At 39.1% G+C, this 72,089-nt stretch overlaps 4 protein-coding genes and 1 long non-coding RNA gene across 5 annotated transcripts; 3 read left to right on the forward strand and 2 right to left on the reverse strand.

Moving 5' to 3' along the window:
• Nucleotides 1-16,245: 16,245 nt before the first annotated feature.
• On the forward strand, nt 16,246-38,793 carry GIF2 (GRF1-interacting factor 2). The gene is made up of 4 exons (XM_006830220.4): nt 16,246-16,489; nt 19,528-19,604; nt 35,732-35,816; nt 36,126-38,793. Exons 1-4 carry the CDS (start codon nt 16,409-16,411, stop codon nt 36,582-36,584), a joined length of 702 nt encoding a protein of 233 aa, XP_006830283.1. The 5' UTR covers nt 16,246-16,408; the 3' UTR covers nt 36,585-38,793.
• On the forward strand, nt 19,611-23,131 carry LOC148780518 (uncharacterized). Its single transcript, XR_016041472.1, has 2 exons — nt 19,611-22,326; nt 22,638-23,131. It is a non-coding gene; the product is annotated as an uncharacterized LOC148780518 (long non-coding RNA).
• LOC18425705 (S-adenosyl-L-methionine-dependent methyltransferases superfamily protein) lies at nt 37,399-38,793 on the forward strand. The gene has a single exon (XM_006830219.4). It carries the CDS (start codon nt 37,399-37,401, stop codon nt 38,281-38,283), a length of 885 nt encoding a protein of 294 aa, XP_006830282.1. The 3' UTR covers nt 38,284-38,793.
• A 27,107-nt stretch (nt 38,794-65,900) lies between these two features.
• LOC148780519 (uncharacterized) lies at nt 65,901-66,338 on the reverse strand. Its single transcript, XM_088847806.1, has one exon. The coding sequence runs from the start codon at nt 66,336-66,338 to the stop codon at nt 65,901-65,903; it is 438 nt and encodes a 145-aa protein (XP_088703932.1).
• A 1,350-nt stretch (nt 66,339-67,688) lies between these two features.
• LOC148780520 (uncharacterized) lies at nt 67,689-71,630 on the reverse strand. Its single transcript, XM_088847807.1, has 5 exons — nt 71,581-71,630; nt 69,920-70,218; nt 68,568-68,974; nt 68,268-68,446; nt 67,689-68,139 (listed from the first exon to the last, which is right to left on the reverse strand). The coding sequence occupies exons 1-5, from the start codon at nt 71,628-71,630 to the stop codon at nt 67,689-67,691; spliced, it is 1,386 nt and encodes a 461-aa protein (XP_088703933.1).
• Nucleotides 71,631-72,089: the final 459 nt, after the last annotated feature.

Genomic DNA, 72,089 nt, shown 5'->3' on the forward strand with positions numbered 1-72,089 from the left:
TCTGGAATTGGGAACAGTGGGAACCGGGGCACTTCAAGGGCATGGATGACATTAAGTTGCATGCAGAGTTGCCTTCACGTGTCCCTAGGCCACACGCGGTGATAACCATGCTAAGGAGATTGCAACTCATGGTAATGGTCTCACGTGGTTTTGGCCTTCCCATGGTAATGGTAGAACACGACATTATATTGCACACGACGATGATTGCACACGGTGTTGAGTCATGCTCGTCAATGATCTCTCATGGCATTGAGTTGCGCTCGGCGATGACCATGGATGGGGATGCCTTGTGGGGGCCAAGAGTGATGGCAAATGGGGAGGCCCTGCCGTTGTGGTATGTTGGAAGCCAAGTCTTCCAGCACATGTTGTTTTGGAGGAAGGGAGTCCATCATGGGCCGTCTCCTTGGAAGCTATCCATGCCTCGTCAGATAAATTGAAGCTGACTCGAGAATGGTTAGCTTCTTCTTTTTGGCCTGTAACCATCCTCTTTGGTGGTTTTGCTTCTTCTTCATGAGGAGAGCATTTCTTTAGTGGTTTTGCTTCTTCTTCATGAGACGGGCGTTTCCTTTTGGCCTGTAACTGTTCTCTTGTCCTGAGATGCAAGAACTTTGTAACTTCCCTAGTAATAGGCTTTTGATTGTGGCTTGTAACTCTCTTTAATGCAATGAAAGAAATGAACTTCTTTTTAGCTAGCTTAATATTCTTCTTCTTACTGCACGCACCACATTTTAGGGATACATTACGGATAATACTTCTTTAGGTATCGTCCATTGATAGGGGGCATTGCCTCTCCTTCGTCCACGTTTGCTAGTATATAGGCCCCGTTTGGTGTGAACGGGCCTTCCCACTTGGGTTAGCACTTTCTTTTGCGGCACCCATGCATGACAATTGATCTCTTGACCGCTAAGACTAGGTCTCCATAGACGAAGGAGCAGACCTTGACAGATTTGTTAAAGGTTCTCTTCATTCTCCCCTGGTTGGGCTCGAGGTTCTGCTAAGCCTCTAGTCTCTTTTTGTCAAGGGCATCCAACTCCTAATATCGAAGCTTGACCCTTTCATCTTCGGTTAGTCCTTGATGTATAGTGACGCGGAGTGAAGGTATTTGAATTTCGCGGGGTAAAACCGCCTCACCTCCATAGACTAAGGAATAAGGGGTAGAGTTTGTAGCATTGCAAGTGGTGGTGTAATAGGCCCACAGAGCTTCAAGCAGCTTTTCATGCCAATTCTTCCTTGACTTTGAAACTAACTTCCGGAGCACCTGACATAGAGTTTTGTTGAATGCCTTAGCTAACCCTTTGGCTCGAGGGTAGTACATGGTCGAGTATTTCCACTCGAAGCCGAACTGGTTGACTAGGCGATCAACGTGATGGCTTCTGAACTGAGGGTCATTATCAGAGGTTATTCGGTAATGTGGTGACGCACGAAGTTGGCCGCAGCGGTCCCTAGAACTTGCTTGAGAGGGACCACCTCGGCCCACTTGGAAAAGTAATATGTCGCTGCTAGAATGAAGGCATGGCCTAAGGCAAAAAGAGGGTTGATGGGTCCTATAATATCCATACCCCACTGGGAAAAGGGCCATGATGTTACTGTAGGATGGAGACGCTCTGGGGGTTGATGAATGAGGCTTGAGTGTATCTAGCACACCTGGCATCTTTTAGCATAGTTTTGGGTGTCAACGACCATTGAAGGCCAGTAATAGCCGAGTCTACGTATGCGTTTGTAGAGCTTGGGGCCGGACTGATGCAACTCACAGATACCTGAATGCACTTCTTTGAGTACTTTGCTTGCTTCTTGTGTGTCGACACATCTAAGGAGAATTCTGTGAATTGATTGACAAAAGAGAACATCCGCATCAAGAAGGGTGTACTTGATAGACATCCATCGTATGCTGTTGCGTTTCGCTCGATCCTCAAGCAACCTTCCATGCATTACGAAATTCATGATAGTCTTCCTCCAGTCTTCCACTTGTTCTACCTCTGCTCACATCGGGTCGAAGAATTCAGGTTCTTGCTGCTCAGCTTTGGATTCTTTGCTTCGAGATATTTCTTGCTTTGCCTTAATAACATCCTTGGCTGCAAGGAGTGCTCCGAATGGGTAAGGTTGGCATTCAGGGAAGACATCCCTCTCATCATCTGCATCAACTTCAGTTCTCAAGTCAATATGCCTCCAATCTATTACCCAAACTGGTGTGGGCCTTGATGAAGACAGTTGAATGGTGGCCCCGAGCTTTGAGAGCGCATCAGCCTGCGAGTTTAGGCTTCTAGGGATATGACTCAAGGAGAAACCATCAAACTAGGCCATAAGAAATGGGATTGGCTTGAGAGTATCCTTCCTCATGTCCTAAATCCCTTTAAGCTTCCGGATGACGAGCTCATAATCACCAAAGATGTTTAGCTGCCCTAGGTCTAACTTCTGGGTAATCTCTAACCAATTATGAGGGCCTGATATTCGACTTCGTTATGGGAGGAAACCTCGGCCAGTGAGAAGGATAGAGGAATCATTCCAACACCAAGGGTCAAGAATACGAATCCGGTGCCTCCTTTATCAGACTGGAATGCTCTGTCGAAGTACATCTCCCATGGTTGAGTTAGTGCCATACAGAAAACTTCTTCATCCAGTAGATCACTTGACAGGGGAGATTCCGAAGGGACTGGGTGAGCAGCGAGAAAGTTTGCTAAGGCTTGACCTTTGACTACCTTCTGTGGCACATACGTGATGTCGAACTCCATCAACAATAATGCCCACTCTTCTGGAGCATCTTGTAACTCTACGTTTAGGGATTCAGGATGCTTCTCCTCAATCTCGAGTGTGGAGGCACACGATCCCGACATTTCTGCTTCTAGGGGAGGCCCAGCACGAGAGAAGATTTCTGGTCTCTGGCCAATCCCATTTCTTATGGCCCAGTTTAGCCTTCTAGGGATATGACTCAAGGAGAAACCATCGCTCTATTTGTCATCACCCTCCCTCCTGTGGGATAGTAGAAGCCCTAAGAAATGGGATTGGCTTAGCCTGATGGATAGGTTTCTACTAGCAAGGGTAGGTGAATTAGGTAGTGAGTGTGAAATGTATATACTGGAATTATGATTTCTCCTGTATTGCTTGCCTGGTGTTGCTTATGTTGGATGCACTTTTATATTAGATATCTTGTCATAATGGCTGCATTGATTCGATAACCAATCTGCTCAACTACTGCACTATTATAAATGATGATTAATGACACTATTCTTTGCACTTGGGTATGGTTAATACCCATGCATAACATTAGATCTGCTTACTGAGCGTCAAAGCTCATTCAATTACAATTTTCTCCCTATAGATTGAAAGAAACAGGTTACAAGTCGGAGGTGTGCGCCGCAATTGAAAATTGAAGCGGCTACTTTTTAAAGAAGCTCGAGAACCTTGTAGGTTTTGGGCCCTCAGCCCTGCTTAGATTGTTCTTGGAAATTTTGTAATTATGGGCCTTGAAGCCTTGAACTAGATTGTATCAGCTTTTGAACTATAATATAATGTAATACCTTTCTCAGTATTGTGCTTGTTAAGTTTTAATTTATAGCAGTGTTCATTTCCTTGGTTTGTTAATTACCATATAGAGGCATTAAATTTACCGCATCTGATAGATAAACGCTACATTGGGATCACGAACCTGCACTCAGTCGCCTTCCATTGTGAACATTAGGTAGATGGGAGTGGGGTCGTGACATCCGCAATTGGTGGCGACACCTATGGGTCAATACTTCCCTCAGGCACCAATGTATCAAATCACCCCGATGATTGCGGCTCATCAATCTCAAGCCCATGCAAGCCAAAATATACCCCAAGTTTCAACTTATTAGTCTACGCTTGGGAACCAACCAACCAGTGGGCCTACTGCCATGCCAAATACTCAACAAGAAGGCACCTTAAAAGCAATGTAAGATATGCTTAAGAATGGGCATGCATGAAATTCTACCCTCAAAGGCTTTTGTTCATGATACCCTTGGAGGCATGGAAGACCTTCCCTTGGGATTTGTCAATCCAAAATTTCGAAACAAGTTCAATGGGAAGAGTGATCCAGATACTCACGCCAATGCGTACCTCCTCTCCCTTTGAGCTTTGCAAGATAGGCCTAACCAATTGAAACCCATCTTTTCACAAACATTGACCGGTGACGCCTTGAACAGACAGAGGAGAACAATGTCCACTCGACCACACATCACTCCAGATGAAATGTTCAACCTATTCATCTCTCACTACCGTGGGTCGACACCAAGACCTCTCTCCCTGGGCGAACGTAGTGCAACAAAACAAAACTCAGGAGAATCCTTCGAGGATTTCATTAGTCGATTCCGCGAGGTGGCAATGCGGGTCATAGAATGTCCACCTACAGACCCAGCCAAGATCTCCATAGTCTTAGAGATTACTGCTCCCGAGTATAGGACCTTCTTCAGCAAAGGTCTTATCCCCCACTCTTTCGACTCCATGATCAAGAGGGTGGCGTGACATGAAAGGGCCAGAGGGACACCCCTCAGCACCAAGCTCGACAACAATCCGATAACAGCTCCCTAAAATAAGAACAAAAACAAGGGGAATTCTCCCAGTCAGGTTAATGAGATCGTCGTTAACGGATCAGCTCTTCAGCCGCTCAACGTAACAATCAAAATCAAAACTGAAGTGGTCAGCCTAAAGCCAACGCTCAAAATAATAATCAAATGCAAGAGGATAATTTCACCCCTCTCAAAGACCCATTAGAAAAAGTGTTGGAATTACACTTGGCTAAGAATATGGTTTATCTCCCACTACCATCTGAACCGCCATTTCAAGTCATGGATAGGAGTAGGTGGTGCAAGTGACATCAAAACCATGCTCATGATACTCAAAATTGCATATATTTGAAACGGGTGATTCAAGGGTTAATCAATAGGGGGGACATTACTGTCGCATCTAGAAATCAACCTGTCGAAGAGCCTAATCAAAAGATGGATATCTTCACAAATCCTCTCCTTAAAAATATAGTCACAACGACCGAAAAGCCAAGGGCTCAACACAACTTGAAAGAGAATGATGTTATTCACATGATTGAGTGTGGAGACGAAGAAGAGGATCCCAGTCAGTTCATATTGGCTTGTGATCATCACTTTCAAGAACCCGAAGAATATCTATTGAGCCTCCTAAGAGGAAGCCCTTCCTCTCCAAACCTCGATAACCTTCACAAATGGGATTGATATGCCGAAGATGACACACTAGAGATTGATATGGTCAGGACCAATGAAAAGGCGTCATCTTCCAAACAAGGGGTCAACACCCCAAAGTCTCCCATGACTCTTGCTAGGGCTGACCCTATTGAGCTGTAGGCTGGCGAGGTCGACTCCTTAACCTGAAGAGCCCGAGTGTTCAAACTCATGCAATTGATGGCTGATACTCTCGATAAAAGAGTGGGAAATACCTCAAAAACCAAACAACCAGCGGGGGTCGTAGATCATGAGCCAAATAAGGAAATTTAATGATCTGCAACCACCTACGATCTACCACCTCATCTCGGGAAGATCTAGGCTCAAATCTCCATCTTAGAGCTACTCGCTAATTCACTAGCATATAGAGCCCAGATCGAGAAGGTCCTTACCAAGACACACATCCCGAGCAACACATAGCCGAATGAGTTGTGCGGAATGATCAACCAGCTGATGGCACCAACACCAATAGTGTTCACAGACGATGACATCCCAGCCAGCTTCAACCAATTTCACATCCAACCTCTGCACATCACCATCTTCATGCATGGATATGAGATACGAAGAGTTCTTGTTGATAATGGGGCATCCTTAAACATATGCCCTATGAAAATAGTAAAGCAGATATGTAAAAGATCAGATGACTTCGAGTTGTGTCCACTAACTATCTCTGCATACAATGGAACCAAAAGACAAGCTGAAGGCATACTGCCTCTCACACTCAAGATCGACCCTACCATCCAAGTGATAAAGTTTTATGTCTTTGATATAAAACCTTCTTTCAACATATTGTTAGGAAGACCGTGGCTGCATGAAACCTCGTCGTCACTTCTACACTCCATCAATGCCTCAAATTTCCAACAAAAAAAGGCGTCACAAAGGTATGTGCTGAACCCCCTGCTTTTCTCAATTCTAGTATACATCACAGGAAGCTAGTTGTAGGAGTCGAGCTAGGAGAACTCGCTTCCTTTGAGTAAGCCGATTGTGCTACTTTACCCTTAGAGGCCGGCAACCCTGTTCCTCAAAATTTGCAAACTTCTGCATCGATGGATGACATTATCCAATGTCAACATCGATATGGTTTCGGGTCCCTCGAAGCTTGTCACATGCTCTTCTCCCAAGGCTTCCAACCAGGCCAAGGCTTGGGTAGTCAAGGGCAAGGTGTAATGGAGGTAATTTCTAAATCATTCAAAGCCAAAACTGAAAACGGAGATCGAAGAGGTCTCGGGTGTTCTCTCACTTTATTACAAAGTCGGATGAAGCCTTCAAGCTATCCGGGCTTCGTATCTGGAGGAATTCAAAGCCTCGATCCTCTCGATGCCCATCCTTCAAAATGGCTTAAGGTGATCCTTGAATCCCCAATGGGGAATAACTCTTCTTCCACATCTCAGTACACACAAGAACTGGGAATTGAAGACCTTTTTGCTGACCTGGGTTTGAAGGTATGCACAATCCGCTCTAACACAGCCAAGCGTACTCATCCACCGATTTAAATCTAGGAACGGAATTGGTCGATCATTCTCCTATCTCGAGAATCAATTGAAGCATACCAGTGCACCTTCAAGTCCCGGTGCCAAAAAACGGATAGGTGCACGGTGGCCATCTAACCACCATGTGCGTCCAGTCCCCAACATTTCTCTCGCGAGTCCCATAAGAGACACCTCTTGTGTTATTTCAAAAATCGTTGAAAAATCAAAACATGATAAAACTGATAATAATGAAAAAGAATTTTAAAAAATGGTGAACACTCAAGATAGCTCGATAACTGTGCACAATACCCAAGATGATGAATTTGATGACCGAGACAAAGATCAAGTGAGCCAAGAGTCTGAAGAAATCCCTTAACTTAAGGAACTCACTTCCCATGTTGAGCAATTCAAAAAGAGGTTCGATGGTGACCCAACGGCTATCATTTAAGAGACGATCGACATAAACCTAGGAACTGAAAAGAACCCAAGGTTAATCATGATTGAAACCTCCCTATTTCTTGAGGAGCGGGAGAATGTGATTTTCTTTCTCAAGGAAAATCGTGATGTCTTCGCTTGGTCATACGATGATATGTTAGGGCTAGATCCCACATTGGTGCAACATCACCTCATATTCAACGAAGGGGCCAAGCCTGTACGGCAGAAACTTTAACGTCAGAAGATCCACCTTGAGCTCAAAATTAAGGAAGAAATTGATTAACTGCTTAAGGCAAAGTTCATTACCCCTTTCGATTACTCAGAATGGTTGGCCAACATAACAGTCATACTCAAGAAAGACGGGAGGATCCGAGTGTGTGTTGACTACAGAAACCTCAACAAGGCATGCCCAAAGGACAATTTTCCATTACTAAACATAGATGCCTTGGTCGACAACACTGTGGGGCACGAGATGTTGTCATTCATTAACGGCTTCTTAGGTTACAACCAGATCTTCATGACAGAAGAAGACCAGACCAAGACTTCGTTCATAACGTATTGGGGAACTTACTGCTACAAAGTCATGCCCTTCGACGTTAAAAATGCAAGGGCAACTTATCAACGGGCAATGACTAGCATTTTCCACGACTTAATGCACGCCATCATGGAAGACTATGTCGATGACATTCTGGTCAAGTCAAAGACTAGGCCTGATCATCTCACCAACCTATGAACTATTTTCGAAAGACTCCGGAAACATCAACTCAAACTCAATCCGTAAAAATGTGCTTTTAGGGTTGCATCTGACAAATTACTAGGATTTATAATAAGCCAAAGAGGCATTGAGGTGGACCCATCCAAAATACGGGCCATCACTGAAATGCCCTCTCCCCAAAACATCAGAGAAATTCGTGGGCTGTAAGGTCGCATACATGCCATAAGGAATTTCATCTCACAACTAGCAGATAATTGCATGCCGTTTAATAGAGTACTCAAGAAAGATACCCCATTCATATTTGATAATGAGTACCAAGAAGCATTTGATGAAATCAAAGAGTACCTCACCAAACCTCCCGTCCATAGTCCTCCTAGTCTAGACAAACCCCTGTTCCTATACATGTCAGTGAGAAACAAGACCATGGGGGCAATGTTGGGATAATACGATGACCATGGAAAAGAACAAACGATATACTACATCAGCAAGACTGTGGTGGACTATGAGACAAGGTACACGGATGTGGAGAAGCATTGCTTAACGCTTGTGTGCGCCATGCAAAAGACCCTGACCTTCGCGGCAGTGGAGAGAGAAGAGAAGGAAAAACGCATGCAGCAGAGTGCACACAACAGTCAAGAAAGAAGAGAAGGAAACCGTGTGCGACAGAGTGTGCGCGTCAATGAAAAGAGAAGAGAAGGAAAAATACGCGTGGCAAAGTGCGCACGGCAGTGAAGAGAGAAGAGAAGGAAAACGCGTGCAGTAGAGTACGTGCGGCAGTGAAGAGAGAAGAGAAGGAAAAATGCGCGCGGCAGGGTGCACAAGGCTCTAAAGAAAGACGAGAAGGAAAAACATGTGCGGCAGTCGCAGCAGTGAAGAGAGAAGAGAAGGAAAAAGGCCCGCGGTAGAGTGCGCGCGGCAGTGAAGAGAGAAGAGAAGGAAAGTGCTAGTGGTAGAGTGGGCGCGGCAGTGAAGAGAGAAGAGAAGGAAAAACACGCGCGACAGAGTGCGCACGGTAGTGAAGAGAGAAGAGTAGGAAAAACGCGTGCGGCAGAGTGCACGCGGGAGTGAAGAGATAAGAGAAGGAAAAACGCGTGCGGCAGAGTGCACACGGTAGTGAAGAGAGAAGAGAAGGAAAACACATGCGGCACGCGACAGTGAAGATAGAAGAAAAGGAAAAACAGAACGGCAGAGTGTGCACGGCAGTGAAGAGAGAAGAGAAGGAAAAACATGTGCAGCATAGTGTGCGCGGTAGTGAAGAGAGAGAAGAAGGAAAAGACATACTACTACAGTACGTGTCAATGCCACACTTGTCAGTGTCGTGCATGTCAGCTACAATGACATGTCCACCTATCCTATCAGCCACAGTAGGCCCCACCTACCTTGGGTACTTAAACCCCTCTCCCCTTCTTTTCCACCGTCGTTTTCCCTCATTTGCTCTCCTACTATCTTTCTCTCTAGAACCAAAGTTAAAACCAACTGCTGCCCTTGGAGAAGCCCTTGCTTGGAGCTTGAGGAGGCCACGAGTGGGAGCTTTGGAGACATTGTGACCATCAGGTAAGTAAGTTTAGGGCTCATGCATCAATTAATTTAGTAGTAACAGATTTCATGGAATAAAGTTGAGGAAAATGGCAGAATAAAAGGGTATGGATGTAGTTGAATTAAAATAAGATTGAGTGATTGATTGAGTATTGCAAATAAACTTGTTAAGTTCATGGAGTGGCTCATTTGCAAGTTTAGTTTAACTTAAATGAGGTTTTACATCAAGTTTATCCTGGCTATTGAAATATTCTAATCTAATGGAAGCCTGCCAAACTTGCAAAGAAAATTTTCAAGAACGGTGAGGGTTTTTGCATTGAATTTTTTAGTGACCAAACGATGTCCAAATGGACTCAAATCGGTCCTGAATGAAAGATATGCTTGTCTACTATAATATTTCTTTTGTGCACCATGGTAAAATTTTGCATAAATAGAGAGATATGCCCCACATGCACGACACTGACAAGTGAGGCGCTGACACATACTACATCAGTACATCTTTTCCTTCTTCTCTCTCTTCACTGCCATGTGGATTTTCCCTTCTCTTCTCTCTTCATTGTGGCGCGCACTCTGCCACGTACATTTTTTCTCTCTTCTCTCTTCACTGTCGCGTGCACTCTGCCGCGCATATTTCCTTTCTCTTCACTCTTCACTGCCGCGTGCACTCTGTCGCGCATGTTTTTCCTTCTCTTCTCTCTTCACATTCGCGCGCACTCTACCGCTGGCGTTTTTCCTTCTCTTCTCTCTTTACTATCGTGCGCACTCTGTCGTGAGCGTTTTCTTTCTCTTCTCTCTTCACTACCGCACGCACTTTGCCACGCGCGTTTTTCCTTCTCTTCTCTATTCACTGCCGTGTGCTTTTTTCCTTCTCTTCTTTCGTCACTGTCGCGTGCACTTTGCCGTGCGCATTTTACCTTCTCTTCTCTCTTCAATGTCGTGCGCACTCTGTCGGCGTGTTTTCCTTCTCTTGTCTCTTCACTGCCGCGCCCACTTTGCCGCACACGTTTTTCCTTCTCTTCTCTTTTCACTGACATGCACCCTCTGTCGCGCACGTTTTTCTTTCTCTTCTTTCATCACTGCCGCGTGCACTCTGTCGCACGCGTTTTTTCTTCTCTTCTCTCTCCACTGCCTCGAAGGTCTGGGTTGTCACAACACTAGACTTGATATAACATTTGTTGTGGGTAAACTGAGTAGATATACCAGTAACCCAAGTCAAGATTATGGCTTACATTATAGGGTATTGAGATATCTCAAATGAACCATAGACTATGGCTTACGTTATATGGGTGAACCCATTGTATTGGAAGGATACAGTGATGCAAACTGGATTATGGATTCGGAAGAATCCATGTCTACTAGCGGATTCCGAATCCATGACTACTAGCGGATGGATTTTCACCTTCGGTGGGGGAGCCGTCAGTTGCGGTTCCAAGAAACAAACTTGTATCTCCAAGTCCACGATGGAATTGGAGTTAATAGCCTTGGAAGTCGGTAATAAAGAGGCTGAGTGGCGAAGGAACTTGTTAGTAGATGTACCACTTGTCTCTGGTCCCACGCCTGAAGTCTCAATTCGATGTGACTATGGAGCTACGATATACTGAGTGAAAAATAAAATTTTTCCTAGAAAATCCAGAAATATTTGCTAAAGGCACAATCAGTTGAGACTTCTATTGGAAGATGGAGCTGTATCAATACTCCATATTCTATTCAACCAGAACTTAGTGTATCCTTCAACCAAAGGCCTTGCAAGGGACCAAGTCTGGAAGACAACTAGAGGGATGAGATTGATGCCTATTATCATTTTGCCACAGAGTGAGGGGAACCCTAGATAAGGACAAGGTAGTATCGAGTGATGTCTGATGGATGTTTGCACCAAATTTTATTTAATGGATTTTTGCCTCATCCATGTTGTTGCTACAATTATTGCAATGAGTAGAGAGGGTGAGCATGGCTCTTAACGATTCCATTTGCCTAGATGATGTAAGGCCTAGGCTGGGATATTGCACTGCAAATCATCTTCCATGGACTCATCTATATGAGTTTGGAAGTGGAGGCCGCCTCCTATGGGAACTGGGCATTCCCTAGAACATTCATGAAAACCAGTTAGAGCGTAGGGCCTTTAATGCGCAAGTTAGAAAATCGCCACTTTTGAAAGGAAATATGTGGTATATGGGAGGCTTATCTTTTATGGACATAGTTCAAGGTTCGTTCACTCACTATCCTGATAAGTGTTTTATATAACACTACATAGAGGTTCAAGTCTGAATGACACCTTCGTTTATGTATTTCCTTTTCTGATCTAACTTCTTTTCTTCCTGTCTAGTAGGCTTTTGAAACTGGTGGGGGATTGTTAATTTGTATTTAAAATTTTTCGGAGTTTCAAAATCCTTTTAATGTTAATATTGGCGATGGTCCATTATGCTCTTTGAGTATGCATGGACCATTACTTCATCCTCCTACATTTTTGTTTAGTCTTATTTGATTTTTAACTGTTGCTTGGTCATGATGACCTTACCTCCTTGCCCTCGTGGTAGACAAGTGTCCTTGCATTTGGCATTACACATTCTCTATGTGTCCTTCTCTTTCTCTCTCTCTCTCTCTCTCTCTTTAGTTGCCACTTCTCTACTCTCCCTATATCATATTACTTCTATATTATATAAGCCTTGGGCAAGAGAGATAAAGCATATGGAGATGTATGAATTTGGGAGAGTGAAGGGAGTGAAGTTAAAGGAGATTTCCAACAACATTTTGAAGAAGGATTTGAGGTATTTCCCAGAAAAAATGAACTCATAGAATTTTTCTTGATGTCTCTTTTTCATTCAAGTAAGATCAGTTTAGTTGATGTTGTTTTAGAGAGTTTTCTAAGTATGCAACTCAAAAACTATGATTGTTTATGATCTGACTGTATCCTGGGAGTGTGCTCACCAGATATCCTATTGCATCTCGGTTTTGTACTGGGTAGGGGGTGATCAACACTTTGAAGAAAGAAAGCTCCTCTCGTGCCTCTAGATCCTGATCTTTGTTGCCCCATTCTATAACCTCCAAATCCAGATTCCGACACCTACGGGAGTTCGACTAGCACTAGGAGTGTTTTGTTTTTCCAGATGTAACCTCCAAATCCATATTCCGATTCCTACAGAAGTCCGACTGGTACTAGGAGCTTTTTCGTACAATCCAAGCTTTATTTTGTTCTAGGGGAGGTGCTACCGAATTTTTCTCAGGATGAGAGTTAGTGCAAGGCGCATCGAGTGTAAGTTCCACCTATGAGAGGGCAGTTAGATCTCTCGGTCGTAAGTTCAATTTATCGGTCATGAGTTCAAGCTATCGATCATAAGTTCAAACTATCAGTCGTGGGTTGAAGCTATCGATCTTACGTTCCAGCTATTGACAGTCTGTTAAGTTTTTCACCGTTCAACAACCATCACCACTACCCAAACCTAACAGTCTGCTTCTTGGCATTGAGCTTTAGGTTTCTTCAAGCTTAGTTTGGCCTTTCATGGCTGAAGTGAATTTGGGTTGAAAGGGAAATGTTTGAGTCTAATACCTAGGTTAAGCTTAATATTAGGGTCTTGGTAAGCCTAAGATTTTAGTCGCAGTGAGTTGACTGAAAACTTACCCTAAAACCATCTGGCAAGATCTGAGCTGATGTATTGTGGAGCGCAAAGTAAGAAACAATGATGAAAATCAGTAGAAACCGATGCAAATGGGCTAGAATTGAGTCGGATGGAGAATATATGATGAAAACAATTTGTAAGCAAGATAAATCTCAAGATCAGCCCACGGCTAACAAAAGAGACCCAAAGGGCTTCTCTGAAATCTAAAAATCTGGGTAGTCTAAGGTGGTCCAAGACCAACTTGGAAGACTCTGAACCCACCAAATTTGTAATCATTCACTTGCTTAATTGAAACATTTTTATTTTATTTTCTAATGCTTGCTTTCTAAAGCATAAAAGTTCTTAAACAAAACAATAACTTCAATAAATTTCTTTTAAGGAAAGAAATATGGTTCTCTATTTTTGTACTAAAGAATATTTAAAAGTTTGTAATGGAAAACTATGAAAATTCAAAACAAATACAATCTAATTAAAAATAAAAGTTGGGGAAAAATAAAATGAGGAAAAATACTATCGATAACTGTGTACTAGAAAATATAAACATTCAATCAAAACATTCTAATTCAGAAGAAAAGTTGGGAAAATATAAAATGGGAAAATAAAGGCCTAGAGAGAATTATATAAAATATGTGCTCAAAATCTAATTATTTTACTGAATTATAAATTTGAAAATTGGTCAAAAATAAATTTCATAATTATAAATTTGAAAATTATTCTTAAATAAATTTCAAAAGCATAAGAATTCATAATGACTGTAAAAGAAATTAATTGACAAATATAACAAGATTATTTAAATAAGTTAAGATTTACAAGAAATAAGTCCTTAAAAAGAATGAATGACCTGGAGTAATATATCTCCTTAATATATATATAACAAAACCCACATTAAAATATCATTAAATTTACATAAAATAAAAATAGAAAAAACTAAATATTCCAATAAAATGATGAAGCTTCTCAAATTAAGAGATAACGATCTTAATTATTATTTTAAAAGAAATAAATCAAGTTTCCTAATTTTATAGTAAGGAATATTTAGAGATATCCAATAGGAAAGTATGATAATTTAATAAAATATATTTTGATTATTAAAGAAAAGTTGAAAAAGCAATGGAGACTATTGTGAATTATACAAAATATGTGCTTACAATCTATTTGTTTTGCTTAAAAGCGTTAATACTAATGGTAATAACTAATTTATGGAAACACCTAAAACTTCATTTTGAAAATTAGTCACAAATAAATTTTAGAAGCCTAAGAATTTAGAGTAATCATAAAAGATCTCAATAAACAAAGATAATATAAATTTCAAAATATTTTTAATTTTTGTATTAATAAAAAAAAAAAGGAAAATGTTTATATAGGGCAGAGACTCTAAACAATCAAACAAGAGCCCACCTCAAAAAATTTACTAGAAGATGATGTTTTGGTGCCTAAATATTCTCAAATTGATCATCTCGACATCAAGATGTATGGACATAAGAAAAAAAAGAATTTCAAGTTTTGAAAATAGTGTATCTTGTAACAAAGGTTTGCACGTTCAATATTTTCAAGTTTTCACATATCTACTCGATCTACAATATTTTTGAAGCTTTAAATTTTATAATTAAAAATAAAAATATTAAGACTATTACAAAGATTTTCAGTATTAAAACCATATTTCTTGACAATATTTTAAGATGGGTTATAATTTGATTGTTTAGAGCCTCAACTCTATACAACCACACCCTAAACAAAATCCATTTAGAAGTTGGATCGACAATTTAAAACCCTACATTTCTATCATGTCAACATCCAAGATTTCTTCTTTTTTTTTTGAGTAATTTAGTGGGAAGATAAACCCGTACTCGTCAGGGAGCTAGCTTTATATAAGGTGTTGTGGTCTCAACAGTTTTTTGGGACAACAGGATTGTGCCCTAAAAGTGTTTGTCATGTACATTCGTTTGACCATTCATTTGAATTCTTTAAAAATTCTCATCAGCAACATTTTTAGAGCTCCAAATTTATACATTTTTAGGCCGAACGAATTTACAAAGATTCTAGACGCATTTGGAATTCAAAATAAAGGAGAAATAAAAAAACTAAAAGTGCACATGAAATGAAATAAATAAAAGGGTGTTGTTGGTTTAAGGCCGAGGCTCTAAACAATCAAAGTAAGGCGAACATTCAAATAGTATCGAAAGATGTCCTTGCAGCACTGAAAATATTTATGATGACTAGAAATATATTTTCATATCTAATTATAAAATTTAAAGCTTAAAAAAAAGGTAGATCAAGCAGATCTATGAACACTTGAAAATCTAGAAATTTGACGGTCGAGATAATGCATTACAATATGACACTATTTTCAAGACTTGAAATCCAATTTATTTTATGTTCATGTACCTCAAAGTCAAGATGATCGGGTTTGAACATTGCTTGTAAATGCAATATAAAATTTACATGATTTTTGGAGCATTGCTTGTAAAGCAGCAGTAGTCTTTTGGTTTCGAAAGCAGGTTGGGGCAAGGGTAGTTAGGAGAGCAGGTGCTTCAACACCAAGGATAGCCGTGGCCAGGTGGCTTGGCCCAAAAATTAGGCCTTGGGCTACAAAATGTGGCCCAAAGGCTAAGCTGCAAGCTAAGACAAGCTCGGCCCGACCCTTATTTTTTTGTTTTCTTTTGATTTTGCTCTCGGGCCCCCAGCCCAACCAAGGGAAGCCCTTAGGGGGATAAGGTTGGTCTACAGCTGCGGTTGGCCCAACCTAGTCCTTGGCTTGTTACCATCCCTATTCAAATGGAATAAGGCCGGATTTGGGACGGGACTAGCCGAGCCCAGGCTTGGCCAATTGCTAGCCCTATTCAACATAACGTATCATAAACTCCATTCCTACTGTTAACACTTCAATTTTTTGTTTTGCACTTAACAATTCGAAAAACAAAAAAAAGCACTAGAAAGAGTAGCATCCATTCAAAGATGTCTTTATATGTATAGTGGGGAAATAGTTTGTCTTTTAAGTATTGAAATTTGGCGGGGAAGTAAAGGGTAAAAAAGTCATTTTAGCTCCTTTTAAAATATGTTCGATCATCATTATCAGTTCATAAATCTCTTCTATAAGACTAGGATTAGTGCTTTCTATAAGAGTAGGATCAAGTGAAGGTCCGCTTTGACAAAGTAACTGTAGCACTTCGGCCTCATTCGATGTGCACCGAACATAACCTACGGCGCACCGCATTGGGAAAATAAACCTCGTATGCACATTTCTCCAGCCTTTTCCTATTGCCTTTTTGCTTATTCCACCAGGGATTTCAAAGTGTGCTCCTTTCCAATCCGAACCTCGTGTGGACAAATTTTGTGGGCTCTCTGGTTTCTTGCTCAAGGAGTGATTGGAATCAGCGAGAGAGAGGGGGGAAGTTTAGAGAGAGTAAGAGGGGGGAAGTTTAGAGAGAGAGAATGCAGCAACAGCAGCATCCAATGCAGGCTGTAGTCCCCCCTATACCTATAGCCAGCATAACAACAGAGCACATTCAGAAGGTAAGCTCTTTCATCTGCAAATTGATTATGTAATTTTTGGCTATAGTGGGTCACTGATTTTGTGTATTTGGAAGCCTTTCTGATGATGTATGGATATTTGGGTTTTGTTGGGATAGGTGTTCGTATTTCTTTTCTCTAAGTTTCTGCTCATTTATTTGGTTTTCGTTTTTAATTGTTAAAATGATGGTTAGTGTTTGATAATTTGTTCTTGATTACTAGGATTCTTGATTGACTCATTTACGTTTTTTGTTGCACAATCTCTTTCCTTAATAGCCACATGCCCTATTTTTGCTGTCGTTTGTTGTTTCCTGATTATGGTCTCTGAAATCTTGATGGATTTCATTGTTTCCTTCATTAGGCCAGCGCATAAGCCTTCCAATTTCTCTAGATTAATGGTTCCTTGTCCGTAATGGTGATTGCTTCTTGATGAAAGATGGATGCTACTAGCTACTCTGCAATGTTGTGTGATTGCTAACATGTATCTTTGAGATCATTTTTTCATTAGCATCCAATTATTGCTCTTTTATGGGAATTAAAAATTTGGAACTCTGGTTGCAATAGAGATTATGGGTTCAAAACACACATTCCCTTTTTGATTGCATTATCTTTGCCAAGAGTCAGTACATATTCTATTCTATAGAGGGTAACCAGTTTCGAGACTTGGCCAGTTCTACTCGGACTCGGCCGAGTAAATCTCGCCCATATCGGCTGAGTAACGTGGCCTCGCCATATGGGCAAAGCGAGTTTGCCCTGAGAATACCGTACATAAAGTTTTAATGGTTATATATGATAATGTTCCCAGTTTAATAATCAGCACTCAAGTGGCGCGTAGGATAGTGTGCAGGTTTGTTGTTCAATATGGTGGGGGTTCAAAACTCTCCTTTGTTATTGCCTTTTCATTTTTCTTGTTTTTGTAAGAGAAAACAAGAGTGATTTGAGAAGGGGATTTGATACGAAGACCTCTTACTCAATGACCACGCACTCTACCCAACATGCCACCAAATAATTTCTTAACAAGAATGTGAGGGTAATTCTATATCTATTGTTACATTACCTTATTACCTTAGTTTTTTAACAGAAAAGAAAGTATTAGAAACGAGGATTCGAACCAAAGTCGTACCACACATGAGCACTCATAAGAGCGGCGACATTGACCACCATGCCATTTGACGCTTAGTAGTATAAAAGCGAAAGATATATTATATATATTCTAATTTGTGTTGATTTTTTATTTTTTAAACTCGAACTCTACTCGGGCGAGTTACTCGGTCTCTCCTGAGTAGCTCGGCTCGGCCAAGAGCTGAGTACCTTGGCCGAGTTGATTTTTTGAACACTGAGGGTAACTGTAGCTTTATAAGTATATTCTTGAATAGAGATAACTAAAATGATGTGATATATTTGAACTCCTCCTGGAATCTGGGATTTATACCCTTGCTTAGGGAACTAAGTGTTTTACATTTAGCTATCATTGGTTTGGATACTGCTTATCATAAATGCATGATTTTATCATTTAGGTCCTTCATGCTCTTTTACTAAAATGTTAAAATGGGCTAGGGATTTGGTCCCTGCTCGAGCAGAGTAACTTGAGGAGTCCGAGTAGAGTTCCTACAAGAGATGGGCTAAAAAATCACCAAAAATACAACTAAAGTGTTAAAATTAAAAGCGGTAAAAAGAAAAATTAGTTATAAACATCATTTAAAGTCTATAAAAAGATGGAGATGGTGGGACTTTATCACCAACTATTCATGTGGCCTTTGAAGGACACAATGAATATAACAAGCTCGAAGTCGAGCTTCTCCTAACCCTAGGAGAATGATGCAATTAGTTTTTTAGTTTTTTAGGATATTGAAATTTAGGTTTAGTATTATTATGGGTTTCCAGTTTTTTTTTTGGAGCATTTGTGTCAATTTTTATTGTAGAGAATTGGGAGTTTAAGTTTTACTAGATAAACGACGAGGATTTCTTATGGAGCAAGTCGGCGTTTAGGGGTCTTCTCTTCTATAAATATGTAACAGTTGGGCCAAAAAACAAAGTAGAGAAGAGAGGAAAATAATTTATTTTGGGGTAGACTCCTCTGCAAACCTTGAGAGATGGTATAATCTCTCACTCTTTATTTTTGTCTATTATTTATCTGATTTGTTTATTGTCAATGTTTGCTTTCCTCTGTATCAATTTGTAATGTGATATTTTTTTCTAGGACTAAAGTATTTGAGATATCTGATGTTCAGTACTTTTGAGTTGAGAGAAAGTCCAAGAAAAAAAAATAATCCAAGAGACTTATTCGGCTTTTGGATTTGAGTAGACACAATTACAGAAAATCCTTATCATCATTAATCTAAGTCCCTTTTGTGTTATTAAACAAACCCAAGTACATCTACAAAACCCAAGGATAGCATTTGTGATTTTTATTTCAAACTAAAATGACCAAGGGACATTCATACATCTTATTGCACAGATTCAAATAATTGAAGCTTTGTAACTTGAATGTATCGTAAGAACTGCAATCATATGAGTCTTTCAACGATTACAGAATGTAAGAGCTTCATTCTTATTCCATGAAATTTGAATATTCGCAGTTGACCGCATCAATATATGTAACAAGTAGGTTATAAGTTATCAAGAAAATCTATAAACATTGTGAGTGATTGTAGAAGAGAAATAATGCAGCTCATAACTGTAGGGTTTAAGCTTCAACTACTCATGTCTTTGAATTTGAAATTTTATTTGACTGGAGCAACTCAGATCTTTGGAGTTCTGTTGATTGGTCGTATAGTTGTAATTTGGGCTACCCAAATGGGAGATCCATAATCTATTTTTTATTAGGATGGTTTATTCCTTTTTTCCAATAAGTTTGTCAATTTGGATTATTCCTTTTGAGCGTTATGAAACCTTTGGTAGTCACTGTATGAAAAGAAATCTATTCTTTTGCTATACTTGGATGAAAATATCTCCTGTAAGTTTTCTACCTGGATCTTTTCTTTTTGAGAGGATGAAACTTTTGATTCTCAGTTTATGAAAGGAAATTTATTCTTTTGCAGTGCTTGGATGAAAATAAGCAGTTAATTCTGGCAATATTGGACTTCCAGAACCTTGGAAAGCTTGCAGAGTGTGCACAGTAAGCAAATTATTTTAATTTTTTAGAACTTTATTTTCTTTAGTAGAATACATAATATTTAGCTGTTAACTTTTTCTTGGGCTCACATCATACTGGATATGGTTTCTCTTCCATCTTATATACATTTTTAGTTGAAGAGTTTTCAACTTAGTTAGAGGGCATTAAATTGTAAACATCCTCTCTTTTGCCCACGTTTTCTGTTATGCCCCTAATCGTCCCCACTACTACAACCTCCAAATTGTCTAGCTGGTGGGAATTGAGATCTGACAGACCTTGGTTTTTCTAGGAAATATAATAATGGTAAAGGACTACTTTCCAACCCATGTTTTGTTAAGAACACTTGCTTAATGTATAAATATATGCTGTAGCCATTATATATATATATATTTTTAACCATGATGTCATGCTCATCATAGTAAGGGACATAATTGTGCAATGCAAATATATATACAAATATATGTTGTAGCCATTTTATATATTTTTTTCTTTTTTAACCATGATGTCATACTCATCAGTGTTTCAAAAAGCGTTAGGCGGGACCTAGGCAGCCGGGGGGTCCAGGCCGCTCAACGTCTAGACAGGCGCCCAGAACCTGGGCGGCCCGATTTCCAAGGACTCAAAATCTTTTAAAAAACTCTCTAATAGATTTATAGAACATCCAAAATTAAATCTAATATCAATGGGTGATGCTTAGATCAATTTCTCATAACTTTGAGAAACCCTTCTATCCTATGGAAATCACCAAAAACTAGTTTTTTAGGGTTTTTCTCTCTCTAAAATAGGATCTAATGGGTTATAGGTTTCACAATTTTACCCCTTTAGTATTAAAAAAATGCCCTCAACAAGTGGTATTTCCACCCTTGAGCGGGCGTTCAACGAGTGGCATTTCCACCCATGGGTGGGCGCTTGCCTAGACGGGTTCCTGGGCACCTAGATGGGCCCCTAGAGATATCCGCCTATTTTTGCCGCCTAGGCTTGGGCGGTGTGGCCATTCCTTCTAGAATGCCTAGGCCCTGGGCTGTCCGGTTTCTAAATCTTGTTCTTTTTCTCACTCTCTCTTCACACCAAGCTTTCCTATTATCATGTTAGAGCTTGTTTGAATGCTCTAGATCTTCTAGGCCCTTCAAGGATCTTGTACCAACGTCTTCTTCAATCTTTTCTCAACAAACAACAGCCACTTCAAAACTTCTCTCAGCAAATAGCAACCATTATTCTTCACAGAACCCTAACACAAGGTTTTGTATCTCCTCTTCTTATAAACCTCTCTACACACCCCTTTCTTCTATCACTCTAATTTTCTTCTTCAAACCCTTGCACTCTTTGAAACCCTAGTTCTCGTCTCTTTTAAGATTTCATATTATTCAAAATCCCAAAATCCTTCTTAGAAGCTTAGATTTACTATATTAGTCCACAAATTCTCCCTTAGGAATAAATTCTCCCTTAGGGAGAAAATATCTATTAGATTGAGTCCACACGCCTTCCCTTAAATTAAATGTATTAAGTTTTAGTCCATAAAACCATCCATATAGGTATCACGTTTCCAATTCTCTTTTTTTTGGGCTTCAATTGCCTAATTTCCTCTCTCTAGGGCATCATGTACCTAGCTATCTAGCACTTCTTCTTCGTCTTGACAAAAATCTTAAAATTTCTCCTTTGAAACTCTAATTCTCTTTATGCCTTAGGGCATCACGTGCCTAATTTTCCATGTGCTCACTTTCTTTCTATAGGCCATTGCGCGCCAAAGATTCCAACAACCTTTCCTGAAACCATAGCAAATCTTTTCCTCTTTCTTTTCAGCTTCTAGCCCAATATAATGTCTTTCTCTAACCCATCAAGGTTGACTTCATACAATTTTCATAATTTGGAAAGCTATCGTTGTACCGTTTGTTCATGGCCAGGAACTTATGGGAGATTTAGATGGTTCTTTAGAACCCCCTTCCAAACTTCTTATCATAAGTGAGATTGATGAGACCAGTGAAACAAAGGAAGCCTCATTCAAATCCTGCATATGAAGAATGGTTTCCTACCTGTCAACAATTTATTGGGTGGATCAATGCAACTCTCTCTAAAGAAATCCTCATGGTCATTAGAATGCCTATGGCTGCAAAACTATGTAAGGCTCAAGTGTTATGCACTTGAAATTTGCACTTCAGCAATGCAAACAAGAAAAGGTTAATATCATGGAATATTATAGCATAGTTAGAGGACCTTGCAGTGTTTCAAAAAGAGAACAGCCCAGAGCCTGGGCGGCCTCTTGGGGCCTGGGCGCATCACTCAGGCCTAGGCGCCCAAAAAAAGCGGAGGTTCTTGGGCGCCCTGGGCTGCTGCCCAGTGCTCAGACCTGGACGACCGCCCAGTGCCGAGGTCTGGGCGGCCGCCCAAGTACAGTGCCTCGCCCAGAGGAGAAAAAAGGTTTCGGTGGGGCTATTTTTGTCCATTTGTTTTTATACTAAGGGGCAAAAAATGAGGGTTTTAGGTTCATTTGAAACCTAAAACTCATTAGAGCCCATTTTAGAGGGGAGAAAGCCCCGAAAAAACTGGTTTTTTGTGATTTCTTTAGGATCGAAAGGTTTCTCAAAGTGATGAGAAATTGATCAAAACATCATCCATTGATATTAGATTTAAGTTTTGATGTTTTATAAATCTATTTAGGGGTTTTTTAGAAGATTTTGATTCCTTATAAGCATCTATAAAGTGGCAGTTTTGAGATTGAGCAATCAAAGTAAGTGATTTTTTTTTATTATTTGCATAAGTTGTATTATTTTGAGATGTCTTCTTTGAGATCTATTAGGAGTGGTGATCTCGGTTGGAAATATAGCTACAACCCAAATCCTAATGATAAAAATTGCATAAGATGGAAGTTTTGTGAGAAAGATACAAAAGGGGGCATAAACCGGTTCGAGAAACATCTTGCTGGTAGCAAGGGGGATGTTACCCCTTGTTAAAAGACTCCTAATGCTGTTAAAGAAGAAATAACTAATTTTTTGAGCATGGTAAAAATGAAAAACGATGAGAGATTTGCCTCCATAGCAGAGATTAGGTCTGGGGTTCGGGTCAATTATGAGGTCAAGGGGCATGAAGGATTGACATGGGACATAGACATGGATGCTTCAGGGACATCAGCTGACCGTCCGAGGGCCACTAGATCTTCTGCACAAAAGACGATGGTGGAGGAAGAAGAGGCAAATTCAAAAGAGACAGAGGAGGAAGACCGATATGTCGAGTAGGGTGACGACTTCGATGGCAAAGAATATGATGCAAATGCAGCTGACCCAACTTTTCAGATGATGATTGATGAGTGATGAATGTTGAATAATGATTAAACTTTGAACATTGATTGAACTATTGAAGATTCTTTTGAGTCTTAAAGTATTACTTTCATTTTTGTTTTCTTCCTCTTGGTTGTGTATTGTGGTATTGTGGATAGTGGATTTGTAGTTCCACTGGTTTGGTATTTGGTAACTTTGGTTTGGTAATTTGGTTGATAAATTTTAAGTTTTAATTGGATATGGATCGACTTATGGGTATGTTTATGGAGTATGTGCTAATGTGTAGTATACTTTGAATTTCGATGTGCCCTAAATACGTAATTCTTATATTTTATACAATATATAACTGTAAAATCCTTTTTGGATTCAATTGGGCCACCCAGGTTCTGAGTGCCTGCCTGGGTGCTCGCCTAGGCACTGGGTCCAGGCTGCCTAGGACCCGCCTAATGCTTTTTAAAACTATGGGATCTTGTAATCAGCTTGCCATGATCTGATAACCTTTTGGTGATAAAGAGAAAGTAGACTATGTCCTTGTTGGCCTAAGGGATGAATATAAAATGGTTCGTTACCTCATTCACTATTAAGCCACCATTTCCCACAATTTCAGAGTTGCACCCATTGTTACTACGAGTCCCTCTTCCATAGCAACCTACACTGAAACACAACCGGAATCAAGATTCTCATGATATGTTAGTCATGGCTAGCAACTTTACAACATTTAATGGGGGATAAAGTGGACTTGGATAGGATTGTGGCAATAGAGGTCATGGAAGGGCAGGCAAATTCTGTCCATTTACACCTAATCAATCGCATGGCCTTCTTCCTAAGCCCAATTATCATACACATAATGTAAATCTAAGGTATAGCATGTGGCATGTCAAATCTGTGGTTGCCAAAATTATGGCGCAGTGAACTATCATTATTGGTACAATCTAAAGGGACAAAGTTTAAATAACAATGAACACAAAGCTGCGGCCTGAACATTTCAATGGTAGCCATGACATTGTCTTCATCGAATGATCATTATAGATTGTTGATAGTGGGGCAACTAACCACGTTACGGTGATCTCGGTGAGTTTCTAACTCGCACAACTTCTCTTGGTAGTGTTTCTGTAATAACTGGAGATGGGTTCTCACTCCCTATCACACATGTAGGAAATGTTCTTATAAACAATTCCAAAGGTCTCTTTTTTTGAATAATATGTCTCTTTTTTTGAATAATATGTTTTTAGTCCTAAAATCAAGTGTAGCTTAATTTCTCTTTCTGAATGACTCAAGAAAATAAGTCAAACTTTGCTTTTATATCGTCCTCTGTATTTTTGAAGGATCCGTTGTACTGGACAACGTTAGCTGAGAGGATTCCACCAGGACATCTATATGTCTTGAATGATGAATCGAGGAAGCTTATAGGTTATGTAAAGAGGGTTTAGTTCCATCATTATCTGAGAGTCAGAATTTTCTTATAGGTTATGTAAAGAGGGGATTCCACAAGGACAACATTAGTCTCTCCAAATGATTGAGGATGTCAATGTTTGGCATCACCATCTAGGTCATTACAGTCACGAGTCAGTTTATAGGTTATGTAAAGAGGGTTTAGTTCCATCATTATCTAAGAGTCGGAATTCCTTGTCCCAGTTCTAATAAAAAGAGCTTCAAGGCCTTTGAAATTAATCCCTTTTGAAGTGTGGAGACCTGCACCAATTGCTCCTCATACCAAATTTTATGCGATCTTTGTGGATGATTTTTCCCTTATCCCTGGATTTATTTCCTTAAAAAAGAATCTCAATTATTCAAAACATTTGTACAGTCTAAAATTTTTCTTGAGAACCATTTTCATAGACGAATTTTGTACTTTTGAGTGTTGGGGGAGGTGAGTTCTCATCTCATGCATTTAAGAACCATGTAAAGAATAATTGTTGGTGGTATAAGACTAAGGGGCTAGATTCATAACTTTAAAATTTTTCCATTCTATTAAAACATAAGGCTTTAAATACATGAAGAACTCAATACAAAACCATAATACGAAAATTCCAGCCTTCATACTTGGTTTATACCAACCTTAATAAATAAGATTACAACTCTAATAGGTCCCTTACATATCCCTTTCTCAAAATACAATTAAGCTCAATACAATGTCCAAATACTCAAAATGTACATCTCTACAACATATGACATGACTTATGCTCAAATTCATCATTCTATCCAAATTACATAACGATCTCTTCTTCGATCTTCTTCCTCATCATATGCCACAATGTTTCATATATATCATATCGCCACGCTTAAGTTTAAAAGTTGGGTTACCCTTACTCGGGGTTTTTGAGGCTGGTCCCTGGTTGATATTCCTTAGAGTTAAGATTTTTGAGTTTAAACTTAATTTGTGAATTATATTTTGTGGTCATCACATCCCTCTATGGATAATTCTTAGCCTCTTTTATTGTCCTTTATAGAATATTGGAACTTTTTTTTTTTTTTTCACTCAAAATATATATTGAAGCTTTCTTTTCTTTACTAGGACTCATGGTAAAGCCTTTGGAATTTTAAAAGAGGCTGAATAAGGTGGATGAATAGAACCATATAGCTTTTAACTACGTCTTTAATTGCTTGATGATTTCTTTGTGTTTTACGGGTGTAAAAAATCTTAAGCGACTCCCCTTTGATTCGTCGAGTTTCGTACGAAGCCTGTAACACCGCCATTTCTGTGTCTTATATTGAAGTGCCATAATATAAGATACAAAAAGCTTATGATAGGATACCTAGAGATTTAATTTAGTAGGTGTTAGAAAAGAAAGGAGCCTCTAGATGCTATATTGACATGGTGAGTAATATGTATGAGGGAGCATTAACTAGTGTGTGGACAACTAGTGGAGACAAGTGAGTTTCCAATGACAATATGCCTAGATTAGTGGTCAGCGTTGAGTCCATACCACTTTGTTTTTGTTATGGATGAGTTAACTAGACACCTACAAGATGAGGTATCCTGGCGTATGTTGTTCACGGATGACTTAATTTTGATCAATGAGACTAGAAGCGGAATTAATGGAGAGAAGTTTGGAGGGATGCTCTAATATCCTAACGTTTTAGAATCAGTCGGACTAAGGCAGAATATATGGCATGCAAGTCTAATAATAATAGGAGTAGGAATGAGGAAGTAGTTAAGATTGTTGGCTAAGAAATACCAAAAAGAGAGCACTTTTGATACTTTGGGTTGGTAATTCAAGAAAATAGAGAGATTGAAGAAGATGTCGCACATAAAATTAGAGCTGGATGGGCGAAGTGGAGATGCGCAACTAGAGTTTTATGTGATTGTTGCATACCGATGAAGCTAAAGGGGAAGTTCTATAGGACAGCTGTGAGACTAACTTTGCTTTATGGGACGAAATGTTGGGCGGTAAAAAAATGACATACACTGAAGATGAGTATAGCTGAGATGAAAATGATGAGATGGATGAGTGGTAAGACAAGAAAGGATAGAATTCGAACTGAATACATTCGAGGGATGAGTATAGCTGAGATGAAATGATGAGATGGATGAGTGGTAAGACAAGAAAGGATAGAATTCTAACTAAATACATTCGAGGGAACTTAGATGTGGCTTCAATAGGCGATAAGATGAGAAAAAGTAGACTTAGGTGAGCTGGCCATGTGCAGTAGACCCAATACGGTACCGGTTAGGAGGTACGATTTTGTTCAAGTGGATGGCTCTAAAAGAGCAAGAGGAAGGCCTAAAAGGATATGAATGGAAGTAGTGAGAAAAGATATGAGGACATATGGTCTTACCGAAGGTATGACCCTTGATAGAGCAGAATGGCAGAACAACATTCGTATAGCCGACTCCAATTAGTTGGGATAAGGTTTTAATGATAATGATAATGATATTGAAGTTCCATGATATGGAGAGAGTTACTGTAGAAATGTACTGGAGTGCTATAGTAACTCGATGAGTTTTTGCTTGACTTGGAGAGTCATGCGGAACTTGCTTTGTTCAATAAAAATGCAAGAGTATAAAAGGGGATGGAAGTTCTATTTTTTTTATTCTATTTCAAAAAAAAATGTTCTATTTTTTTTGTTTATTTCTCATCATGGGAACCAAGATTTGAGCCTAAATTATATTTGATTTTCTTGATCTATCAATTAAATATATTTGATTTAAGCAAAAAACTTCCCTCTTTTATGGTTTTGATAAATTAAAAATTTGTACAATGCTTTTGGATGAATTTGAAAATTTGGGATTTCAGCGCAATGTTTGGTGGATTTTTTATGAGAAATTTTCTCTCTGCCTACTTTTGGGTTCTTCATTGAATCATAGGCTTGATTCTCCCAGAAAATAATATTTAAAACCTAAGATTTGCAATACTTTTAATCCGTTTTGCTATTCATCCAGAGTTTTCAAGAGCTCAAATCAAGTAGATCCTAACTCAAACCTAAATCTTGTGGTTTCAACTTGGGGTGTTTGAGGATTCCTTTAGTAAGGATTCGTGGCAATGACTCGCACTGGACATTCGAGGATCGACCTCCATATTTTGGGTGAATTTCAAATTTTCAATTTAAATTTGCTGGAATTTTGTGGCCTTCAAAGGCCTTGACAGCTGTTCTTTTGATAAAAGCTATTTTTGTATTCTTGATGTATTTGAACTCACATTTTTTAGCATTCCTGGTTTGAGTGGGAATGTTGGACTTGGATGGATGAAACAGGGGCCATGTGAACCTGCCCTACTTGGATTAAACAAGCCATTAGGGTAAATGAGCTCTACTTGGGCGTAATAGACCATTAGGGTGAGTGTGAGTTTAGGGTGAGTGTGAGTTGGTTCTACTTGAATGAAACAGGTCATTAGAACCAGCTGGAGTAGTCTCTATTGGAGAGAGGGCTCAATTACTCTTGCATCGGTGTGTGACTAGGCGTTTGCTAAAAGAGTGGATATGCACCCTAGGCTAGATGGGTTAAGTCCCTATGATGCACATCATTGAAGAAGGTTCACAGGCTATTAGCCCAATGGTGGATGATTTATTAGCCAGGAGATGAAATCAGGCTGCTGCATGTAAGGATGGTTGCTTGTGAGGGCAGGTGGTTGTGAGGGCATGTAAGGCTCAACACGGCATCCTACACAACATTATTTTTTGCTAGTTGTGTTCCTTGGTTCAATAGTGGGTTGTTAGCATTCATGTTCTTGAGAGAAGACTCCCCATGCATTGAACGTGGCAACCTAGACACTCTGGTCAATACTCGGTCCATGTGACATATAAACTTGTCCTTGGAGAGACTCACATTTGGAATATGTTACTACACGATGACTCTTCTATGCCTTAGTCCAATCATGAGTCCCTTGCACGTGAGACACGTGGATCATGGGTTTATTGTATTGGTTTAGGGTATAGATGAAGTCATCGGTTAGTTGCATAATGCCTAATCAACCTACTAGTTCCATTGCTAGCATTCTCTTCTGATGTTTTTTAAGTGACTTTGTGAAAGGTTTTTCCAGGAAATAAAATAGTATTGTTTTCACTAATGAACCACCAATGTTTGGTTTAAAATTTGGGATTAAAATCTTATGTTCTTAATCGATGGTATTTTGGTATTTTAATTTATTAGATAGAAGGGAATTTATGTAGGAATTTAGTGGACCACATAGGGGGCCCACTAAGGGACACATATGGTGCCCATGTGTGCCCACATGGCCTTGATTTTTTGACCTTTGTGGAGCCCACTTGCCACCGGTGCCATTTGGAGTTCAAAGAGTTAAGTTGAGTAGCATGTGACCCACTATCTTCTTGGGTGGTGCGTGGGGCACCTAGAGAACTCCTACGGGAAGTTTGAGAGTATTAAGAAGATCTTAGGTGGTTTTTTGGATATGATTTGTTTTTCAAAATGTCAAAGTCCTATTTGATTGGGAGAAGATGGGATGAATAATACGGAATCTAATCTAGTTTGGAGTTAGTTATAAAGGAATCCTACTAGATCTAGAAATATTAAATGGAGATTGAATTGGACGAGGAGATTGGAAGAGAATTAGAATAAGCTAATCCCAAGGGATAATGGTGTTCAAATCTACCCTCGATTCATGATGGTTGGCTGAATCCAACCCTCTCACTCTGTAGGTCTCCTAATTTAGTGTTTGAGTGCTCCTAATTTCAGCTCTACCCCTCAAGACATCTATAAAAAGGGTTCCACCCCACCCACCAAAAAAAAAAAACGAAAAAAAAACAGCAACAACAGCAAACAACAAGCCCCCTTGTTTTATGAGCATATATTCCTTCTTCCTAAAGAAAACTAATAAACAAACTAACAACGAACCCCCTCTTTTTATAAGCATATATTCCTTCTTTCTAAAGAGAACACCAAGTTGTTTTTGGTTTTTTTTTTTCTTTTTTTTGGGGGGTGGGAGAGAGAGAGAGGGATGTGCGAAAGAGAGATTTATGGTTTTGTGAAATGGTTGATAAGAGAGAGAGAGAGAGAGAGAGAGAGGGAGAGAGAGAGAGAGAGAGAGAGAGAGGTGATGAGTGCGGGATTGGGTTGGGTTTTGAATTCCTTCTCATGTGAGAGGCCTAAGAAAGAGAATAAAACTCTTCTTTTTTTCACAAGAGAGACGGAGAGGAAAATTCTACAACCAAAACCATTTATTCTCTGCAACCTACTTTAAACTAAGAAGAAAATGATTGAATTTGTCCTTGATGTGGATCGAGGCCAACTACAAACAAAAAGAAAATATGCAAAAACTAGCATGTGTACTTAGCAACTCCTCAAAACAAAGGATCCTTTAATTTTCGAATTTAAATTACATAAATACCTTAACAGATTAAAAAATTACATAAATAGCTCCAATTCTTGCCGGAAAAAGGAGAACAGTTGTTCAAAAGAAACGATAGGTCCTCACATGCCGATTCGCTGCGGCATAGTGATTGGCATGGTCTGGAACTTCGAGCTTCAACTTCCTCACTTTCGACCTCTTAAACCTTAGCTAGAGGGGAGCCTTGCTCTTAAAGTAATCTTTTCGAACCAAAAGTGTCCCGTTTTCCCTTGCAACTAGTACTTAAAACACCTCAATAAAACCCTACGAGTTTCTACGAAATCCTAGCCATTCATTTAGTCTAATTTCAACCCTTAAATGCTTATTGCTAAATACCAAATGACCGTTCACATAAAAGTAAATCCCAAAAACTCCCAAATAATATCACATATAATCTTTCATTAATAGTAAATCCCTAAGGGCCCAAAACAGTTCTAAATCCCTCCAAACATTAAACACCTTAAAAGAGAAGTAAAGAATACGAATGCTGGGCTGCCCTCTTGGGTTTTTAATCCAACTGTTTTCTTTTTCCCATCAGTCGCCTACAAGCTGCACCATTGGACCATTGATTCAGAGAGATCGTGTGGGGTGTATCACATCCTAAAAGGTTATTCTAGGTAATTTTTCAGGTATGTGATCTTGTTGATTTTTCCTGTATCGGAACACTTAGCTTGCAATGTTGTAACCACTTTCCTTTGGGCACACCTTGTTTCTCAAGTGTTCTTGGGTCTAGTTTCACCCTGGACAATGTCATTAGAGGCACATGTAAGACCAGGGAGTTATAGTGGTTTCAATGAAAGGTGCTCCATGCAGTTTTGTTGGTAATTTAAATATATAGCACCCTAGAGCATCTTTTTATGGCCTCTGACAGTAGTATTAGAGCCTATTTATCCCATCCTCTTTTCCTGTTTTTGGACTTATTTTTTGGGTTGGAAAATCAGTCCATGGCCACCAAAATTATCATGGTTTAAGTTGCTGAAGGCAGAGAAGTTTGATGGATCAAATTATCTCATGGAAATAAAAGACCGGGTATGTTTTGCACGAGGAAGGCCTGGGTTATGTCCTCAGAGCATCGCACCCCACTGAACCCCGAGCCAATGCTTCAGAGGCTCCAAGGGAGGCCTTTGCCCAGTGGGAGAGGAAACATCTTATGTTGGTGTCAATGGCGGTTTTGTATGCATTAGAGGGTGATGTGATGCATGGGTATGTGAGACTCTTGGGACTCCATGCGAGATACATGAAAGCATGGAGCACGACTTTGGTACATCCTCTTTTACACTAAGATCCCTTGCCATGAAGGAATTTTCTATTCTCTGGTTCCGAGAGGGAAGCAAAGCACGTGCAAACGTTTGAGCATCATGGTTTGCGAGATGGAAAATTTCAAACTTCGAGTGGAGGAGAATATTCAAGTGGTGAATCTGACTCATGGGATGCATTTCTAGGATCTCTCTCAGCCTGTGGGACTGAACTACAATATGATGAACTCATCAACATTCTCGAGGTGGATGACGAAAGGTGGAGCACGATGGGAGGACATATCCGAGCAATGCCATGTACATGATATGTAATTACGTTGACTCGCAAAATTCCCAGTCTAAGAGGAAGAAATGCTCTTAGAAAAATAAGAACAATCAGAAGAAACCCAATGTAGACAATAAAACTGATGGTAAACCTTCCAACCCAGGAAATAAGAAAAGGATCATAATAAAACCAAGTGTTTTAAATATGGAAAATTAGGGCACATTAAGAGGTATTGACACTTTGATGGAGCTAATGAGAATACCTACGATAAGAACTAGGAGTTCACTTGTCTATGCTTCCAATCCATGGGAGGCACAAAGGGCATAACTTGTTTAGATTCTGGGTCCACAACCCATGTGGCAAACCAGGAGGGTATCGCTTGTTCAAACCTATAGCACTAGATGAGCTACACATGTATATGGGAGATAGCCAAAAGATTGCTGTGCTTGGGGTAGGAGACTATGTTCTTAATCTTCCTTATGCACGTCTTTGGTGCTCAACGGTACCTTGTATGCTCCTGAGATGACAAAGAATATTTCGTAAGTCATTAAAAGCTAGTTTTATTACAATATTTCTGGGTTAGAAAGTTGAAGTCTGGTTTGATTCTCTTGAGTGGTAATCTATTTATGTTTGGATCATTTTGAATAATGGATTATATGAGGTTTCTTTGAATGCGATCAAAACCTGTGGTATAAGAGGCTCGGGCACATGAGTGCAAAGTGTATGAAGAGATTAATGAGGTGGCATTTGGAAAAATGTCAAAAGGAAATCTGTCAAAAATGTGTGACTCGTCCATGCAAGGCAAATTCAGTTAGAATCCGTTTTCGAAAGCTACGAGAGCCGTTGGCATTTTTGATGTTGTCCACTTTGACATTTGTAGACCTATGAATGTGGCTGCACGATGTTAGAAGATATACTACATCTTTTTTATAGATGACCATTTGCATTTTGTAAATCAGGGAGTTACATGGGCTTCAAAGAAAGGTGCTCAATGCGGTTTTGGTGAAAATTTTATAAATATACTCCCCATAGCACCTGGTTATAGGATCTCACAAAATTCATGTTGATTTTATGTATGTTTTACAATTTTGTTTTATATTCCCAAATAGTGGGGAATGGCTATGATGATGATTATGATTTTTTATATTCCCAAGTTCAATTTTCTATATTGTATATACGTTTTATAGTTCCCTTTTTATGAATATTTACAATGTTTCCCAATCTTACAGTTTTTTTTTTTTGGGCCAACTAAGGGCAGACTCGGCTTGTCAACTTGATAGTTGCCGACTCCAGTTGGACCAGTTAGGCAGTGAGTTCAGCCTCTGAGCCAATTTTGCTGACACTGGTTTTACATGAAATACTAGAATGATACATCACACTTGTAAATATTCTTTTTTATAATATAGGATGTGATAAATTGTTCTAAATTGTTATGCTTATAATATTAGTTATTTATTTGCTTATTTATTCTCCTCTGGCTAATCAAATTGACAACCAGAAAAGTTTGTACTGGGATGGACACCTCTCTGGTGAACTGTGTTGGAACATTAAATTTTCTAATCTCCCAACAATTATTCACATCCTTTTTCATCTTTAGACCATTGACCAGTTTACAGAAACGCGACAGTCCCTGATTCACACAACGAAAATTGAATGAACTCACCGGTTATGAAGAACTCGATCAGAAGCCAAGTGAGCTCTTCATTTCTGGTTAAAATAATTTGTGTCAGTGTACAGAAACTCGAACCAGTGGACAGAAACTGGAACCAGTGGACAGAAACTGGAACTCTAGACTATTAACCATTGCACAAAAACTCGAACTCAGTCCCCGCTTCACACAACAAAAAGCGAGTCGCCTCTCCGAATTATGAAGAACTGATATGTTCTGTGAGCTTTTCAGTTCTGGTAGATATATTTTGTGCCACCACCGAGATCCAAAGTGAGCTACAAAGAGTAAAGTGCATAATAGCACAAAACCTCAAGGTATTTGCATGTCGGTATATTTCATGGTAGAAACTTGTTAATGTGCCAAACCAAGTTGACTCGGATGAGCCAACTTGACTTCTTGAATTTTGAACACTGTTTTTGAACAAATGTACATGGGGACGACTGCTGAGAAACAAGTTTCTGAGAATGGAAGCTTGTGATAGCTCGTGTTTAGTTGCTTCATTGTCCATAAACTTCATGAATAACTGCCACCAAATTTATCCATGATCTTGCAATCTCTGTAGGCAATTTCTCTGAATCATTATGAACACCCCAACCACTTGCCCATATGTGGTTGTTTTTGGGTGGGCGGAGGGGAAAGGTGACTGATTCCATGTCCCTTGCACCAATATTAAAGTATGTTTGAGTTATTTTTGTGTGCTTGTCTTGCCATGTATTCATATTTGTCCACATGAGCCTAACTTGGAAAGATATTGACCCTCTGGGCCATTCTTGATGTTAGCTATTATCATAAACTGAACCTTTGTAATTACATACATATAATTATCCTTATTTATGTTGGAAATTAATCTGGTTGAGAAGTGTATACCCTGAAGCAAAACGCATCCAACAGTTGGGTTGTACTGAACAGTTGTGATTGGAATTGTTAGTTTAAGCTGAATCTCATGCACTTGTTTCAAATTATGTTGTTTATTGAGTGGTGGGATTTGTAGCTAGTGGTGGGTAAATTGGGTTTTGGTTTAATGTTAGGAGTAGAGGAGAGTGGCGTTGAGTTTTAAGGTTGTCAATGAGTCAATATTGTGAGATTCCAATATTGATGTGTTTCAAAGTATTCCATGTAGCAATGTTTTAGGCTTCTAGGTTAATGATTTCCAATGTAGTAAGAGTCAAAAGTTTTATGGTTATCGAGGTCATGGTTGGTGGTTGGTGGGTGCCAACTCATAGGAACTTGGATGCATGGGAAATTTGCATGCATGGGAAGTTGGTGTGTCAGGGTAGTTTAGGCATTTTTCTTTTCTCAAGAGGGTCAAATCTAGTCATTTCGAAATAGGGTTAGCATTGGAGAGTCCTATAAATGCTTCTCTATGCTATACATGAAAGTTAGGTGATGACATTTTGGTAAATGAAATTGGAAATTCCCTCCTACATTGGTGCAGAAGAGAGTACTCCCTACTTGATATAGAGGTACAACCCTACTTGATTAGTAGCATGGTTAGGGATGGAAAGGCCTATGTTCCTTTCCCTCTCTTGACTGTGATTAAGGGAGCTCGAAGACTGTACAGTATGTAGTAGTCTGATGAGGCTCAGATGCCTCTTCCCCCTTTAACCTCCTTTGATGGTGATCTAAGAAGCGGAGGTGGTTTCCCTCAAATGGTTTGATCTATTAGTCCTTTGAGCAATCAACGAGTTTTAGTTGTTGCTGAACCGGTCTTGAAACTTCCCGGTCCATGTCTCGCTTTCTCTTTGAAAAAAGTCTCAACATCGACCTAATGGAAGGTGCTCCACACATGCCAAAATGTTAAATGGCAGGTTTCTCCTTAGTGGCCAGTGTCTCAAATCATACAACATTTGCTAGCTCATTTATTATTTGATCCCATAATAACATGATTGGGTATTTATTCCAGGCAATGGATGAGTAAGAAGAAAGGGTAATGCAGAGGAACTTTTTACAATTAAGATTTACTGTTTTGAGTAATTTGAAGTGATGACCCAGAGTGGCCAGGTATGGATGTGCAAAACTAGCTGTTCATCTTAATAATTATATAGTTAGATTCATTGAGATAAAAGTGTAGCAAAATTTTATCTGTATAATTTAAATTTAGGCTCTTGTAGTACTTTGCTCTGCTTTGCTAATATGCTCTGGCTGTTGTTCTGTGCCTTGAAGTTGAGGAATTATTTTTGCCCCCCTCTGACATGATTGCGTTGATAGTCTGCCCAAACAACGTACAACATACTTCAACTTTAGTCATGTGATTGTGAAGATTGGAAATTACAGGCATGGATCTCCTAAACAAAACATTGTAGCAATACATCATTAAAGGCCCTAGTTAGGAGCAAAATAGAGAAGATGGAGGACAGCATTGTGAGCAAGGCTTTAATTTAAATATAAGTGGTGTGCCTGAAGATACATATCTATCAATGGGCCTGTCTCAGAAATTGTATCTTGCCTGCATTGTGCCTCCATAGTCTGAATGTTTTTAAATTTTGGAGAAAACCTGAAGCGCACAGATAGTTGCAAGGATTCTTAACTGAAGGCTGGTCTTAATGAAATTGTATCAAGTTTCTATTTCTGTTCTTTGCAGTCTTCCTTTGAATTAAAATTCAGAAAAGGAAAATGGAAGAGCCTCTAAGATTTACTTTTTTCGGTCCAAATTTGGTTGAATTTAACAATAATAAGAAACAGGAGAATGTAACATGGTCACCTGAAACACCTCTTATAATGTGCCTAACTACAGAACTCCCAGAGATATTGCAGCCCTCTCGTTACTAAAAAATTAGGATACCCATCATTATTGCATATGGGACATCCCTACAATATGAACATGTTCATAAGCTAAGGAAGAGCCAATTACAACAATCGTATTAAAATCAACTGATGGATCAGGTACCAAAACCGGCTACAGAAGAACCTTATGTATCTGGCAGCCATTGCTGATGCTCAACCTCAATCACCACCAGTGCATCCTCAGGTCAGTCAGAGTCCCTTAACCTGACACCTTTGATTTTGATTAGAAACATTCTCATTACAAATTACGAGGAATCATTTCATAGATCCAGTTCTACGTCTTTGATCTGTGGATGGATGGTGATGGTTAGAGAGTTGACCTGCAACTATGCTCATATCACGTTCTGGTTGGATCCCACTCCAACACCGTCCATCCATCGATTGGATGGTATTATACTGGCGTCTGCCATAGTTTAGGTAGAGCAGTGCAGATTCTAATTGATCTTTCTTCAATTAATCATTTGCCAGCTTCATGACCATTGTTTTATGCCAGATGCCTCCACATGCCACAATGCAACCCAGCGGGCCTTACATACAGCATCAGCAGACAGGTCAACAACCCATTTTCACACCTAAGGTTCCAATCCAATTCACCCCACAACAGATGCAAGAGCAACAACTCCACCACCAACTTCAACAACAGCTACACAGCCGACATCCACAAATGGTCCAAGGTCCCTTGAGTATGAGGCCAGTGGTCACCAATGGTATGCAAATGATGCATGGGGAGACCATGCTTGTGGCTAACAACAACCAGCAACCAGGCATGGGGGGGTTCGCACAGGGTGGTGCATCAAGTGGCTCAATGGATGGTGCGCAGGTGAGCCGAGGGTTCATGAGAGATGTGCAGGGCAACAAGCAGGAAGTAGGTTCAGAGGCTGCAATTGAGGAAAACAATTGGAACTCAGGGTCAGGACACTGTGGCAAAGGAGCAGAAGAAGGCGCGAACTAAGTGCGATGGGTTTTCGTGCTGTCCCTCCCTTTCTCTTTGGAATGTAACTTGCAGACGATATGGTTTGTGGGGTCTTTGTGTTTATTTATATGGCGAGAGCTGATGCAATTGAGGGTTTTTTTGGTCTTGTACCAGCTCGGCATGGAAAATGTGATGTGATCTTCTGGTTATATAGATCAACTAGGAAGAAATCTTGATGGTTTGTTTTGATGCGAATTCCATGGTATGTTTGAGTAGCTGCAATTACGACTGGTAGGGTCTTTGCTCTTATTCAAGTCTTTCTCGGATCCTCTTCGTGGACATTGGTTGGCTATTTCACACAATTATGAGGAGTTTTGAAGCAAATCAGGGATACCAATGACCGATTTGGTTCCCCAACTTCTACTTTTGAGAGAGAGAGAGTGAGAGAGAGAGAGACAAGCCAATTGCAGGGGAAGCGTGAAAAGTGCCTTGCACCTCCCTTCTACCAATTTGATGGATAAATTTGACCTCACTAAACCGACTTGAATTCACACCAGACACGACAACTGCCTTTTTCAATTTTAGTACCCAAAACAGGGTGTAGGACCTTGGACACGCCAAACACAATTAGTGTAAAATACAGAGGTTCTTATCCAAACCCAATTAATACCCGTTCTCAAAAGTCCGCTCCCCTTGGTGATTCCTCCTTAAAATAGTGTGATAATTTCACGGTCGTTTTCAGTAGGCAGCTGAATCTACCAAACGCACCATAGTATTAAATACCGTAAAAGTGGCTGGAAAGAAGAAAGGAGAGGAAAGAGGATCTCATCTTAAGAGGTGAAGAGAAGGAGAGATGAAGGAAGGTCACCCAAAGAAGTTGGTCATGTTTTCAGTCTGGGGGCTTCCTAGATTCGCTGCCTACTCCTTTATCCTCGCTCTGGTCTATGCTCTGGGTTTCATCACCAGCTTCACTGGAAAATCGAAATCCCCAGAAAACACAACTCAAGTCCCACCCCAATTTCTGGAATCTGATCTAGTCAGGTTTCGAACAAAGTGCTCAGATCCTGTCCCTTCAACACTAGTCAGGCAAACAATTCTTGACAAGGTCTACAATGGCTCATCGCCATACCATGGCTTCCCACCTTCTCACACACTAGGCCTACTTAAGCCTAAACGAATCAAGGGGTGGGGCTCTTATGGTGCTGTGTTCGAGAATTTGGTACGTAGGGTCAAGCCCCGAATCATAATCGAGGTGGGCACGTTCTTAGGTGCATCTGCCATACACATGGCTGATCTCTCTTGTGACCTCGGTCTCAAGACCCAAGTCATATGCATCGATGACTTCAGAGGGTGGCCTGGATTTAGAGAGAGATTCAAGGACATATCCATGGTTAATGGGGATGTGATGCTATTGCACCAATTCATGCAAAATGTGGTGTATCTTAACCTCACAGAGCAGATTTTGCCCCTGCCTTTCTCGACCAGCTCGGCACTCGTAAAGCTTTGTGAGTGGGGGGTTATGGGGGATCTAATCGAGGTCGATGCTGGCCATGATTTTCACTCCGCGTGGTCTGATATTAACATGGCTTATGCTTTGTTGAGGCCTGGTGGTGTGATCTTTGGCCATGACTACTTCACATCAGCAGATGATCGAGGGGTGAGGCGCGCCGTGGACCTGTTTGCAAGGCGTAAGGGTCTCTTTGTGGGGACTGACGGCCAGCACTGGGTTATCGGATGATGATTTTTTAGCATTTCTTGGCATAATTGTAAGGCACCCTGCTTAACCCTGCTTATCGACGCATATTGATTGATCGGACGAACCCTTCCGATCACTGTGAAAAAAATCTAGTCTAGGTAAGTATTTTCTGCAAGTTGATTGATGGGGATCCTCCTGTGCAATGGGGGAAGGGGGCCTACCTTACCAACCGTAAGAAGGAGAAAAAAAAGCTAGATACATCTCTCTGTTTCCAAGTAGGATTTTGTGTGTCCAAGTAGGATTTTCTCGAATACGAATGCTAAAAGTTTCACTCCTACAACTGAGCAACCAAAAGAAAGGTCGTGGAATCTTCCGATTGCCCGCAAATGCCATTGAGGGCCGGGCTGGGCTGAGTGGAGTGGCAGTCGCCCTCGGTATTTGGAGGTTGCAACTGATCACTTCAATTTTCTGTTTTTGTTGAACTACGCAATTTTGTACTTGTGGTGTAAAAGGAATAGGGTTCGATACTCAATAAAACATGGAGTTGATTTTGATGGTGTTTTCTGCGTATGTGATTCTTACACAAATGCCCGGGGCCCATGAGAGATGTATGTTTCATTTGGACCATCCATGTGGATGGTACAATATATGGGATGGACCCACCAGTACCAGTTGCAAGCTGCTTGATAGCATCATTTATCAAGATCCTCATAATTTCTAAAGTTTTGGATCCCACATTTGAGTGGACGTTCAATATCCTCCTACTTTCTATGGTTTTGGAACCCATACTTTTCTATTGATGAAAATTCGAAATGGGAGATAAAGTTTGATCCTTGAGCCCCTCATCTTGGATGCCATTAAAGCTTAGAAGGTCAAATTATGGATGATATAAAAAAAATATAAAAAGTAAAAAAAAAAAAAAAATTTATGCCTTAGTCATCTAATGCATGTTTGGATGATAATGTCCTGTAAAGTCATTGATTGAAAGTAAAATGGTGAGGTTTGTATGAGGTGCCCACCTAATACTAGACAAGTAAGATGTGCCTCTAAATTTTACTAGAAGATGTACTTTTGGTGTTGAAAACCCTGCAATGGCTTAAAAATCCATGTTGAACAATAATTATAAAATTTAAAATTTTAAAAATAGTACAAATCAAAAAGATCTATAAACAATTAGAAATATCGAACAATTTGGAAATATCAACATGGATTTTCTGCAATGGCTTGAAAATCCATGTTGGAGTACGCATGCATGATGTAATCTCCATCTCTTTCTATTCTAGATGTAATTTCCATCTCTTTCTATTCTAGAATAGGTTTGAATGTTATCTCATCCTACTTGCCAAATTCATTTCTCTCCCCAATACTACCACTTCCTGGATCATTGCTTTAAATTACAAATCTTTACCCAATCAAACTTACTTACCCGAAAACAAATACCCATCCAAACCTAAATCTCTCTCTCTCTCTCTATCTCTATTGCGCTTCCGTATTTACTGCACTACATCTCTTTACTGCACTTCCATATTTATTGAGAGAGAGTGATACATGATGATCTGCGTCAAAAATAAGAATTTTGAAAATATAGATGAGATATTTTAGGAGGTGAGAGATAGAAAGTCGAAATAAAAAGATTCACATGAGAGAGAGACATGATCTATGTTTGTATGTGTGGGTGGCTATGGGGCTTCACATGTGACATAGTTTGCTCTCTTAATCTAATTAATATTTATCTTTCATGGCTATGGAGAGGCACATTGAGAAATCACAAAATTCTCAATTGTTCCGGTAAAAGCTGATCTCTATGATTCGTAATCTAACGGCATTGCTTTCGTTTCTTGGGATTTGGTTCAGTTAATCTCTTCCCCTTAAAAGTTCAAAATTGGTATCGGAGCAAGGTTGGCTAAGTTGTCACTTTTTTCTCCCTCTCACCATCTGTTGAGATCGACGCTCTCTCTCAGCACCTGTTGATATCGACTAATTGTTTTCTGTGGAGTTTTTCATTGTCAACAGTTTTGGTGCCGCTGCAATTTTTCATTGCTCTCTTCAATCCCATGAACCCTAAGTCATACGTTCCTTTATGTATTTGTAGTATTTGCTCAGTCGTTTAACTCTGTGATGACCTTAATTTTTCTAACACTGAAAAATAATAAAGTAATAATAATAATAATAACAATAACAATAACAACAATAATAACAATAACAATAACAACAATAATAACAATAATAGTAATAATAATAGAAAATTAAAACAAAGTACTTACATAAAGAAATGATTATGGTTCATTGCTGTTGTAATGCACCATGGGACCACTTTTTTACTACACCTTTCATTTCCACCGATTTTTTTAAGCGACATATTTAATTAAAATATTATGGTATAATGTGGTATCATGAGATAATGATATAAGATGAGGTGGCAATATAAGTGAATAAGAGGGGGTGCTGTGACATCATAAAATAATTTACAAAAAAATAAAAATAAGAAAGAAGGACACATGCCTTGACATGTGTCAAGTTGGGGAGTGTCCTCCCTCACTTTAAAAACATTCCTTCCCCCTCATAAGCAAATGCTGAAGCTCATCAAAGTTCCATCTCTCTCTCTCTCTCTCTCTCTCTCTCTCTCTCTCTCTCTCTTCGTAAGTCTCTTTCTCTCTCTTATTACAATCATTTATTTTATTTCTTTCTCTCTAGCTCTCTCTCTCCGTCATAATATGTTCATTGCTTTCTCATAATAATAATATTATTTTAATAATATTCTTATGAAGTATTCTCTCATAATGATATTTTTTATAAAAATAGTATTTTTTTTCATTTATAATATCATCATTACTTTCTTATAATAAAAATATTATTTTAATAATATTCTCACATAAATAATAAATTTTAGAATTTCAATATTATGTGTATCAATTTTAATTTATTACACATGACTTATTAAGTTATATATGATACACTTAATTTTATATTATGGAGTTCAATTAGCTAATTTGTTAATTTTTAAGATAATGTTATGAATGGTTTTTACATATGTATTACTATATATGTCATCATTATATTATTATATTATTTAATTTAATATCAAATTTTCATTTATATAATGTTTGTATGCATATTATTTGCTCTGTTTAATGTTATAATATTCATTATAATTTTTTATTTAATTTGTTTATATTACATGTTATAGTATGTTATCAACACATGTTATAGTATGTTCTCATCATGACAATGTCATCAAAATGTTCTCATAAAAACAATTCTATAATATTTTTCGCTCTATTATATGAACATAATTTTATGCTCCTTTTCTCATAAAACTCATTTGCTCTCTCTTCTTATACCTTTAGCTAAACACCCTTGATTCCAGTTCTACTTCTGCAATGATAATAACATATCCACCTCAGAGTGACATATACGTAAGTGACTTCATTTTTTTGTAAAATCATTTTTGGAAAAACTGAAATTTCTACAATATTCTTAGAGATATTTTTGCATTTAATTGTAATATTTTCAGAACAAATTTAGACACTGTAAAGGTTATATGCAAGTGTTATGTATTATGTGAAAGTGTTATGTGTTATGTGCAAGTGTTATGTGTTATGTGCAAGTGTTATGTACAAGTGTTCTATGCAGGTGTTGTGTGCAAGTGATTGCTCTAAATTGCTTTATGTAAATTCATGTTAATAAATTCAAAGATATTTTGAAAAAACGATGTTATTGTTTCCTAATATCTACTACATTGATATATGACCTGCAGTTGACATAATAATGTCTTTTAAATTTATATGCATGATAATATGACATAGTGATATCCCTTGTGCCTATATGTATAGCATAGACATGTTAATGTTTCTTGTGATTACATATGAGAAATCCTTCTGATAAGACATGTGTGCATGGTTACATGTTACTGATAAGATATGTGTGCATGGTAACATGCTTTCGATAAGATATGGGTGCATAGAGACATGCCTCTATTATTATCTGATGAGCTAATTGTGCTGGCAATTGTGTTTTTAAACCTAACTCTCTATGACAAGATGAGAGTTAGGAGTGTGTGTATTTGGGAGGTCGCACCCCCAAAACTTATGTGAAGCACTTCTCATTGGGACCCCTCTCTTGCCATAAGGGCACATGAGAGGGCCTTATCTTGCAAGGCCAATTTTTATCAAAAGCTCGAAAGTGCACTAGGGTTGTGTGTGTGTGTGAGGCACGACACATTGGATTTACCCGTTGGTGGTGCTTCTTCTTGTGGGATGATAGACTCAAGGGTTAGTGCTTCTACTGCGGGACTTATATTGTTTTGAATGTTTGTTTTAATCATATTTGATACTTAATTGTAGTAATGTTTTAAACTACTAAATTTAGATTATTGTTGATCTTGATATGAATCATGTGCATATGGTTTATGTATCATGCTTATTTTCTTTGTCCAATAAGGAATATAGGATATGTGTAAGATTATAAATGAATATGTCTAATAACATGTATTAGAATGCATGAAATCAATACGTCAAAATTTTTCTTAATATGCATTCATTTAGAAATTATTTACACTTTCCAACCATGATAATTAAATATAATGATGATCACTTACTGAGTAGCCAAACTCATCAAGCTATATTGAATTTTTTTTCCGAGTAATCACAGTCGTATTGTTCGTATATACAACAGGAGTAATTTGAAAGAAGTTTGTAGTCATAGATAAATTCGCTTTTGTAAATTTTATCTATCAAAGTTGTGTATATTTAGATCTTTATGTTATTATAATTTGTGAAATAGACTTTGTACAAAAAGCTTTTGAATGGAAAATTTGTTTGGAGCAATATATAATAAAAATTTCAAATTTATTTTGTTCCTTAAGAATAGACTGTCACCTCTCAGGAATTTTAGTGTTATAAAACTTGGAGTGTGACAATATGGTATCAGAGCACCAGGATATGATTCTTGGACTAGAATCTCAGAAGGATCCTTAGATTAAATAGTGATATATTAATAACTAGTGTTTGGATATTCTTGTATTAGGTCAAGACGTCAAGGACTCGTGGTAGCAATTCGAACAAGAATGATGAGAACATTGAGGTCTTCGGGGAATTCTTTAGGACGTTCGGGGCCATTACTTAAGTCGTGAAAGATTGTATGCTAAGCCCGACTGTCCCTGCCCTAGATCATGTGGATGGTGGAATGATTGAAAGACTCAAGAGAGTTGTACCAATAGCATTTTCGGGGAATAGAGGAGTAGAAAAGGCTGATAGATGGAAGATGCTAGAGTTCTGATAGACCCTGGTTCTTCTCATTCTTTTGTTTCACCTCATTTTACATGTCATTTAAATGTTGAACCTTTAGCTCTTGACTATACTTTAGAAGTGTGCACACCTATGGGAATTGATACGATGTTCAAACAGTGTGGGGTATTGCTTGAGGGGTGTGGATTTATAAACTTAAAACTCTTAGATAATAAGGACTTTGATGTTATTTTGGGCATAGACTGGTTGTTCACGCACCATGCCACTGTTGACTATTATGATAAGAGTGTGACCTTTAGACCTCCTACCCAACCTGAGCTACACTTTTTTGGTATTAGGCTTACTTTCCCCTATACAATTTACTTATGCTCTTCGGGCTCATCGTCTTCTGACTAAAAGATGTGTCGAGTATTTAGCCTATGTGATAGAAAATCGGGATGTGCAGTGCAAGCTGGAAGGGATCCCAGTAGTAAGGGTTTTTTATCCTGCGATTTTTCTTGAGTTTTTTTCTTTACCCCCAGTACGGGAGATAGAGTTTGAAATAAAGTTGACCCTGTCATTGTTCCCGTATCTAAGGGTGGCCCCAACAAAATTGAAGGAGTTGAAAGTACAATTGTAAGAGCTATTAAAGAAGGGGTTCATTCGACCCAGTGTATCTCCTTGGGGTGCATCAGTCCTTTTTATAAAGAAAAATGATTGGTCCATGAGCCTTTGTATCGATTATAGGCAGTCGAATCAAGTAATAGTGAAAAACAAGTATCCTCTGTCTAGGATTGATGACCTCTTAGATCAACTTCAAGGGGCTCAAGTGTTTTAAAAAATTAATCTCTGAACAGGTTATCATCAAACGCGTGTCAAGGAGGGAGATTATCCTAAGACTGTATTCAGAACCTGATATAGTCACTATGAATTTCTGGTGATGCCACTCGGGTTGACCAATGGCCCAAATATTTTCATGGGTCTGATGAATAGGATATTAAGACCCTTCTGTGATAGATTTGTGGTGGTCTTCATTGATGATAGTTCGGTGTATTCAAAGGGTCAAGAGGAGCATGAACATCATCTGAGAGAAGTGCTTCAGACTCTGACATCATAAACGTTATATGCCAAGTTGAACAAGTGTGAGTTTTGGCTTCTAGTGCGACCTTTCTTGGGCATATTGTTTCTAAAGAGCAAATCACTGTTGACCCTTTTAAGATTGAGGCTGTGATCAAATGAGAAAAACTAACAAACGTTACAGAGGCCCGTAGTTTCCAAGGGTTAGTAGGATATTACAAATGCTTCGTAGACCAATTTTTGAAGGTAGGGCTCCCTCTGACTATGACCCAGAAGCATGTGAAGTTTGTATGGTCAGATGACTGTGAGAAGAGCTTCTAGGAGCTAAAAAGGGGACTGGCCACGGTTCTGATACTGACTGTATTTGAAGGAAATGAGAATTTTGCAATTTGCTCCAATGCCTTTCACAAAGGACTCGGATGTGTACTTATGTAGCGAGGGAAGTTCATTGCCTATGCCTCTAGACAGTTGAAGCTGTATGAGCAGAATTAGCAACACATGATTTGGAGCTTTTGGCTATAGTATTCACCCTGAAAATTTGGAGACATTATCTTTTTGGAGCCGAATTTGAGGTGTTAAGAACCATAGAAGCCTCAAGTACTTGTTCTCCCAAAAGGAGTTGAACATGAGGCAAAGGAAATGGACAGACCTATTAAACAATTATGATTGTGCCATCCAATATCACTCGGGCAAGACTAATGTGGTAGCAGATGCGTTGAGTAGGAAAACCATGACTTCAGTGGCTCATCTGAAGATTCGAGAGATTAAGTTATTAAAAGAGAGAGTGGATTGGCATTCATTCAGGTCCACCCCTTAATGCTGTAGTAGGTATGGTTGCTAGCATAAGGGCGGAACCCCAATTAGTTCACAAGTTCGACTGGCACAAAAGAGGGACCCTCAGCTCATGAAATTGTAGAAGAGGTAAAACTGGGAAACATAAACGAATTCTCTGTAAGCAGTGATAACTTGTTGAGATTCAGAGGTTGGATCTGCGTTTCGAATAATGACAGTGTAAAGAAAGCTATCCTGGAAGAAGCACATCACTCTCGTTATATTATACATCATGGAAGCACTAAGATGTATCAAGACTTGAAGAAAACCTTTTGGTGCAATGAGATGAAAAGGGAGGTAGCACTATTTGTGTCTAAGTGCTTAACATGCTAGCAAATGAAAACTGAGCATCAGAAGCCCATTGGGTTATTGCAGCCCTTACCTATGCCAGAATGGAAATGGGAGCACATTTCTATGGTTTTTGTTTCTGACTTGCCTAGAACGAGCTCTGAGCATGACAACATTTGGGTCATTGCGGACCGGGTGACCAAAGCTAGCCACTTCTTGCTGATCCGCACGACCTATACTTTGGATCGACTGTCCCAGTTATACATCAAAGAGATAATGATGTTACATGGCATTCCACTCAGTGTTGTGTTCGACAGGGACACTCAATTTGCCTCTAGATTTTGGACTAGTCTGTAGTCAACTTAGGGGATGAGACTCACCTTTAACATTGCCTTTCACCCCCAGAATGATAGGCAATTGGAGATGACCATCCAGACCTTGAAGGATATGCTAAGGGTTTGTGTCACTGACTTTATGAAAAGCTGGAATGACCATTTATCCCTAATTGAGTTTGCCTATAATAACAGCTTCCAAGCCAGTATTTAGATGACACCATACGCAGCCCTGTATGGAAGGAAATGCGGGTCACCCATTTGTTGGGATGAGGTTGGTGAAAGAAGGGAAGAGTTATGCCAATAGCCAAAGAAGAAACCGTGCGTTTGAGGTGGGTGATCGGGTCTTCTTAAAGGTGTCATCAATGAAGGCATTATGAGGTTCGGCAAGAAAGGGAAGCTAAGGCCATAATACATCAGACCCTTTGAGATCCTGAAGAGGATCAGAAGCATGGCATATAGACTTGCCTTACCGAGTTGGCAAACATCCATAATGTCTTTTATATATCTTTATTACGAAAATATTAGCCCGACCCATCCCATGTTCTGAAATACGAGCCTATACTGATCAGAGAGGACTTGATTCAGATACTGGATAGGAGGGTGCATGTGTTATATAATAAAGAGATTCCTTTATTATTGTGGCAGTATCAGTCGAGGGAGGAGTCGACCTTGGAACAAAAAGATGAGATCCGAGAAAAATACCCCCATCTTTTTCAACAATTAGGTATGAAAAATTTAGAAGACTAAATTTCTATAAGGGGGGAGAATGTGATGACCCTATGATAGGGCTAGAGAATGTGATGACCCTAATTTTTTTAACACTGAATAATGATAGTAATACTAGTAATAATAATAATAATAATAACAATAATAATAATAATAATAATAATAATAATAATAATAATAATAATAATAATAATAATAATAATAATAATAATAATAATAATAATAATAATAATAATAATAATAATAATAATAATAATAATAATAATAATAATAATAATATAATAATAATAATAATAATAATAATAATAATAATAATAATAATAATATAAAATTAAAACAAAGTACTTACATAAAGATGTGATTTTGAGTGATGGTTCATTATGTTGCAATACACCATGGGACCACTCTTTTACTACACCTTTCATTTCCACCTTTTTTTTTAGAGAAATATTTAATTAAAATATTAAGGTATAATGTAGCATCATGAGATAATGATATAAGGTGAGATGACAATATAAGATAATAAGAGGAGGTGATGTGACATCATAAAATAATTTACAAAAAAATAAAAATAAGAAGGGAGGACACATGCCTTGACATGTGTCAAGTTGGGGAGTGTACTCCCTCACTTTAAAACATTCCCTCCCCCTTATAAGAAAATGATGAAGCACATCAAAGTTCCAACTCTCTCTCTCTCTCTCTTTCTCTCTCCCCATGTAAGTCTCCTTTTCTCTCTTATTACAATTATGCATTTTATTTCTTTCTCTATCCCTCATAATATGTTCATTACTTTCTCATATTATTATTATCATTTTAATAATATTCTCATGAAGTATTCTCTTATAATGATATTATTATAAAAATAATATTTTCTTTCACTCATAATATCCCCATTACATTCTTATAATAATATTATTATTTTAATAATGTTCTCACAATATAAATTTTAGCATGTCAATATTTTGTGTGTCAATTTTAATTTATTACACATGACTTATTCGGTTATATATGATACACTTAATTTTGTATTATGGAGTTCAATTAGCTAATTTGTTAGTTTTTAATATAATGCTATGAATGGTTTTTATAAGGATGCTACCTTATAATGTGAAACTACGGATGCCCCTAAAAAATCCATCGGAAAAGATAGTTTTAATGTTGAAAAACCCTTTGATTGATATCTCAACATCGAGATATATGACTAAGAAAAATAAAAATATTTTAAGTCTCAAAAATAGTGCATTTACAACATATTATCTACACCGTCCATTTTCAACATTTTCATATGTTTAGAGATCTACTTGATTTTAATCATTCTTAAAATTTAAAATTTTATAATTAGATATAAAAATAGATTTTGAGATAATCCTAAGAACATTTTATATCAAAATTATATACCATGATAAAATTTGAAGATGTACCTTACCTCTACACCTATGGATGTGCCCGTATGCAAACTGCACCCTTACTATATATGTCTTCATTACATTATTATATTATTTAATTTAATATCAAATTTTCATTTATATATTGTTTGTATGCATATTATTGATACTGTTTAATGCTATAATATTCATTATAAATTTTATTTAAATTTTTTATATTACATGTTATAGTATGTTATCATCACATGTTCTAGTATGCTCTCATCCTGATAAGTTCTCATAAAAAAAATTCTATAAATTTTTTCGCTCTCTTATATAAATATATTTTTATGCTCCTTTCCTATAAAAACTCATTTGCTCTCTCTTCTCATACCTTTAGCTAAACACCCTTAATTATAGTTCTACTCTGGCAACGATAATAACATATCAATCTCAGAGTGACATATAAGTAAGTGACTTCATTTTTCTTGTAAAATCACTATTAGAAAAACTAAAATTTCTGTAATATTCTTAGAGATATTTCTACATTTAATTGTAATATTTCCAGCATAATTTTTAAACACTATAAGTGTTATATGCAAGTGTTATATGCAAATGTTATGTGTTATGTGCAAGTATTATGTGTAAGTATTATGTGCAAGAGTTCTTGTTATATGTTATTTTTGCCGTACTTACATCACTGGTGCAAATACGGAGAGAGCTGGTGATGACCTGTTCCTGTCGGTACGTAAGACATTGCCAGACCAAGGGAACACTGCAAAATAAGCCTAAAACTAGGCAACCTTGAAAAGAGTACTATCATGTAAAAAAGAGACCTTATAAATACAAACCTATACTAGGGACTTCAAAACAATACCAGACCACTGCCATTACATCCAAAATGTTGAGAAACCCCTAACAACCAAATTTAGTCTTAATCGAACCTCCCAGAAACATTCTGGGCCAAAATTACCACAAACAGGTAGGTTTTATACTATTGCGGTGTGGCCTCACGGAACCAGTCCCCGATCATGGAGGCTGCATTTGTCACATCTTGGGATGATTTGTAAAGGCCCCCATGTTGCTCGTTTAGAATCGAAACAAGCTCAAATTTGGACACAAGCTAGGTCTCGACGACCCGGTCATTTTGACATATGGCATGCGTCATGATGTGACTAAGAACCAAAAGATTTTCTAGAGAGAAGATGAGCCCGAAACTTTGGAAATCAGAGTTTTTGAAGAAAAGACATGTCGAACTTCGTGAAGCAATAACTCGAGATCCGTACATTGGATCATTGCGAAGTCAGGTCCGATGAGATGGTATCACGAAGGGCTACAAGTTGTTATAACAGTTGCACATAATCTAAGCTCAGATAATAAAAAATTCCAAGGTTGAAGAAAGTAAGATCGCCCGGTCGTCGGAATCCATTTTTTCGGCGATCTCCTGAATTCATAAATACTTCAAGCAAGAACCAAAACGGGTAAACTTGGTGCAGAACGACTATAGTAGTCTCTCTTTTAAATTGCAATCAAAATAAAGACTCAAATCACCATAGATCGCACTGTAATGATGGCCAAAGTTCACGATTTAACTGGATTTCTACCTCTCGAGAAAAGTCTATCTCAAGACGATCAAAAGACATCAAACTCCTCAGAATCAAGCAAGCATCAAGACTACGATAATGGATCATTTGAACCACCATCACAAACATCCGAAAAAGCTTCCAAGATCTTGCAATGGTGAAAGGCCCCCCTGAGAGGGATGATTTCGTCATTAGCACAAAAGGGTTAAGGGGTATTTTGGTCATTGTTCCAAAATTAGGAATTTTATTGTAATCTCTTTTAATTATAATTGGGCTTTGGTTTGAGCATCCATCCTTGTTTGGTGGGTTCTTTATATAAACATGCTTAGATCAATTGTAAAAGGGTTGGATCATTCATTAACGAAATAGATGACTGTTCTTAGGCAAACATCTCGCTTCTTTCTTTTTCTAAAATTGCAATGGGGTTCCATTACTCCTCTTTCATCCAAGTTGGGGACTTCATCGTCTCCATATTTAAAACCTCACCTATGGAGAACATAACAACTAATCATGCTTCTCTCCTATCCTCCTGAAGTGGCCTGGCTGGGCCTACCATCCTAGTTCAGGATAGGAAAATTATGGGAAAAGATCGACACACCCCTTCTCCCTCCTTCTCCAACATCAAAGGAAAATCCATTGATGTTAGTTGCATGGGTGGCTCAGTGACCACCTCCTTGTTGGTTATGTGGCCTTTCAAGGCCTTAAATCCAATAGTCTTACGCTCAGTGGGAGTTAGAGAGAGACTGAATCTGGATGCTTGGTGCACTGGGGCCTAGATTCATATACCCCGAGTATTTGAGCATTGAGAGTATACGGTTAGAGAGTGTGAACTCTCAGGGAGGTGCGAGTGTCACTTCCCAGTCAGGAATATATTGATTAGAATGCCTCATAGTTGATGTGATAAGTGAAGGCTTGGATAATCCAATCGAAAATAATAGAACCCGAGTATTTAAAAGAGTATTCCCCTATATGGAATGGTCGGCTGATGGGACATGAGCCCATATCCTGACATGAGACCATTCCATGACATGTGCATCCACAGTCGTATGGGGAAGCCACTCTTTTATAATCTTATCCGACTTAGAAGAGCTAGTATGCATGTGCTTTGAGAGGACCCTTGTATTTGATTATGAACATGTTCCACAGAGGTGCACCAGTAATCCATTGAACCCCTGGTAACGTGAAGCTCTGACTCAGCAACTTTGATGTGACTAATTAAGTGTCCCTATCATAGACAGTGGAGTATAGGTCCATTGGGTTGGCTTGAGACACCGGTGGAACGCCATTTGAGTTAGCCCAATGGAAGACTCCGACTAGTGTTATAAGTCTAGAGATCTCATTTACCTTTGGCCCAAATTAATCTAAAATTGATGAGAAAAGATTTTATATTGATGAGAGATTGTGTAATAATATTTAGAAATCATTTAAAGAATTTTTTGGATTTTTGAAGAATTTTTTAGATTTTTTTAAACAATAAAAATATGATTTTCAAATTTGCTTGACATTCTATGGGGATGCCACATAGATCCAAAGTGGCCATCGGGATACCACATGGCACCTCGACCTCCCCACTCATGGATGACATCATGCTGATGTCACATCCATGTGGGGACCTATTTGTCATTAATTTTTTTGTTGGTATTATGTTATAACATGTTATCTTGTTATTTAAAGTGTCATATATTGTTTGACCTCTTATTTGAAATTGATCATTTTATGTACCCATAGGCCATTTTCTTCCACTCATTAAAAGTATTATTGTTTTCATTTAGTGCCACAGTGAGGAGTTTTAAGTCACTTAGAGACATGCCACTTGTTAGAGTTGTGATGCATCTCTTTGATAGACTTTTGAATTTTCAATGATTAATTGTGTGACATTATGGTAATAGATCATCACTTATCTATACATGCTTTTCATGCTATGGTGATCATATGCATTAACTTTCACATAGATGATCTACTAGATAGCTTCTACCGGTCTCTAAAAGGCTAGTAGGCCTTTTTGTTGAGTACGCATAAGTCACTTGAAAATATTTTTAATAGCACGTGAGACCCTATGTAGAGCTGCATATTTATATGTGGATTATGATATGATTATATGATGATAAGGACACCTTATTTCGTTGGCTAGTCATACTGATAGTGACTATCTATGCATGGACTACATGCATATGACTTAATACAATTGGTTATTTATCGTGAGATAATTTGCGAGATTAAATGTGAGAGAAATCCTATAAACTTTGATAAGTCCCATATTGCATGAGATATTGTTCAAATTGATTCTAACTTATAATGTGCTTGGTCACTTGGACATGTATAATTGAACCTCTCTTGATCTTGGGATTTGATCTAATTAATAGGTTCTTGATGGCACCTGTTAGCCATCTAATCCGAGTGTAATATCAATGAGAGATTGAATGTATTGAATGGTAAAATACTTGAAAGTCCAAACACTACTTCCACACCTTGGTTTTGAATGGATAAGGTATGAATTCGTGATTAAGGAAACTTTGAGAATAATGTATGAGATTAAAATATAATTTTAATGAACTTTTGTTCGAGTAAAAATATATGTTACTTAAGAACTGATATGTACATAGAGATGTGAACTTTTGAGCACATGAATAAATGTTGAGAGAGCAAGTAAGAACACATATGAGATACATAAGATTGGTGATGGGAAGACTATAACACCTAACATATATCTTGTCAACCATTCTGCCCATGTGAGTACTATACGCTTTTCCATGCCATATGTTCCCATATTTCTTTTCCTTTAGGGATACCCATTGCATTCTTAGAATATGTGACTCTTGAAGATGATGATTACTTCTGCAATTAGCACCTAGTAGATTAGTATGTCAAGCATTGGCATGAGTATGATGTGATATGTTGACACATAAACTACATGATATTTAATTAAATATGTTGATGAAGGAGATCGAACATGACATTTAAATTGTGATTTGTAGTTTATGTGACATACACCAGACATAGAAAGAGTTCTTGACAATTTGCTCTTGCGATTGCATATGTTTGACCACACTTTCTTTTATTAGTTCATAACAATTGATTATGTTAATGGACCATGTTGATCGACAATGCTTATGGAGCATACAATGGTTTACGCTTATGCATGATATGATATAGAGAAAGTTAACTTGGTTGTTGATACTTGCCCCCTTGCTTGATATGAGTATTGCTTTTATGGTAGAGAATGAATGTTTAAATTATATCAGTATGTATAAGAATGAGAGAGAGAATCATTTTTAAGGCTTCAATAGGCTAAGTGGGAGAATGTTGGTTGTGTGGCCTTTCAAAGCATTAAAGCCAATAGTCTTACGCTCAGTGAGAATTAGAGAGTGACTGAATCTGGGTGCTTGGCACACTAGGGCCCAGATTCATATACCCCGAGTATTTGTGGCATTGAGAGTATACGGTTTGAGAGTGTGAACTCTTAAGGAGGTGTGAGGGTCACCTCGCAGTCAGACTATATTGATTAAAATGCCTTATAGTTGATGTGATATGCAAGGGCTTGGAGAATCCAATCGAAAATAATAAAACCCGAGTATTTAAAAGAGTATTCGCAGTGTATAGAATGGTCGGCTGGTGAGGCATGAGCCGTATTCTGACATAAGACCGTTCCATGGCATGTACACCCACTATCGTATGGGGAAGCTACTCTTCTATAGTATTATCTGACTTAGAAGAGCTAGTGCACATGTCCTTTGAGAGGAGCCCTGTATTTGAGTAGGAACATGTCCCATAGGGGTGTACCAGTAATCTATTGAACCCTTGGTGATGGAAAGCTCTGGCTCAACAACTTTGATGTAACCAATTATGCATATCGGCCATAGACTCTGGAGCATAAGTTAATTGGGTCGGCTTTAAACACCGATGTAACGTCATTCGGGTTAGCCCAATGAAAGACTCCGACTAGTGTTATAAGTATAAAGATCTCATTTACCTTTAGCCCAAATTAATCTAAAATTGATGAGAAAATATTTTATATTAATGAAAAATTGTGTAATGATGTTTAAAAATTATTTAGATATTTTTTTAGATTTTTTAAGAATTTTTCAGATTTTTTTAAAGAATAAAAATATGATTTTCAAATTTATTTGACATAAATACCAAACAAAGACATTCTATGGGGATGCCACATGGATCCCAAGTGGCCATAGGGATGCTACATGGCACCCCCACATCCCCACTCGTGGATAACATCATGTTGTTGTCACATCCATGTGGGGTCCTATTTGTCATTAATTCTTTTGTTGGTATTATATTATAATGTATTATTTTGTTATTTAAAGTGTTATATATTGTTATAACTTAAGTTTGATGTAAGTCACATGTTTTTTTTGCTCATATTTTTCATTCTTGGCATATGTGAAGTCATGAGATTTTGAGAATTAATTTAATTCATATTATTATCCACATATAATTTTGTAGCATGTGGGTATATCTTATGCGGTACCACCTTATGGACTTGACCCATGTGAAACTTTAGTGTCGTTAAAATCCTATTGTTGGTGTCAGAAGATATTTTATTAACATGTGTGAATGTCCCATATTACCTTTATGTCAATTTCTTTGTCTTTTATTCATTCTCACAAATTATTCAAAAATCATGGGCATAAGTGTAAATATGAATTTGGACTTAATGGAAAATAAAACATGGAGCTTAAGCCTTAAAGGTAAAGTGACTATAAACTTAGATTTTAAGGAGTGAAGGGCGTCAAAAGCTCATCCATTGACCATGGTGATAACATATGAATGAGTTGCTTGGATAAAAGCCTCTCATGTGCCATTGATATAAGGTATCAAGGATTAAGATCAAATCCATCTTTATGATCTTGGTATAAAAGTAACCTATGGGATCAATTATAACAGTAACTTGAGAATTCACTTCAAAAGAGAGAGACAGAGCCCTTGACAAAAATGTGGTCACCCTTGAGACTATCTTTTTCCTTGAGCTTTCATTTGAAACCCTTCCTTGAAGTAGTCCCTCATTTATGTGATCAAGCCCATACTATTGCTTCACTAAGGTATTGACTTTTCTTTTCTTTTATTCCTACCTCATTTCCATTATCAAAGCTTGTTGTAATTCTTAATTCACAATAGATTTTTGCAGTTTTGGTCATGAAACCTTGATATTTAAAGAGTCCTAAAGCAATAGTATAGTCCATACACATAGTATGTGTAGACTAGGTTGCTTACTTCACGATCTTGAGTAGTTTCAACTTGATTTTCTTGATCTTATTTTTCGGAAATTTTTATTGGGAATATGCAACTGATGAGAGGTTTATTTCATCATATCTGAGCACAAGAAATAGTCCCTTGAGTTCCCTTTTTAATGTTGAAAAGTTCGTGTGGTCCCTTATGGACCACATGGTGTAGTTTCATCATAACTTCCTTATTTTGTGTAGTATCTCTCAAACTTTGAAGGGTTATTTTGATATATGTCTCTCTCATAATTTGATCCCTATTAAGTGAAATAAATGTGTTCATTTGCTTTCCATTGGATAGATCTCCTTGAGTTATTATTATCATTCGTGTCTTAGACAATGAGATAAAATTAAGTCCTTAAAAAGCCCTTTCATAGCCTAGGCACAAGGGGTTTGAACCATGGTTTCTCCATGTATATTTGCATATAACTTTGATGTATGTACAATTATTAAATGGATTCATGATTGGTTAAATTGAGTATGTTGCGTGAATATAGAGAATGTTTTTTAATCTTGCGGTATGAGCTTTAACACTATGCATTATTGTTTATGCGAATTGAAATCTTATTGAATTATTATGATAAAGTGTATGATGTGTATGAGATATTATGATATATGATGAGGATGAAGAAAGAAGATGAAATTATCATATAATTTTGATATAATGAGGAATTGTGAGTGCAAGTCATGCAATATGTTGTAGAGATGTACAATGTGAATATTTGAATATCGTATTTAGTTTAATTCTATTTTTGAGTAAGGGAGTTGTAAGGGACCTATTAGGGTTGAATTTTACTATTCAAATGTGTATAAACCATGTTTGCAGGTTAAAATATATGTATTATGGTTTTATATTGAGATATTCATGCATTTAAACCCTTGAGTTTTTGTACAATGAAATTTTTTTAAAAGATTACATTTCTAACCTATTGGTCTTATACCACCAATGCTCCTCTCATACGCACCCTGTTACTGGTAGGTATCCTACTAATTGCAAGTCAAAAAGTGGTCCTGACTCCACTTCACTTCTTCGCGCGGTGAGTCTTGATTAGACCCGCGCTTCACAAAGGTGTCGCTAGCACTAGTGCATCGCCGCACACATTGCACTCGGGCACTTCCTACACCAGTTCGGGCGGTCCCAAAGCCTTCTCGTGCACATTCACACATGTCACAGCTAATGGTTTAACCATCACCGTGACGAGACGGGAAAGATAACAGCATACCCTGGTCTCCTCACCTGGACCCGGACTCACCACAAATGGTCTTCGAGCCACCAATGCTTCGTATGTTAATCTCGTAGCTCAATGCAGCCCAAAGGCTGAAACCAAATTGCACATGACTTTCGAGGCTATCGAAAGTCTTCAAAAAATACACATGCACGTTGAAGGCCCAAAGGCCACTCTAACTAAAATGGTAGGTATTTCAAATACTCAGCCTTTCCTTATACAAGGGGTTGGGTCACAAACTGTCATGACCCTGCCCCCTGACCCCTACTGTACTTGTCGGAGGTTGAAAGAGTACGAGATCACGACCAGAGTCACGGACGTCACTCAGGTAGGAGTGGCTCAACGTGTTTAGAAATATGGAATCAAAGAAAACCACAAAAGAAATCAAAGCAAAACACGAAAGATATCAGGGCAGTATGTATTCCATGAGCTAATAGTTATTTCACCTCTTATGAGATTAACAGTTCAGTACCCAGAAAGAACACACAAAGCACACAGGCAAAGTCTAGAGTTGTCTACTCTCGAAGTAGAAGTCACATTGATCAGGCCAAGCCAATCCTGTAACTTGAAACTTTTACCCTCATTCTGGAGGGAGGATAATGATAAATGGGTGTCTCATTTCGTAATGTCCTCACTCACGCACACAATCCCCAACGCGCTTGGGGTTTTCGATAGGCATTGGCTTTGCAATACATGACCCTCTCCTTATGCTTTCAGGCGAGAGGGTGTAACACTATCATTGGGTGTCCCAATGCATAGTGCCCATTTAAATTCGGGGGGCACGACCCTCCCTGTTATTCAGTTTCACATCCCGACCCCATTCTTATCATTGAAGTCGGGGCTAAGTCAATGTTTGCCGTCATCACAGTATCCCACTACCAATGGGTGACCCATTGCATAGAGGTCATTATCACAGTACATCACTGTCATAGCATCACAGTATCCCACTACCAATAGGTGACCCATTGCGTAGTGGTTAGTATCACAGTATATCTCAGTCACAGTATCACAGTATCCCATTACCAATGGGTGACCCATTGCATAGTGGTTAGTATCATAGTATGTCACAGTCATAGTATCACAACATCCCATTACCATTGGGTGATCCATTGCGTAGTGGTCAGTATCATAGTATATTACACTATGTACATGCATGCTCAAGCAATCATTTGCTCATGCTTTGCTATTTTCAAGAATTCAGGAACAATCACAGTATCATAAGCATGTATTTTCAGTATCTCATGACAGATAATTGAGCATCATTTGGTCAATCAAGAATTCACTGTAAGAGTGGAATACAGTTCCGACATTTCTGCAATTTCTGATAGTAATATGTCCCATAATCAAAGGCGTAGCTTTCAATTTATATAAAATTTTGATGTGCTTTCGAAACCAATTTCAAAGTGAATACACATATCTTTCAAATGGACGTGATTTGAAAGCAATTGGAGTCCATTTGGTCAGTCAAAAGCTCATGGCAACAGAAATGAACTTCTAAAATCTGTTGCAATTTACTATCAGTGACATGTCCCTCTTAACAGAGGCATAACTTTCAATCTAGAAGGTATTGCAAGATGATTTTAAACCAAAGTTTGAGTAAACACATACATATTTCAAATGACAGTGGTTTGAAAGAATTGTACTTCATTTGACTAGTTAAACGTTTGGCACAACAGGAGTAACGGTTTCTGAAAATTGCAGCAGTTCATGACAGATAACAGTAACATGTCAACGCTATCAGAGGTATAACTCTCAATCTATAAGGAGTTTTGAGATGATTTCAACATCAATATTTAGGTAGACACACATATATTTCAAATAAAAGTGGTTTGAAAGCAATTGGACAATGTCTGGTCAGTTAAACGTTCATTACAAAGATATGTAATTTCCTTGGAATTTCACAGTAAGTTTTGACATCCCTTAACGAATGACTAATAATTTCTAAATTAAAATAGATATTAACCCAAAACCTTTTTCATCTTAATTTAAATATACAAGGGTAATCTTCCACAAATTTTCATGACTAATAGAGTTATTTTTAGTGCTAAACTTCATCATGCAATAAAGGCCTCAATTATGTAAAAACAGTGCACAATTTCACTAGCATGCATCCACTTTCTACTTCCAAAAATTCACACTTATAATCATCTTTAATTTTATGCTTCAACAAACTATAGAAACAAAGTTAGTTTGATCTACTTACTTGTACTCCAGAGTGTTCCTAATCCTTGTCCTACACATGATTTCTCTTCAAGTTTCAGCCATGGCTTTAAGGAAGGAGTGGCGTGGGTGTGTGAGAGAGAGAGAGCTGCATGCAAGGCCAAGTGGCTTGCATGTAAAGAGAGAGAGAGAAGGTAGCCACATGCATAAGGTGATGTGGCACACATGCATGAAGTGATGTGACAATGAGGTGGCAAGCACATGAAGAGGAAAATAAGAAGGGGAAAAAGAGCGGAAGGAGGTAGTCCCTCATGGACTACACTATATGATTGTGTAAATAAATAAATAAAATGAATAAATGTATATACAAATAATGTACAACATCACAAATTCTACTTTTAATATACTAAACGGATGAAAATATATTACTCTTATATTAATACAATGATAACATATATAACAAAGTCAAACACATGCTGTATAAAATTTGATGATACCTAAAAAAAATATAAACACTTCACTCATATACCATATCCCAATGTATAGAAATAATGCTTAACACACCACATACACATTTTGCTTTTCATTTGTATGATATTATTTATATTCATTAGTCAATTGTGTATGGCAGTACATTGCGTGCGGTTTGCCACGCGCGACAGTTCTTCTGTGCCGTCGATTCTCGATGAATAATGATATGCTGGGAAGTCCGAGCCCTAACATCATTCCCCCCTTAAAAGGATTTTTTCCCCAAAATCATAATTCTGTTAATCGAACAAATGGGGGTACTTATCCCGAATCTCATCCTCTCTTTCTCAGGTTGACTCATCCCGGGATTGGTATTGCCACAAAATAGAGGAATTTTGAACTAGAGGAATTTCTTTATTGCACAACACCTCAACTCTTCGATCCAATATCTCAATAGGTTTCTCGATGTAGGTCAAGTCCTCTGATCAGAATTGCTTCATACTTTCAAACATGGGTCGGATCAAGCTGGTACTTCCTTAGCAGAGATACATGAAAGACATTGTGGAAGTTTTTCAACTCGTGTGGAAGGGCAAGTCGATATGCCATGCCTCCAACTCTTTCTAGAATTTCAAATGGTCCAATATACAAGGGGCTCAATTTTCCTTTCTTACTGAACCTCATAATGCCCTTAAGTGGCGACACCTTCAGAAATACCCAATCACATACCTCAAACTCGAGGACTCTTCTTCGGTTATCGGCGTAACTCTTCTGCTGACTCTGGGCTGTTTTGAACCCTCTCGAATCAAGGAAATCTTTTCTGATGTCGCTTGAACAATTTCTGGCCCTAAAAGGCTCCTTCCACTAACCTCAACCCAACACATAGGTGACCTGCAAATTCTATCAGAGGCAAATGGTCATCTTAGGTTCCTTTGAATTCAGTAACCTAGGCCCTTAACATATCCTCTAGGGCCTGAATAGTTCTCTCTGATTGCCCATTAGTCTGGGATTGAAAAGCAGTGCTAAATGTGAGTTTTGTTCTTAAGGCTGATTGCAGACTTGCCCAAAATCTTGAAGTAAATATAGTGTCCTTGTCGGACACGATGCTAATTGGTATTCCATGTAATCTCACAATCTCTTTGATGTATAACTAGGCCAATTTGTCCAAGGTACAGGATGTGTGGACCAGTAAGAAATGAGCAGCTTTAGTCAGTTGGTCCACAATGACCCAAATACTATCATGCTCAGCACCTGTTCTAGGCAAGCCAGAAACAAAATCCATAGTTATGTTCTCCCATTTCCACTATGGCATGGGCAAGGGTTGCAACAGTTCGGCGGGTTTCTGAAGCTCAGCTTTCAATTATTGATATGTCAAGCACTTAGACAAATTGTGCCACTTCCTTTTTCATATCATTCCACCTGAAAGTCTTCTTCAGGTCGTGATACATTTTAGTGCCCCCTGGGTGTACAATATCACGGTAGTGGTGTGCCTCTTCTAAAATATCCCTCTTTACCTTCTCATCATTTGGAGCACATACCCGATCCTTAAATCTTAACAAATCATCACTTCTTAAGAGAAATCATATTTCCTTCCTTTCTTTATGTCATCTAAAATTTTCATGAGCTAGGGATCTATCTTTTGTGCCATCCGGATCTGTTGAAAGAGTTTGGGTTCCACCCTTATACAAGCAGTCATTCCTACACCATCACTAAGGGGCATAGTTGGGTGCCATTCTACTGCATCCTCTAATAGTTTCATCTCTCAAACCATCAGATGTTCCATCGATATCACGGGCTTCCTACTTAAAGCATATGCTACCACATTAATCTTGCACTGGTAGTAATTGATGGTACAGTCATAATCATTTAGTAGATCCATCCATCTTCTTTGTCTCATGTCCACCCTTTCTGAGAAAATAGGTACTTAAGGCTTTTATTGAATCCCATAGAGGTAATGTCTCTAGATATTTAGGGTTAATACTATAGCCGGGAGTTCCATATCATGAGTTGGGTAATTTTGTTCGTACAACTTTAACTGTCTAGAGGCATAAGCTAGGACCTTCCCTCGCTGCATCAGCACGCACCCAAGCCCTTTGTGAGACGCATCAGTGTAAACCACAAAATCCTTATTTCTCTCGGTAAGGTCAGTATCGGGGCCGTAGTCAGTCTCTCTTTCAGTTCTTGAAAACTTTTCTCACACTCATCTAACCACACAAATTTTACTTCTTTCTGAGGTAGGCGAGTCAGGAGGAGTGCTATCTTTGAAAACCCTTCTACAAAGCATCTATAATAACCTGTCAGTCCCAGAAAACTGCGGACCTCTGTCACATTTGTTGGTCTTCCCCACTTAGGTACGACTTCAATTTTGCAAGGGTCAACTGCGACCCCTTCCTTAAATACAACATGCCCATGGAAGGCCATGCTTAGAAGCTAAAATTTACTCTTACCCAACTTAGCATACAACTTTTTGATGTCAATGGGGTCCTAGTTTTCTTCCGCGTGGGTATGAGGAAACCCTCTCTCGAACAACCGCAGAGGTTCGACGCACTATGGTTCCGCGGGCCCTTCTGTTCGCGGATAGGAGGCCGACAATGAGAGAGATTTTTGCGACTCGAGTGCGAACCGCTCTTACACCACTTGGGGGATCGGGGATGACCCGAGCGGATGGCCCTCTTAGAGCAATTACGAAGCCCTCTGGCTTCTTGTCAGTACGGTTTGGAAGGGAGCCCTCCTCAAGTTCTCAATCTCTCTCTCTCTCTCTCCTTTCACTCTTTCCATGCTATAGGGATGGAATCCTAATGTCCCTCCTCCTTGGGTGCCCTTTCGGAAGGGTTTGCTAGCTACTAAAGGGGGCGTGGATAGAAGTCGAGGGAAGAACCCCACAGATTAGGATACATCCGCAGGCTCACGAACGGACAGAGGACTTTTGCACGGATGGGGTCACGAGCGTGGAAGTGGGAGGAAGAGAGAGAGAGAAAGAGAAGGAGTGACTCGGCTTGAGGGAAATGGGATGACCTGTGCGACCGGGGTGTCTGTGGGACCGCACACTCAGGGGCACCCTCCCTTACAAAGTTTTCTCTCCCTTCCTCTCTTCTATCCAGAATGGGTTAGGGGCTTACAGAATCAGACAAAGTAAGAATGAACTAGCCTCAATTCTTCCCAGCCTTTAGAGTTTTCATACATAGAGTTTTCACCAAATAGGGGTGAGCGCTCAAAATTCAAGCTTAATTACAATTAAAAAAATTGAAAAAAAATTCAAAAATTAGGCACAAATGACCAAAATATCCCATTGATCTTTTGCCCGAATGACGAGACCGTCCCTGCATGTAGGCTGCTCCACCATGAGAAGACCTTGGAAACTGGTCTTATAACTTGCGGCAACTGTTCGAATTTTTCAGCAATATATCTTCGTTCTCCTCTAGATTGTGAGCATTTTGATGCCCTGCAATCGTGCTATGGTGGCCTTCTTCCCTGGAGTGAATGTCCGACCAGTTTTGTGAACTTTGTTTGCCACTGTATGTCTGAGTTGCGTGGTTTTAGCCCCTTGCTCTACTTGCAAGTCAGAGAGGAGGTCTTTGCAGTTGTTTTGCACCAAGTTGGGGGTCGATTTGGAGTAGATTTACGTCTTTAGCTTTTTTTTGGAAGGTTATCGGAGAACGAGATTCCGGCAATGATTTGTTTTTCTGGTGTCACGACCCCACCCATGGACCCTAAACTGTACAAGCCAGTGACGGCAAGGAGCAGGATCACGACGTGAGGTGGCGAACGTCACTCAGGTGGGAGTGGCTGATTTGCATGAAACTCTGAATCAAGAGCAAACCATGAAAGTAAAACTAAAATCTACGCATAAAGACAAGTAGTACATCCAAAAGTACGGCCAAACCATTCACATTGATATCCATAGGTTCTTACAATTTTCTTCTAGGCACTACTAGCCCAAAATACACAAAATAAAGTCTACTTCACGGTGATAAGTCGGCCCAAAACATATTATGAAAATCTTCAAAAGACGGCTCTTCACCTCCTCAGACTTCGAGCATCAGCTACCCAAACATGGCTTACTTGCCTCCAGCATAAATACTAACACCCTTTACTCTATAATCATGTAAATAAGGAGTGAGCTGAAAGCCCAGTAAGCAGATCTACACCATTGCATCCCACCATTTAAAAAGTGATAACAATAAACAGTGCACACTAATTCACAAAACATTAAGAGAAAGTCCTCTAGAAAGATTTTCAGTAATCTAACAATATAATAAGAAAAGCAGTTTAATACACAGTGCACAAATTAGAAGTCACTTCCCTTTAAGAAGAACAATAAGGATAACAAATCACAGTGGCAGAAGCTAGAGAGGCCTATTCTTGAAATAGAAGTTCCATTACTCAGGCCAAGCCAAACTTGTGGCTTGGAACCTCTACCCTCATTCAAGAGGGAGGACAATGACAAGTGGGTGTCCCACTTCGTAATGCTCTCATGCACACACACACCCTCATCTTGCTTTGGGGTTTTCGATAGGCAGTGGCCTTACAAGACACGACCCTCTCCTTATGCCATTCTGATGAGAGGGTGTTACACTACCATTGGGTGACCTAATGCATAGTGCCCATAAAGATCTTGGGGGCAAATGTTCACATTCACATCTTGACTCCCTCCCTATCATGTGGAGTTAGGGAAAGTTCGCAGCTGCCGCACCATCATTCACACTGTAGGAGCCCATTCACATACCACATACACCGCATATTAATGACACCATCATTCACACAGTAGGAGCCCATTCATATACGACATACACCGCATATTAACAGCACCATCATTCACACAATAGGTGCCTATTCACATATCACATAAGCAGCATATTAACGACATCATCATTCACACAGTAGGTGCTCAGTCACATATCATATAAGCATCATATTAACGGCACCATCAATCACACAGTAGGTGCCCATTCACATATCACATGAGCAACATATTAACAACACCATCATTCACACAGTAGGAGCCCATTCACATTCCACATACACCGCATATTAACGGTGCCATCATTCACATATCACAAAAATATAACAATGTCCGCTACATTTGGGTGCCCCATTGTGTAGGGGCAGAATTATAGTATCAATGTCTCATTATGAAATATCAGCATCGCAACATGATAGTAGCAATATCACATCTTAACTGTGTTTTAAAGACAGTATCATAGTGGCACTAACAATATTCCAGTTTAAGTTTTACAGTTCAATTTCCTACAATTCTAGGCAATGACGCACAATTTGGGTCATAACTTCTAGTCCATAAAGAGTCTAAATATGGTTCCAAAACAAATTTTGTAGTAGACACACCTACCCTTTGCACGAAGGTAGTTCGAAGAGAATTGGACCTCATTGGCCCTTTTAAGAGTTCAAGAGGATGAAGATTAAATCACGATACCCTGCTGTGTACATGGAACAACGAGATACGCAGCTTTGCATCACTATAACTCTTAAACCGTGAAGAATTTGAGACAATTTCAGAAATTAAAGTTCAAGCCAAAACACATCTCTTTCTAACAAGGCAAAACACTTTGGTTGTTCAAAAGTTCGTGTCAAACAAAGTGATAATTCTGGTATCAAAACTGTCCACAGTGACATTTCTTCATAAAAAGATACTGAACTTCCAATCTACGAGAAATTTCAAAATATTTTCTCATGCAACGTTTAGCCCACTCAAAGATCTTTTAAATGGTGGTGGTTTTATAGGAAATGGACTTTGTTTGATTAGTTAAAACTAGTGGCAACAGCAGTGACAGTGAAAACTCCAAGAAAACAGTCAACAGTGACATGCTCATACATTTTGGAATATAACTTCATTTTTGTAAAGAATTTCAGAGAACGGCAAACACAAATGTTTTACTAGTCTCACATATATTTCTATTGGCAGTGATTTGGGGTCAATCAGACCTCATTTAACTTTTCAAAAGCCTCTTTCGAGGACATACATGCTCATGGAATTTCACAGTAGTATAACATGCTTCATAAATCTGATCCATAACCTTTGGTGTTTAGAGAAAACATCTTAATAACTGTTCTCACACAGTATACGCACACAAACATGCATTTCCTACAAAATATATGACCTATACATTCATTTTTACAATCCACATTTATCATAAAATAAAAACCTCAATTTTTAGTGAATAAGGGCTAAGACAATGCCACACTACATGCACTTTCATTACTCATCTCATAAGCATATAATATATGCATCCTTATGACCACAATGCAATGGTAATGGATGCACTTACATAAACAGTAGTGGTGCCTTCTCATAAACTCTTCTTTCACAGCTCACATCGACTCGCACAATGGTTGCTCACCAAGTCTTCCCCAAAACCTTTGCCTTAAAGAGAGAGAGAGAGATAAAGCAAGAATGAGTGGCATGGATGAGGGAGAGGCTTAAATACTCAAAAGGTTGGATGGCTGTCCACGTGGTGCCAGGGCTGGGAAAGTGGCATTAAGAACACAACAGGTGGTGGACATCCTTCATTACCCCAGAGCAGAGCCGTGGCCGTTGCCGCATGCCCTAACGCCACTCGCTCTCTAGCCGCACGCTCTATTACCGTGCTCTCTCTTGCCGCGAGCTCTCTTGCCATGCGCTCTATCGCCGTGCGCTCTCTGGCCACGCGCTATCTCGCGACAAGTTTTATCACCCCACTCTCTCTCACAGTGCACTCTATCGTCGTGCGCTCTATCGTCGAGCACTCTGTCGCCGCGTACTCCCTCGCCGTGCGCTCTCTGGCCGTGCGCTCTCTCGCCATGCGCTCTATCACCACGCGCTCTCTTTTCGTGCACTCTATAGCGGCACATGCTCTATCGCTGCGATCTCTCTAGCCATGCGCTCTATCACCGCGCGCTCTATTGCCGCGTGCTCTCTCGCCCCGCGTGCTCTCTTGCCGCGCGTGCTCTATCGCCCCGTGCTCTCTTGCCACATGCTTTCTTGCTACGCGCTCTATCATCATACACTTCTTCACCTTTCGCTCTCTTGCCACGTGCTCTCTCGCCGTGTGCTCTTGTCTGGGTCCTTACATCATCCTCCTTAAAAGATTTTGTCCTCAAATCGTCAGTTAACTGAGCAAATGGGGATACTTATCCCTAATTTCATCTTCTCACTTCCACATTGATTCTGCCTTTGAGTGATACCTCCATAAGACCCGGACTAGGGGAATCTCTTTGTTGCACAAAACTTGGACCCTTCTATCCAAAATCTCAATTGGCTGCTCCACATAAGTCAAATCTTCCCTAATCGGGTTCAGCTCATGCTTCAAAACGTGGGACGGATCAGGCTGATACTTTCTCAATAGCGACACATGGAATACATCATGAATGTTGGCCAACTCAGGCGATAGGGCCAATTGATATGCCATGGCCCCAATCCTTTCTAAACTCTCAAAGGGTCCAATGAATCGTGGACTCAGTTTCCCCTTTTTGCCAAATCTCATTATCCCATAAATTGGTGATACTTTCAAAACGACTCGATCACCCTCTTCAAACTTAAGGTCCATTCTCCTATTGTCGGCATAACTCTTCTGCCCACTTTGAGCCATTTTAAGTCCTTCTCGGACTAGAGAGCTCTTTTCTGAGGTAATTAGAACAATCTCTGGCCCTAACAGTCTTCTCACTGATGTCATCCCAACATATGGGTGATCTGCACTTCCTCCCATACAGTGCCATCTGGATGCTGGTCTAGAAACTATTGTTATTAGAAAACTCTATCAGAGGCATATGATCATCCCAGTTTCCCTTGAAATCTATAACACAGGCTCCCAGCATTTCTTCTAAGGTCTGAATGGTTCTTTCCTACTGTCCATCAGTTTGAGGGTGGAAAGCTGTACTGAAAGCAAGTTTGGTCCCCATGGCCGACTGTAGACTGTTCCAAGATCTTGAAGTAAATCTAGAGTCCCTGTCAGACACAATACTAACAGGCACCCCATGAAGCTTATTATTTCCTTGATGTAAAGTTGGGACAACTTGTCCAGGGTGTAGGTACTGCGGACATACAAGAAATGAGCAGCTTTAGTGAGTCGGTCTACAATAACCAAAATGCTATCATGCCCCATACTTGATTTAGGCAAACCAAACATGAAATCCATAGTTATGTGCTCCCATTTCCACTCCGGCCTAGGTAAGGGTTGTAACTGTCCAGCAGGCTTCTCGTGTTTAGCCTTTACTTGCTGACACGTCAAGCACTTAGAGACGAACTGCACTACATCTTTCTTCATATTATTCCACCAAAATATTCTTTTTAAATCCTGATACATTTTCATGCTCCCTGGATGCACCGTATAACGAGAGTGATGTGCCTCTTTTGAAATAGCCTTTTTTATTGAGGACACAAATCCGTCCTTTAAATCTTAGCATTTCATCACTTCCCAAGGAAAACTCCTCCTTTCCTTTTGAATTTATTTCCTCGAAAATTTTCATGAGTTGAGGATCTTCCTTTTGCACTACTCGGATTTGCTGAAAGAGATGGGACTCTACTCTTATACATGAAATTGTTCCTTGCCCATCATCAAGGGGCAGAGTTGGGTGCCATTGTACTGCATCTTCTAATAGTTTCATTTCTCGGACCATCATGTGAGCCACTAACACCATGGGCTTCCTAGTTAAGGCATCTGTCATGATGTTTGTCTTAGCCGGGTGGTAGTTGATGGTACAATCATAATCAGTGAGCAAGTCCATCCACCTTCTTTGTCTCATGTTTAATTCTCTTTGAGAAAACAAGTACTTGAGGCTCTTATGGTAGGTAAATACTTTAAATTGTGCCCCATATAGATAATGCCTCCAAAGTTTTAGGGCGAAAACCACAGCCGCTGACTCCAAACCATGAGTGGGATAGTTTTGTTCATACAACTTTAATTGCCTGGAGGCATAGGCTATAACCTTTCATCGCTGCATCAATGCACACCCAAGCCCTTTTGCGAGGCATCCGTGTAGACTGTAAAATCTTCATTGCCCTCGGGCAAGGTCAGTGTCGGGGCTATAGTCAGTCTTTTCTTCAGTTCCTGAAAACTTCTCTCGCAGTTATCAGACCATTCAAACTTAACGTCTTTCTGGGTTAGGTGGCTTTGGGGAAGTGCTATCTTCAAGAACCCCTCCACAAAACGTCTACAATACCTTGCCAGTCCCAAGAAACTACGAACTTCATATACATTCGTTGGTCTTTCCCACTTGAGGACGGCCTCAATCTTACAAGGATCAACTTCCACCCCGTCTTTGGAAACAATATGCCCAAGGAAAGCCACTCTTGGAAGCCATAATTCACTCCTACTGAGCTTGACATATAACTTCTCTATTTTTAGGGTCTGGAGGACCATTCTTAAATGCCGTTCATGTTCTTCTTGATTCCTGGAATATACCAAAATATCATTTCAAAAGACCACTACAAAGTCATCCAAATAGAGTCTAAAACTCTGTTCATCAGATCCATAAAGATGGTTGAGGAGTTTGTTAACTCAAAAGGCATGACTAAGAACTTGTAGTGGCCATAACAAGTCTTGAAGACAGGTTTGGAGGTATCCTCTTCCTTAACCCACAACTGATGGTAACCTGACCGGAGGTCAATCTTAGAAAACACTTGGGCCCCTTGTAGTTGGTCAAAAAGGTCATCAATGCTGAGAAACGAGTACTTATTCTTCACTGTGGCCTGGTTCAACTGTCTATAGTTAATGCAAAGTCTCAAGGTACCATCTTTCTTCTTAACAAACAAAATTGATGGGCCCCATGGTGATACACTAGGTCGGATGAACCCTTTATCTAACAATTTCTATAATTACTCCTTCAATTCCTTTAACTGGGGCCATTCTATAAGGGGCTTTAGATATAGGAGTAGTATCAGGGGCCACCTCTATTTCAAATTCCATCTCCCTAGCTGGGGGTAGAGAAGTTAACTCTTTGGGGAAGACCTCTGTATATTCTCTCACCACCGGTATCTCTTCCAATTTGTACTGAACATTCCGGTTTTCTACTACATAAACCAAGTATCCCGCACATCTTTTGGCTAACAGACGAGAGGCCCAAAGGGCTGAGATGATGTGTAAAGGAGAAACATTCTTAATGCCCGTAAAATGTAGTTCAGGTTGACCCGAGCGTCTAAAGGTTACAGTCTTTTCAAAGCAGTTCACGGTGGCATAATGGGTGGACATCCAGTCCATACCCAAGATAGCTTCAAAGTCTTGAACATCTAGAAGTATCAAATTTATAGGCAACAACCCCACACTAATATACTATATCAGTTTCGATCGACCCACCCAACGGTGTACATACTACTAAGGTCCAATCAAGTTGTGCAGGCTTAACATTCAGGTGACAAGCAGAGTGTAACACAACAAATGAATGAGAAGATCTAGGATCAATTAAAACTCTTGCTTCAAATCCACCTACAGGAAGTTTACCTCAAATAACAGAGGCTGATGGCTTGGCTTCTTGCTCTGTCAGAGCGATCACCCTCCCTTGAGCCCTTGGTCGCTACTTTGATCCTTTGATGGGACAATATTTTACAAGATGGCTTGGCTTGCCACACCGAAAGCAGGCCCTAATCTTCCTAAAGCTCTCTGCTGCTGTATGGTTGCCTAGACCACAGTGAGAGCAGAATGGGCGTCGGCTGATCCTTACATCATTTGAAAAAGCCCCTGGAATCTTGACACCACCCTGACTATTGCTCCCCTTCAACTCTTAGGCGATCGTGCTTTCTTATTAAAACTTCCAGGTTGTGCGACACCCAATCTCCCTTCTCTTCAAGCTCGAAATTCTTCACAATCTCTCTCTATCTTCAGGGCCAGGTCCACCAGCAGAGAGTAGGTCTTGAGGTTTTCTAAAATAACCCTTCCCTTTATATCGGGCCGAAGGCCCCTCTCAAACTTGGTAGCCTTTCGCACCTCAAAGTTAATAATATGTGGAACAAATCTGGAGAGTTTAGTAAATTTCGCTGCATGTTGCTCTATGGACATTTTTCCCTGTTGTAGCTTTATAAATTCTACCTCTTTCCTTTCCCTTATGGAGTCGGGAAAATACTTCTCATAAAATACTTAAAGAAAATTCTTCCAAGTGGTTACAATTCCTGTCCTTTCCCGCGACCGCTTTACTGAGCTTCACCAGTGCTCTGCTTCTCCTTCGAGCATTAATGTACCCAGCCTAACCTTCTGCTCGTCTGAACAATTTAAAACTTCAAAGATCTTTTCTATCTGTCTTCTCCACCTCTCAACCTTTTCTACTCCCCCATGCCCCACAAAGTTTTGAGGTGCCAGTCTCCTGAACCTTTCTATCAAACTGCTATCACTCTGGTCAGGGGCCGAGGTAGATGGGGCCGGCATAGAATCTCTCATGATTTGTGTGATGGCCCTCAAAGTTCTGAAGAATTCATTGAAGGCCTCAATATTCTCATTGCTTGAGCACACATTGTTAGCACGAGTCTTCAACATCTTCAAGCTGAAACACAAACATTCAGTTACTAACCTATCAAAGATCTATCCTACAGACACTCCTAAGACTACCTTGGCCAAGAATACTATCCTGGCCACTTTGATACCATAACTTGTCACGACCCCACCCCTGGACCCTAAGACGTACGACTCCGCGATGGCAGGGAGTGGGATCACGACGTGAGGTGGCGAACATCACTTAGGTAGGAGTGGCTCAATCGCATGTAAACTTGGAATCAAGAGAAAACCATGAAAGTAAAGCTAAAATCTACACATAAAGACAAGTAGTACATCCAAAAGTTCGGTCAAACCATTCACATTGATAACCAAGGTTCTTACAATTTTCTTCAAGGAAGTACTGGCCCAAAATACACAAAATAAAGTCTACATCACAGTGGTAAATCCACCCAAAACAAACTATGAAAATCTTCAAAAGACGACTCGTCATCTCCGCAAACTTCTACCTTCAACTACCCAAACACGACTTACTTACCTCTAGCACAGATACTAACACCCTTTACTCTACAATCATGTAAATAAGAAGGAGCGAGCTGAAAGCCCATTAAGCAGATCTACACCATTGCATCCCCCTATTTAAACAATGTTAACAGTAAACAGTGCACACTAATTTACAGAACAATAAGAGAAAGTCCTCTAGAAAGCTTTTTAGTATTCTAATAGTATAATAAGAAAAACAGTTTAATACACAATGCATAAATTTGAAGGCACTTCCATTTAAGCAGAACAATAAGGATAACAAATCATAGTGGCAGAAGCTAGAGAGGCCTATTCCTGAAATACAAGTTCCATTACTCAGGCCAAGCCAACCCTATAGCTTGGAACCTCTACCCCCATTCAGGAGGGAGAACTATGACAAGTGGGCGTCCCACTTCATATGCCCTCACACACACACACACCCTCAGTGTGCTTTGGGGTCTTTGATAGGCAGTAACCTTACAAGATACAACCCTCTCCTTATGCCCTTCCGACGAGAGAGTATTACACTACGCGTAGTGCCCATACAGATTTGGGGGGCACGACTCACCCAAATGTTCACATTCACATCCTGACTGGCATTTTATCATGGGGAGTTAACGAAAGTTGGCAGCTGCCCCCACCATCATTCACACAGTAGAAGGCCATTCACACACCACATACACCGCATATTAATGACACCATCATTCACATAGTAGTTACCCATTCACATATCATATAAGCAAAATATTAATGGTACCATCATTCACATAGTAGGTGCTCATTCACATATCACATAAGCACCATCATTCACATAGTAGGTGCCCATTCACATATCACATATGCAGCATATTAATGGCACCATCATTCATAAAGTAGGAGCCCATTCACATACCACATACACCGCATATTAACAGCACCATCATTCACACAGTAGGAGCCCATTCACATATCACAGCAATATAACAGTGTCCGCTACAAGTGAGTGCCCCATTGTGTAGGGGTCAGAATTATAGTATCAATGTCTCATTATGACAATATCAGTATCTCGACATGACAGTAGTAATATCACATCATAACAATTTGATAAAGACAGTATGATTGTGGCACTAACAATGTTCTAGTTTAAGCATTACAGTTCAATTTCCTACAATTGTAGCAATGACGTGTGCTCACAATTTGGGTCGTAACTTCTAGTCCATTAAGAGTTTAAATATAGTTCCAAATCAAATTTTGTACTAGACATGCCTATCCTTCTCACGAAGGTGGTTCGGAGACAATTGGACCTCATTGGCCCTCTTAAGAGTTCAAGAGGATGAGGATTTAATCACAGTACCCTGCTGTATACGTGGAACAGCGAGATACCCATATTTTCATCACTATAACTCTTAAACTGTGAAGAAT

The sequence above is a fragment of the Amborella trichopoda genome, chromosome 9 (assembly GCF_054954075.1).
Source record: "Amborella trichopoda isolate Santa Cruz 75 chromosome 9, AtrichopodaSantaCruz75HAP2 v2.0, whole genome shotgun sequence".
Taxonomy (NCBI): Eukaryota; Viridiplantae; Streptophyta; class Magnoliopsida; order Amborellales; family Amborellaceae; genus Amborella; species Amborella trichopoda.

Bases quoted from the DNA above. Each gene is read 5' to 3' on its own strand.
- GIF2 (XM_006830220.4), top strand. From the start codon at position 16,409: ATGCAGCAACAGCAGCATCCAATGCAGGCTGTAGTCCCCCCTATACCT. The intron at 19,605-35,731 runs GTAAGCAAATTA...CTGATGGATCAG, and splicing joins AAGCTTGCAGAGTGTGCACA to GTACCAAAACCGGCTACAGA. The intron at 35,817-36,125 runs GTCAGTCAGAGT...GTTTTATGCCAG, and splicing joins CACCACCAGTGCATCCTCAG to ATGCCTCCACATGCCACAAT.
- LOC18425705 (XM_006830219.4), top strand. From the start codon at position 37,399: ATGAAGGAAGGTCACCCAAAGAAGTTGGTCATGTTTTCAGTCTGGGGG.
- LOC148780519 (XM_088847806.1), bottom strand. From the start codon at position 66,338: ATGGCTCAAAGTGGGCAGAAGAGTTATGCCGACAATAGGAGAATGGAC.
- LOC148780520 (XM_088847807.1), bottom strand. From the start codon at position 71,630: ATGGGCTCCTACTGTGTGAATGATGGTGCTGTTAATATGCGGTGTATG. The intron at 68,447-68,567 runs GTAATTATAGAA...AACTATAGACAG, and splicing joins CAGTTAAAGGAATTGAAGGA to TTGAACCAGGCCACAGTGAA. The intron at 68,140-68,267 runs GTTCTTAGTCAT...GGTATATTCCAG, and splicing joins ACTTGTTATGGCCACTACAA to GAATCAAGAAGAACATGAAC.